This window comes from Papaver somniferum, chromosome 1 (assembly GCF_003573695.1).
Source record: "Papaver somniferum cultivar HN1 chromosome 1, ASM357369v1, whole genome shotgun sequence".
NCBI lineage: Eukaryota > Viridiplantae > Streptophyta > Magnoliopsida > Ranunculales > Papaveraceae > Papaver > Papaver somniferum.
This window is the reverse complement of record NC_039358.1, coordinates 239,273,153-239,345,241: the sequence shown is the minus strand read 5'-3', so window position 1 is coordinate 239,345,241 and position 72,089 is coordinate 239,273,153. Positions and strand designations below refer to the sequence as shown.

The following is a 72,089-nucleotide window of genomic DNA, read 5'->3' as shown; positions in this document are numbered from 1 at the left end:
ATCCGGGAGAGGCACCTTGGATTCTCAACTTAAGCATATGACTTAGGTTGGGCGACTAAGGTAATAAGGACTCTCCCAAGGAGTGCAGATCTGATCAAGGCGCCGAGGTACCGAGTGGCGTTTGAAGCGTCCTTGCCATTCTTGACAAGTCTTGGCTTATACTGCACTCGGCCTGAAGAAAACCCCACTTAGGGTGCAGTCTCGTAACCATAAGCCCTATAGGTAAAAGGGATAAGAGGCTGCGAAAACAACTGGTTGTTGTTAAGACTGGATGGGAGGAGCTAACCTTGTATGGTAGAAGTACGCCTCCTTGAAGGGGCAACCAGGGGGAGATAAGGGCGGCACCCTCCATTAGGGAGCTGATAAGTGTCTTAAGACGCAAATGTCATGAGGCTTTTATTCGCAAGGATAATTAAGGCTTGTCATATTTGTGCAACAATCCTGAAGAGGCAATAATACAAAAGAAAAAGATAAGATGAGATCAATGGGTTTTCGCATGAAAGTGCGAAGACGTCCTGCGATTTCGTCGCAAGACGGCAATGTCATGGGGCTTTATTTTCGCAAGAATATTTAGGCCTGTCATATTGTCGCAACATTCCTGAAGAGGCCATAATACAAAAGAAAAAGTTAAGACAAGATCAATGGGTTTTTGTATGAAAGTGCAAGGACGTCCTGCGATTTTGTCGCAATGACAAGAGATGGCATAATAAGACCTTTAATTAGGAAGGCAAAATAAGACCATATGATAAAACAAACTAATTATAAGCATTCATAACAGATTATTTTTGCAAGAAAGATAATGAGAGGCAAGTATGGGAATCGATATACAAGAAGCATTATCTTTCTTATCAACAAAATATTAAAAAAAAGTTGACTCCAAAGTCGATTGAAAAATGTAGCTCTCAAAAGTGATAAAAATAAGACAGCTCAAGAAAACAAAGCTAGAAAAGAAGCTCAAGCTTCAATATAATATCAGTAGCAGGAGATGACAGAATTCTTCGCCAACATTCTCGCAAGCTTCTCCTTCATTTCGGCTTTGATCTTCGCATGACTAGCTTTGTTTCGCAGCAATTACTGATAGCATCTTGATTATCGCCAGCAACTACTTCTTCAGGAGAAATTTCTTTCTCATTCTGATTAACACCAGCAGATACTTCTTTAGAAGGAACTCTTCTTCATCTTCCAGGAAATTATCCTCTGCACCGCTTTCATAATCATAATCACTATCAGCAGGACGAGGAACTTCATCATCATCTACTTCTAAAGGATCAATTGATGTAGGAGGAAGAGAGTTGGACAATAAATGTCATTTACAAGGACTTCAGCCCGGAGATGAACTTGGCGAAGAAGTGCTCTTTGATGATTCCTATCTTGAATATCCTTAAAATAAGCAAGATAATCAAGTCTTCTTTCTGCCGGTCGCGAGAACCAGTAAGGGTAGAGACGAGTAATGCATTCTCTTTGCGAATTTTAGCATATTTAGCCTCCAAATCAGAAATAGAAGAATGAAGATTCTTCTCAGACTCTGCGAAAAATAGAATACAAAATTTTATTAAGATAAGGAATTCAGAGAGATATGACAAAGGAAAGGCAGTCAAACTATTATGACTACCTTCCTTTTGCGAAATAAGGTGTTGAATCAAGGATAGACAACTATTCTCCCAATGATCCATTGCGTCATCAAATTTATCTCCAACTAAACCTTTAAGTCGAGACTGAAGATTTTTCTCTTTAGAAACAAGGAAGGCATTTTTCTTCGCAAGAGAAGAATAAGATTCTTCTAATTTGGAATATTGTTCTTTAAGCTGATTTGCCTTCACACTTAAAGCTATTCTACCTTGAATGAGTGATCTCTTTCAGCGATAGATGATTTGTTACTTCTTTAAGTTCATTTCTTAAAGAGCGAAGAGTTGTAGTGCTGGAAATCCTACAATACACCCCTTGTATGATTTATCTTGATCAACCTATTTTAGGTTTACACTCTTAATTTTATTGATAATTTCTGAATATTCTTACAAGGAAAATAAAGAAATCAAGAATGATTTATGCTCTCAACTTTCGCTCTCCTATTTACTTATCTCTCTCCCTTTACAACTCGAATGACTATTTATAAGGGAAATACACAGTGGATGACAGCTAATCTATCCTTTATTTTCGGATATGGTTTGCGACATTCTCGCAACCTTACAAATGTTGGCTTTGCAAGCTTTCTAATTTTTTTCAAGACTATCACACCTTTCTCATGATCCTTGCTGATATCGTTTCTGAAATTGTTCTGCGACGATTTTGTGCAATACCATTGTTAACGTCGCTGAAACATAACTGTTGCGAGATTCTGATCCTACATCTTGCCTCTTCTCATATCTTCTCTGCAAAGTAGAGAATGATGTGAGAAATTCTGCAACCGCTTATTTTCTCATATTTTGCATTTATCACACGTATTCTTTCTTCCATTTATTTCTCGACACATCTTTTGTAACCGTTACTTTTTAACCGCTTAAATCTTTCCGTATTAACCACGTTTATTTTCTCGAGGAAAAATTCCCTCTATATATATTTCTTTTCATCCTCTTCTTCTTTATTTTTATTCTCTCTGCAACTTCATCGTTCTTATGAAAACTCCATCGTTGCAACTTTTCTTCTTTCTTCTTCAATCTTTTTAAATTATTCTTCATCTTCAAATTAAATCTTCATAGTTTGTGATCTTCTTCAAGATAATTTCCATGCTATCATCTTTCATGGATTCATCAAGGTTAGTCTTCTTTTTTCTTCCTTATAAATTTTGCTAAAATTGATATATTTGAAATTGATCTTGTTTATTGTCTTATGCGATGTTGTTTATGTGATTCCCATACTCTTGTTATTTCAGCAAAAGCGGCTCCAACACCAAATTTTCAGTTGAGAATCCTAACAATCCCAAATCACAGCATAAAGTTGTCGTTCATAAAAGGAAGTCTGCGAATGAGAAGGTAGTCAGAAACACTATCTTTTTCTAATAACAATATTGTTGCTTTTGTTTCTTATCTAGATTGTAATTCGCAGGGTGATAAAGATCTTCATAGACCTCACAATAAATCTCGCCACCTCAAGGCTATTCCAACTACTGTTCCCTTCCATATACTCATTTCTTCCAAATCTCCTGCGACATCTTCGCAAGATAAACCTTTATCTCCAGTTCATGAAGACGCTGCCTCTGACTTCATTTCTTCCAAATATCCTGCAATATATTCGCAATATAAACCTTTATCTCCAACTCGCGAGAATGCTGCCTCTGATTTCATATCTCCAGTTGATCTTCCTATGACTGAAATACCCCTTGTGGTTCCTTCTGCGAATGAAGCCTCTTCTCTTCCCATTGAGAATTTTTCTCGACCTTCTGCTTCTACCATTTCTCTTCATAAGTCTCCTCCTTTGTCGAAAGAGAGCGTGGAAGGGATAAACATTGCTTTCAAGGTTTTATCTGAGATTCTAGATGATAGCAAGAAGTCTTCCACTGATCCCATCAAGTCTAATGTTTGCGAAATTCTGAGCAAGCATTTGGGTTGTGACAAAGCTGCTTCGCAGACAACTTTAGAAAAAGAATGTAATGCTCTTCGTCTTGAAAATCAGAAACTTCAGAACGTTTTGCTGGATCGTGATAATCTTCGCAAGAAGAATGATGAGTTAAGAGGTATATATGATTTCCTCATCTATGTCTTTCATTTTGTTTTTCTATGGTTTTATCCTCCCCCCGCTTAATTATCCTTTAAATCACTCTTTCGCATGTTAAGCATTAAATCAGAAACGAGTAATGTAGAGATATCAATTTGAATCTGTTGTTGAAGAAGCCCGTGTTGATAAAGAAGTCTTAATGGATCAATATAACCAATTAGATAATCTCTATTCATATTCTCTTGATCAAATAAATAACCTTACCAATGAAAATACCCAATTAGTTGAAAAACAAGATCTATTAAGTAACAAAGTATCTCGTCTTTCTTATTCTTTAACCAAAGCTAATTTAGGGATGGAAACTTTATCAGATGAGAATAAAACCTTGTCTCAAGAGAAGCGAGTTTATTTAAACAAGATGGCGATATCTTCGCAACAACTTAATATTCTCCAAAAAGTATGTGCTGACCAAGAAAAATCTCTTCGCTCTTTAAGAAATGAACTTAAATAAGTAACAAAATCATCTATCACTGAAAGATGTTCACTTTTTGAAGGTAGAATAGCTTTAAGTATGAAGGCAAATCAGCTTAAAGATCAATATACCAAATTCGAAGAATCTTATTCATCTCTTGCGAAGAAAAATGCCTTCCTTGTTTGTAAAGAGAAAAATCTTCAGTCTCGACTTAAAGGTTTAGTTGGAGATAAATTTGATGATGCAATGGATCATTGGGAGAATAGTTGTCTATACTTGGTTCAACATCTTATTTCGCAAAAGGAAGGTAGTCATAATAGTTTGACTGCCTTAATTATCTTTCCTTTGTCATTTCTCTCTCAATTCCTTATCTTAATAAAATTTTGTATTCTATTTTTCGCAGAGTCTGAGAAGAATCTTCATTCTTCTATTTCTGATTTGGAGGCTAAATATGCTAAAATTCTCAAGGAGAATGCATTACTTGTCTCTACTCTTACTGGTTCTCGCGACCGGGCAGAAAAAAGACTTGATTATCTTGCTTATTTCAAGGATATTCAAGATAGGAATCATCAAAGAGCACTTCTTCGCCAAGTTCATCTCCGGGCTAAAGTCCTTGTAAACGACATTTTATTGTCCAACTCTCTTCCTCCTACATCAATTGATCCTTTAGAAGTAGATGATGATGAAGTTCCTCGTCCTGCTGATAGTGATTACGATTATGAAAGCGGTGCAGAGGATAACTTCCCGGAAGATGAAGAAGAAGTTCCTTCTAAATAAGTATCTGCTGGTGTTAATCAGAATGATAAAGAAATTTCTCCCAAAGAAGTAGTTGCTGGCGATACTCAAGATGCTAATCAAGTAATTGCTGGTGATAATCAAAGCTGAAATGAAGGAGAAGCTTGCGAGAATGTTGACGAAGAACTTCCGTCATCTCCTGCTACTGATATTGATATTGAAGCTTGAGCTTATTTTCTAGCTTTGTTTTCTTGAGCTCTCTTATTTTTATTATTTTTGAGAGCTGCATTTTTCAAATGACTTTGGAGTCAACTATTTCTTTTAATATTTTGTTGATAAGAAAGATAATGCTTCTTGTATATTGATTCCCATACTTGCCTCTCATTATATTTATTGCGAAAAATAATCTGTTATAAATGCTTATAATTAGTTTGTTTTATTATATGGTCTTATTTTTCCTTCCTAATTAAAGGTCTTATTATGCCATCTCTTGTCATTGCGACAAAATCGCAGGACGTCCTTGCACTTTCATACAAAAACCCATTGATCTTGTCTTAACTTTTTTTTTGTATTATGGCCTCTTCAGGAATGTTGCGACAATATGACAGGCCTAAATATTCTTGCGAAAATAAAGCCACATGACATTGTCGTCTTGCGATGAAATCGCAGGACGTCTTCGCACTTTCATGCGAAAACTCATTGATCTCATCTAAAATTTTTCTTTTGTATTATTGCCTCTTCAGGAATGTTGCACAAATATGACAAGACTTAATTATCCTTGCGAATAATAAGCCTCATGACATTTGCGTCTTAAGACACTTATCAGATCCCTAATGGAGGGTGCCGCCCTTATCTTCCCCCTGGTTGCCCCTTCATGGAGGCGTACTTCTACCATACAAGGTTACCTCCTCCCATCCAGTATTAACAAAAACCAGTTGTTTTCACATCCTCTTATCCCTTTTACCTACAGGGCTTATGGTTACGAGACTGCACCCTAAGTGGGGTTTTCTTCAGTCCGAGTGCAGTATAAGCCAAGACTTGTCAAGAATGGCAAGGACGCTTCAAACGCTCTCGGCACTCTTGACTCAACCGTGTACCTCGGCGCCTTGATCAGATCTGCACTCCTTGGGAGAGTCCTTATTGCCTTAGTCGCCCAACCTAAATCATATGCTTAAGTTGAGAATCCAAGGTGCCTCTCCCGAATGGGTTTTATTGAACCCAAATCTCCATGACTCAGGTTCTGATGGCGGTATAGCCTTTCCCTGAGTCATGTAACAGGTACCCCCTAATATGACGTACTTTAGGTCTTACATTTGCCTCTTGCGAAATTTTATTCGCGAACTAGGGTGTACGGCATAAAGGTTCGCCATTTTCTTTTATGTCATTGTTCTCTGCGAAAATTTCACACATCATGATCTTGTTTTCTCATGAATAATCCTGCAATTATTCTTTCAGAAATCATAACTTCTCAAAGCTTCTTTCGGATAATATCTATTCAAGTACAATCTGTTCCATGGTCTATCTAATCTATGACCAACATCTTTTCTGTCTGGGTTCATTAATCTAGAAGCTCCTGTTCCAACTATCTCTTTTATGATGTAAGGTCCATCCCATTTTTTCGCTAATTTTCCACCATTTTCTCGCTGATATATTGGTGTTTCTCGCATAACTAAATCTCCTGGTTGAAATTCACGTATCTTGACACGTTTATTATATTGTCGAGCCAATCTTCGCTGATAATTCTCCATATGTTGTAAAGATTTTTCTCTTTTTTCTTCTAATTCATCAAGTTTATTTAGAATTAAACCTGCACTAAGATTCTTCTCCCAATATTCTCTTTTTGTTGTCGGAATAACAACTTCTGTTGGTAACACCGCTTCAACTCCATATGTTAAACAAAAAGGTGACATTTCAGTAGCTTCTCTTCTAGTTGTATTATAAGCCCATACTGCATTATGTACTTGTTCACACCATGATCTGTGATGTCCTTCTAATTTCTTCTTTAATACATCTGCAATTGTTTTATTTTTTGCTTCTACTTGCCCATTAGCTTGTGGATATAAAGGAGTGGACTTTCCACATTTTATCTTGAATGCATTGAGTAACATTTCTATGTTCTGCCCCTCAAACTGTTTCCCATTATCAGATACCAACTGTGCAGGAATTCCAAATCTTCAAATAATATTTTCGAATATGAATGTAAAGATATCTTTGTCGCGAATATGTTGTACTGCCTTCACTTCTGTCCATTTTGTGAAATAATCTGTTGCGACTATTAAGTATCTTCTTTGTCCAGTTCCTGGCAAAAATGGCCCCACAATATCTAAGCCCCATTTTCCAAAGGGCCACACACTGGTTGAAGATGATAATGGTGCTCCTGGTGCATGTATCTTCTTTCCATACCGCTGAAAATCTTCGCAACGTCATGATATTTGTTTTGCATCTTCATGCATGTATGGCCAGTAATAACCTTGCATTTTTGCTATATGTGCCAAAGATCTTCCTCCACTATGATTGCCAGCGTCTCTACTATGTAACATTTTTAGCACCTTTTCTCCTTCCTCTCGTGTCAAACATCTGAGTGATGGTCCACTAAAATATTTTCGGTATAACAACCCATCTCTTAATTCATAATTCGTTGCTCGGCTTTTTAACTTGTGTGTTTCCAATCTATTTCTTGGTGTTTCTCCTTTCGCCAAATATGCGTGAAGCTCCATTCTCCAGTCTGCGACATTATTTATTTGTTCTTCTTTTTCATTATCTATGACCATCACATCCACATCTTCCTCTTCTTTATTGAATGATGGTGACAGAAGTGTTTGTATTTTTATGTATCTCGCAGTTGGATCTGTCATCATACTTCAGATGAAAGCAAAAGCGTCTGCGAGTCTATTATCCTTTCTTGAAATGTGCCTCCATTTTATTTTTGGGATTTTCGCTGACAATTCCTCAACCAGCTTCTTGTATTTCTTCAGGGATGGTTCATTTGTAGTATACTCTCCTTTTATTTGGCGAATAACTAGCTGCGAATCACTAGTGATCCTGGCATTTTCTAGTTTCATTTCTATTGCGAATTTTAATGCATGTATCACAGCTTCATATTTTGTTTCATTATTAGTGGATTCAAATTCCAACCTGAATGAAAAAGCCATCTTTATTCCTTCTGGCGAAATTAAAACAATTCCAAATCCATTTCCTTCTCCATTTGATGATCCATCTACCAGTATTTCCCATCTATTTGGTTCTGTTAATAAATCTTTTGTATCTCCATGTTCGTCTTCTACATCCATCATTTCTTCTACTGCTTCATCTTCCTCTAAAGGAAATTCTGCCAAGAAATCCGCAACAACTTGTGATTTTGGTGAAGATAAAACTTCATATTTAATATTAAAATGGCCTACTTGTACATTCCATCTCTCTACCCTTTCTGATCTTTTAGAATTCTTCATCATTGATTCAATTGGCACTTTTGTTAATACCCTTATTTTGTGTGCTTGAAAATATATGCGGAGATTAAATGATGCATAAACTAATGCTAAGATCAACTTTTCAATTTTTGAGTAATTCTTCTCTGCGGTATTAAAAGTTTATCTAATGTAATAAATGGGTTTCTCCACTCCTGCGTCTACTCGCAATAATACAACACTTAATGCATGCGACGTTGTCGCAAGGTAATCAATAATTCTTCTCCTGGTTCTGCCTTTTCTAAGATAGTTGTATTCATAAGATGTTCTTTGATTCCTTGAAAAGCCTTTTCACATTCATCACTGCATTTAAATTTCGCACCCTTCTTGAGTATATCGAAAAAATATTTGCATTTGTCTGATGATCGCGAAATGAATCTCCCCAGGGAAGCTAGAAGTCCATTCAACTTTTGTACATCTTTTATTGTTGCTGGTGTTGGCATGTCACGAACTGCTTGCACTTTTTCCGGATCAACCTGTATTCCTTCCTTCGATACAATGTAGCCTAAAAAATTTCCCGATGCAACTACAATAGTACACTTCTCGGGATTCAATTTAATGTTATACTGCCGTATTTGTTCAAAAGTCTCCCTCAAGTCTTGTACATGGTCCTTAGATTCCTTACTTTTACCAACATGTCATCCACGTATACTTCTAATGTTTTGTGTATCCATTTTGCGAACACCTTCTCTACCATTCTTTGATATGTTGCTCCCGCATTTCGCAAACCAAACGGCATTTTCGTATAACAATATAAACCTATAGGAGAAAATAAAGCAGTATGTTCTTGATCTTCTTCAACGAGAGGAATTTGGTTATACCCTTTGTACCCATCTAAAGATGATACCCTATCATTTCCTGTTGCAGATTCCACCATTTGAGGAATATCGGGTAACGGAAAACTATCTTTAGGGAAAGCTTTGTTCAAATCAGTGAAATCTATGCAAATCCTAATTCCCTTTTTTTTCTTTGGGACAATGACCATATTCGCTATCCATTCTGGGTATTTAGCTTCTCTTATAATTCCTGCCTCCAACATTTTTTGTAATTCTTCTTCTATTTGGGAATGGTAAGTTGTTGCGATTTTTCTTATTCTTTGTTTAAATGTTCTCACATTTTTGTTAATCTCCAGTCTGTGGCAAGCAATTGTTGGATCTATTCCTGGTATCTCATCCATGTTTCCTACGAAAATATCTTTATATTCTCGCAGTAAATTGACAGTTCTTTCTTCTTCTTCTATATCCATTTTGGTTCCAGTTCTCAACACTAAAGGCTCCTCTTCAGTCCCAACATTTATTTCTTTTGTTGGTTCTGCGGCAGTGTAACTGGGTTTAGGTTCTCCCGTTGGTGTGGGTTCTTTAATTGCTTTTATGGATCCTTCTCCTTCTTCCGAAATTTCGCTGGGTATTCCTTTGCCTTCTTTCGCCCTTATCATATATACTCTAAATTCTTCTTTCTTCTTTGCTTCCTTTACCAACTTTCTGCGAAATTGCTTCCTTTTTGCTTGTTCTTCATAACGCCTTATTTCAATTTGATGACATAATTTCGCATTATCAACATCTCCTATGATTTCACCTATTCCACTTGAAGTGGGGAATCTAATACATTGATGCAACGTTGATACCACAGCTTTTATCGCATGTATCCATGATCTTCTTAATAACATATTATATGGCGATTCCATATCCACCACGCACAATGTCACATGTGTTTCGATTTCTCCAAGTGGAATTTGTACCACTATTTCTCATATAGGTTTTGTTGTGGATTTTCCAAAGCCGTGAACAAAATATGTTGAATTGGACATTTCTTCATCTTTAAATCCCATTCCCCAAAATGCATGATAAAATATTATATCAACTGAACTTCCTGTATCAATTAAAGTTCTGTTCAACATCCATTCTCCTGTGGATTTTATTGCTGTATCCTTCTCTTTTCGTGTAATAGGCACTGTGATGACCAATGGAGATGTATGGTTCAAATTTTCTTTTGGTATTTCTTCTGCCATGAACACAATTCTTTGCTTTTCCCAATCTTTCAAAGGTGAAGTTTTTTCTACCGCCATAATTTTCTTTCCTTCAAAATTTCGTTTATGTATTCTTCCTTTGATGTTTTCATGGAATTCAATAACCAAGATTTTTGTTATCATATTACACTCCAATTTTTTGCCATTTTCATTAATTCTATTCATCTTTCCTCTAACTGATTCACTGATTTGTTTAATCACTTTCTTGATTTGAATTTTCTCAATCATCAATCTTCAACTTTCGATCTTCAATCTCCCTGTTTCTAGCGCCATTATGTAGTTGCAGGAAATCCTACAATACACCCCTTGTATGATTTTATCGTTGATCAACCTATTTTTAGGTTTACACTCTTAATTTTATTGATTAATTTCTGAATATTCTTACAAGGAAAATAAAGAAATCAAGAATGATCTCTGCTCTCAACTTTCTCTCTCCTATTTACTTATCTCTCACTCAAAAAAGATCTCTCTCCCTTTACAACTCAAATGACTATTTATAAGGGAAATACATAGTGGATGACAACTAATCTATCCTTTATTTTCGGATATGGTTTGCGACATTCTCGCAACCTTACAAATGTTGACTTCGCAAGCTTTCTAATTTTCGCTAGACTATCACACCTTTCTCATGATCCTTGCTGATATCGTTTCTGAAATTGTTCTGCGACGCTTTTGTGCAATACCATTGTTAACTTCACTGAAACATAACTGTTGCGAGATTCTGATCCTACAAAGAGATTTCTCTTGGTCAGCACATACTTTTTGGAGAATATTAAGTTGTTGGGAAGATATTGCCATCTTGTTTAAATAAACTCGCTTCTCTTGAGACAAGTTTTATTCTCATCTGATAAAGTTTCCAACCCTAAATTAGCTTTGGTTAAAGGATAAGAAAGACGAGATACTTCATTACTTAATAGATCTTGTTTTTCAACTAATTGGGTATTTTCATTGGTAAGATTATTTATTTGATCAAGAGAATATGAATAGAGATTATCTAATTAGTTATATTGATCCATTAAGACTTCTTTATCAACACGGGCTTCTTCAACAGCAGATTCAAATTGATATCTCTCCATTACTCGTTTCTGATTTAATGCTTCACATGCGAAAGAGGGATTTAAAGGATAATTAAGCAGGGGAAGGATAAACCATCGAAAAGGCAAATTAAAGACATAGATGAGGGAATCATACCTCTTAATTCATCATTCTTCTTGCGAAGATTATCACGAACCAGCAAAACATTCTGAAGTTTCTGATTTTCAATACGAAGAGCATTACATTCTTTTTCTAAAGTTATCTGCGAAGCAGGTTTGTCAGAACCCAAATGCTTGCTCAGAATTTCCCAAACATTAGACTTGATGGGATCAGTAGAAGACTTCTTGCCATTATCTAGAATCTCAGATAAAACCTTGAAAGCAATATTTGTCCCTTCCACGGTCTCTTTCGACAAAGGAGGAGACTTAGGTAGAGAACTAGTAGAGATAGAAGGTTGAGAAACATTCTCAATGGGAAGAGAAGAGGCTTCATTCGCAGAAGGAACCACAAGGGGAATTTCATTCATAGGAATATCAATTGGAGAAATGAAATCAGAGGCAGCATTCTCGCGAGTTGGAGATAAAGGTTTATCTTGCGAATATATTGCAGGAGATTTGAAAGAAATGAAGTCAGAGGCAGCGTCTTCATGAACTGGAGATAAAGGTTTATCTTGCGAAGATGTCGCAGGAGATTTGGAAGAAATGAGTAGATGGAAGGGAACAGTAGTTGGAATAGCCTTGAGGTGGCGATATTTCTTGTGAGGTCTATGAAGATATTTATCACCCTGCGAATTACAATCTAGATAAGAAACAGAAGCAACAATATTGTTATTAGAAAAAGATAGTGTTTCTTACTACCTTCTCATTCGCAGACTTCCTTTTATGAACGACAACTTTATGCTGTGATTTGGGATTGTTAGGATTCTCAACTGAAAATTTGGTGTTGGAGCCGCTTTTGCTGAAATAACAAGAGTATGGGAATCACATAAACAACATCGCATAAGACAATAAACAAGATCAATTTCAAATATATCAATTTTAGCAAAATTTATAAGGAAGAAAAAAGAAGACTAACCTTGATGAATCCATGAAAGATGATAGCAGGGAAATTATCTTGAAGAAGATCACGAGCTATGAAGATCTAATTTGAAGATGAAGAAGAATTTAAAAAGATTGAAGAAGAAAGAAGAAAAGTTGCAACAATGGAGTTTGAAGAAGAACGATAAAGTTGCAGAGAGAATAAAAAGAAAGGAGAAGAGGATGAAAAGAAGTATATATAGAGGGAATTTTTCCTCGAGAAAATAAACATGGTTAATACGGAAAGATTTAAGAGGTTAAAAAGTAACGGTTACAAAAGACGTGTCGAGAAATAAATGGAAGAAAGAATACGTGTGAAAAAGGCAAAATATGAGAAAATAAGCGGTTGCGGAATTTCTCACATCATTCTCTACTTTGCAGAGAAGATATGAGAAGAGGCAAGATGTAGGATCAGAATCTCGCAACAGTTATGTTTCAGCGACGTTAACAATGGTATTGCACAAAAGCGTCGCAGAATAATTTCAGAAATGATATCATCAAGGATCATGAGAAAGGTGTGATAGTCTTGAAAAAATTAGAAAGCTTGCAAAGCCAACATTTGTAAGGTTGCGAGAATGTCGCAAACCATATCCGAAAATAAAGGATAGATTAGCTGTCATCCACTATGTATTTCCCTTATAAATAGTCATTCGAGTTGTAAAGGGAGAGAGATAAGTAAATAGGAGAGCGAAAGTTGAGAGCATAAATCATTCTTGATTTCTTTATTTTCCTTGTAAGAATATTCAAAAATTAATCAATAAAATTAAGAGTGTAAACCTAAAAATAGGTTGATCAACGATAAAATCATACAAGGGGTGTATTGTAGGATTTCCAGCAACTACACTCTTCGCTCTTTAAGAAATGAACTTAAAGAAGTAACATAATCATATATCAGTGAAACAGATTCACTCATTCAAGGTAGAATAGCTTTAAGTGTGAAGGAAAATCAGCTTAAAGATCAATATTCCGAATTAGAAGAATCTTATTCTTCTCTTGCGAAGAACAATGCCTTCTTTGTTTCTAAAGAGAAAAATCTTCAGTCTCGACTTAAAGGTTTAGTTGGAGATAAATTTGATGACGCAATGGATCATTGGGAGAATAGTTGTCTATCCTTGATTCAACATCTTATTTCGCAAAAGGAAGGTAGTCATAATAGTTTGACTGTCTTTCCTTTGTCATATCTCTCTGAATTTCTTATCTTAATAAAATTTTGTATTTTATTTTTCGCAGAGTCTGAGAAGAATCTTCATTCTTCTATTTCCGATTTGGAGGCTAAATATGCTAAAATTCGCAAAGAGAATGCAGTACTCGTCTATACCCTTACTGGTTCTCGCGACCGGGCAGAAAGTAGACTTGATTATCTTGCTTATTTTAAGGATATTCAAGATAGGAATCATTAAAGAGAACTTCTTCGCCAAGTTCATCTCCAGGCTGAAGTCCTTGTAAATGACATTTTATTGTCCAACTCTCTTCCTCCTACATCAATTGATCCTTTAGAAGTAGATGATGATGAAGTTCCTCGTCCTGCTGATGGTGATTACGATTATAAAAGCGGTGCAGAGGATAATTTCTTGGAAGATGAAGAAGAAGTTCCTTCTAAAGAAGTATCTGTTGGTGTTAATCAGAATGAGAAAGAAATTTCTCCTGAAGAAGTAGTTGCTGGTGATAATCAAGATGCTAATCAAGTAATTGCTGGCGATAACCAAAATGCTAGTCATGGCGAAGATCAAAGCCGAAATGAAGGAGAAGCTTGCGAGAATGTTGGCGAAGAACTTCTGTCATCTCCTGCTACTGATATTGATATTGAAGCTTGAGATTCTTTTCTAGTTTTGTTTTCTTGAGATGTCTTATTTTTATTACTTTTGAGAGCTACATTTTTCAATCGACTTTGGAGTCAACTTTTTCTTTTAATATTTTCTTGATAAGAAAGATAATGCTTCTTGTATATCGATTCACATACTTTCCTCTCATTATCTTTCTTGCAAAAAATAATTTGTTATGAATGCTTATAATTAGTTTGTTTTATTATATGGTCTTATTTTTCCTTCCTAATTAAAGGTCTTATTATGCCATCTCTTGTCATTGCGACAAAATCGCATGACGTCCTTGCACTTTCATACAAAAACCCATTGATCTTGTCTTAACTTTTTCTTTTGTATTATGGCCTCTTCAGGAATGTTGCGACAATATGACAGGCCTAAATATTCTTGCGAAAATAAAGCCCATGACATTGCTGCCGTGCGATGAAATCGCAGGACGTCTTCGCACTTTCATGCGAAAACCCATTGATCTCATCTTATCTTTTTCTTTTGTATTATTGCCTCTTCAGGATTGTTGCACAAATATGACAAGCCTTAATTATCCCTGCGAATAATAAGCCTCATGACATTTGCGTCTTAAGACACTTATCAGCTCCCTAATGGAGGGTGCCGCCCTTATCTTCCCCTGGTTGCCCTTTCAAGGATGCGTACTTCTACCATACAAGGTTACCTCCTCCCATCCAGTCTTAACAACAATCAGTTGTTTTCGCAGCCTCTTATCCCTTTTACCTATAGGGCTTATGGTTACGAGACTGCACCCTAAGTGGGGTTTTCATCAGGCCGAGTGCAGTATAAGCCAAGACTTGTCAAGAATGGCAAGGACGCTTCAAACGCCCTCGGCGCCTTGATCAGATCTGCACTCCTTGGGAGAGTCCTTATTACCTTAGTCGCCTAACCCAAGTCATATGCTCAAGTTAAGAATCCAAGGTGCCTCTCCCGGATGGGTTTTATTGACCCCAAATCTCCATGACTCAGGTTCAGGTGTCTATATAGCCTTTCCCTGAGTCATGTAACAGGTACCCCCTAATATGACGTACTTTAGGTCTTACATTTGCCTCTTGCGAAATTTTATTCGCGAACTAGGGTGTACGCCATAAAGGTTCGCCCCTTTCTTTTATCTCATATTTATCTTTTTTCCATAACATAAACCCTATCTGTCGAGAATATATGTTGTGTTTTCCGGTTACTCCTTAATCTATTATCATGTCGCGTGAAGAATCTCAACCATTATTGTGAAGTTCGATGGAACCAACTATAATTATTGGTCATTTCTTATGAGAAGTTTTCTCAATGGAAAAAGTATGTGGAAATACGTTGATGGTAAAGAAAAACGTCTGGTGGTTAACACTAGTGGTAAAGACAAGATGATGCAAATACAGATCCCTCTGAAACTTGGGAAATCAACAATCACAAAATCATCGATCACTTGGATAAACAACACTGTGATTACATCCATAAGTATGAAACTCACTAGTTTTGAAGAAGCCAAAGTATCATGGTATTTTCTGGCAAAGATATACACACACATCAACTTTGCACAGAGATACAAGCTTGAACAAGATATTCGAGCTTTGAAACAACAACCGGAGCAAACAATCTCTGACTTTCACTCTGAAACTGATGTCAATCGTGTGGAAACTAACGCTTATGGAGCCTAAATGGACTACTAATGGCTATAAGAGATGAGTTTGAAACTGTGAGAGCTTCCATTCTTTATAGAAATCCACTGCCGACTGTAGAAAGTGCCTTATCTAAACTTATTACTGAAGGGACACGCAAAAGAATCAAGACAGATATCCCAGCAGTTCTTGCAGTACCTTCTCGTCCAAGCTTTAATCCAAGTTTCAGCTTAGAGAGAAACTTCTCAGCTCCAACTTATCGTGATCTCTCTCAAGTGTAGTGTCATAACTGTAATAATTTTGGACATCTAGTAAAGAAATTTCCTTCACCTGCGAATACAAGTAACTCTCAAAGATTAACTATGCAAGGTTCAACACCATTACAATCACCAAGCACACCAAAATGCAACTACTGTAAGAAATTTGGACATATTGTAGGAAATTGCGCTTCTCCATCTTCAAGAAATATGATAAACAAGAGAAAATTTGGTACCGAAACTCCATCCTATTACTCTCCAACTCCTGTTACTGCTGCACCAACTCTAGACCAAGCACATGATGAAAATGCGGGGGTCTAACAGCCACACCCAACAATTCGTTTGGCAATCTGAGATGACTTACTCCAATACACTTTATAGAAAATCAACTAAACAGTCAGACTCAATCTAGAATAAAGTATATCAAAGAGTTTAATATCTCTAACTCTTAATTCAATCCGCAATCAGCAAATAGAAATCTGCGAGCCTGATTGAATATAAGAGGAGTTACTTGAACGGTACCAAAGACCAATGTTCAAGTGTCAATCAATGTAAATCAACAACCAAAGGTGGGATATTCTAATTGGTTGATCTTAACGCACAACCTGTGATATTTCAATTATATAACAAAATATAATGCGGAAAAGAAATAACACAGACACCAGAATTTTGTTAACGAGGAAACAGCAAATGCAGAAAAAACTCGGGACCTAGTCCAGATTGAACACCACATTGTATTAAGCCGCTACAGACACTAGCCTACTACCAATTAACTTCGGACTGGACTGTAGTTGAATCCTAATCAATGTCACACTGATTCAAGGTACAGTTGCGCTCCTTACGTCTCTGATCCCGGCAGGATACTACGCACTTGATTCCCTTAGCGGATATCACCCACAACTAAGAGCTGCTACGACCCAGAGTCGAAGACTTGATAGACAAATCTTTCTCACACAGAAAAGTCTATAGGATTGAATAAATCTGTCTCCCACAGAAATACCCAAGAGTTTTTGTTCCTTTTTTGATATATCAAGGTGAACAGGAACCAATTGATAAACCGGACTTATATTCCCGAAGAACAACCTAGTATTATCAATCACCTCACAATAAACTTAATCGACTAGCGAAACAAGTTATTGTGGAATCACAAACGATGAGACGAAGTTTGTTTGTGATTACTTTTTTATCTTGTATATCGAAGATATAAAGTCTCAAGCCAATTATTTCAATTGCACTCAACATGATAGAAACATCAAGATCAGATCACACAATTACAAAGATAATAGTTGGGTCTGGCTTCACAATCCCAATGAAGTCTTCAAGTCGTTAACCTACAGGGTCTCGAGAAGAAACCTATGGTTAAAGGAGAATCGACTCTAGTTATGCAACTAGTAACACACAGGAGGTGTGGGATTAGTTTTCCCAGTTGTTAGAGTTCTCCTTTATATAGTTTTCAAATCAGGGTTTGCAATCCAAGTTACCTTGGTAACAAAGCATTCAATAATCACCGTTAGATGAAAAACCTGATTCAACTAAGCTAATATCTTTCAACCGTTAGATCGAACTTAGCTTGTTACACACAAATGAAATGTACCCTCATTTAGGTTTATGTAACCGTACCTAAACGTGTACACCAGGTTGGTTCACAAATGGTTAACCGAGGTTATTCATATGATTACTCTCATATCAACCTTATTCATCTTAACCATAACTAGTTCAAATGACTCAAATAAAACTAGTTAAAGAGTTGTTCAATTGTTTAGAAAACACAAATGAAACCAAATCGGTTTGATTCACTTGAATCAATCATGGACATTATAGCCACGATTTGCAAAGATTGCATTCCTTATGATTTAAATGTTTAAGTCCATGAACTGACCGATTTAACAAAGTAACCAGCTTAAGTATGCATACGGGTATGCGTACTTAAGCAACCGGCTTTGAGTTTGTAAAGTTTTCAAACTCTGCAGAAATTTTCGGTTCGAAAATTTCGGTTTTAGATTGCATTCCTTAAGGTGACTAGTTAAGAGTTTTTCAAAACAACAGAAATTCTCGGTTCGAGAACTTCCTCCAATATGCGTACGGGTACGCATACTTAACCTGTCTCCTTCACCAATTTCGTATGCACACATATGCATACTCTTGGCTTTCGGTTTATGGATTTATACACTAATGTGCGAACACACTATATATGCTTATATCCAAAGATGCTTACATCATCAACTCTTTATTTCAATCATTGAAACATTCTTCTATAATGACAATAACCGTTTTCACATACTATTAACATCAAAGCAATTTTCAAGATATTGAAATAATCATTATCGAAACATTCCAAGATGTATCACACAAACCATGTAAGATGTTACTCGACAATTTTCTCATGATATAAGATGAACTTGGTCGAAGCGAAAGCTTACCAACACATATTTCGAGAAATATGTAAGCGAGATATGAAAAAGTGGGGGTACAATAACCACACCCAATATTTAACTTAGCAATCTGTATGGACAGACTCCAATATACTTTCTAGAGAATCATCTAGACAGTCAGACTCGATCTAGATAAAAAGTATATCAAAGAGTTTATATCTCAATCTCTCGATTTGATATATACTCAAGCAATAAAAATATGCAAGTCTTTATCAAATACTAGAGAGATAACTTGGATGGTACCAAATACCAATATCCAAGTGTCAATCAATTCAAATCAACAACCAAAAGGTCGGATATTCTAATTGATTGAACAACGCACAACCTGTGATATTCCAATTATATAACAAAATATAATGCGGAAAAGAAATAACAAAGACACCATAATTTTGTTAACGAGGAAACCGTAAATGCAGAAAAACCCTGGGACCTAGTCCAGATTGAAGATACATTGTAAGTAAGCCGCTACAGACACTAGCCTACTCCAAACTAACTTTGGTCTGGACGGTAGTTGAACCCCAATCAATCTCACACTGATCCAAGGTACAGTTATGCTCCTGCACCTCTGATCCCATCAGGATGCTACGTACTTGATTCCCTTAGCTGATCTAACCCACAACTAAGAGTTTCTACGACCCAAAGTCGAAGACTTTAATAAACAAATTTGTATCACACAGAAAAGTCTACGGTGATAGATAAATCCTTCTCCCACGAATATACCTATGAGTTTTGTTCCGTTTTTTGATAAATCAAGGTGAACAGGAACCAATTGATAAACTGGACTTTCATTCCCGAAGAACATCCTAGTATTATCAATCACCTCACAATAATCCTAATCGACGCAGCGAAAAAAGATATTGTGGAATCACAAACGATGAGACGAAGTGTTTGTGATTACTTTTCTATCTTTCCTATCGGAGATATAAATCTCGACCCAATTATTACAATTGTACTCGTAACGATAGATGATGCAAGATCAGATGACACAACTACAAGAAAAGTAGTATCGGTCTGGCATCACAATCCCAATGAAGTCTTTAAGTCGTTAACCTGGTTTTAGAAGAAGAAACCAAAGGTTAAAGGAGAATCGACTCTATCTATGCAACTAGTATCACACGTAAGGTGTGGGGATTAGGTTTCCCAGTTGCTATAGTTCTCCTTTATATAGTCTTTCAAATCAGGGTTTGCAATCAATGTTAGCTTGGTAACAAAGCATTCAATATTCACCGTTAGATGAAAACCTAATTATATTCAAGCTAATATTTCTCAACCGTTGGATCGAAAACTTAGCTTGTTACACACAAATGAAATGTCCAATTCTGGGTTTACGAACCGTTCCCAAACATTAACATTTGTTGGTTCAACATTAGTTAACCAAATGGTTAACCATATGATCACTTTCATATCCACCATATTCTTCTTCACCATTACTAGTTCAAATGACTCAAATGAACTAGTTAGAGAGTTGTTCAATTGCTTAGATCTTATGTAACTATACAAGACACAATCGAACCAAAAACGGTTTGATTCACTCGAATCGGCTCATGAACTTTATAGCCACGGTTTTCAAAAGGATTCCTTAGATTAAGTAAACATGATTTCAAGAACAACAGGTTTTAGATATAACCTTCTCAAGTTCGCGGATTGGCTTCGCGGAATTAAGCTCACAGAAGGAGTTCACAAACTCTAGCAGAAATTCTCGGGTCGAGAACTTCCGCCAGTTCGCGGACTTGGCTCACGCAACATTCCGTTTCTCTTGATAAACAAAGTTCACAAACTTTGGTTCAAGGAATAAGGACTTATACATATATGTGTTTCCACAACAATGCTTATATACTACAAATGGTTATATAATCTAAACTCTCATTTTAATCATTGGAACATTCTCAAAGGACGTTATATAGCCGTTATTCACATACTATTTTTCGTCAGAGCAATTTCCAAAGTGATTGAAACATAACATGACATTCGTCACTAGGTAAAGATGAATTTGGCTAAAGCGAAAGCCTACCAACACATATTTCGAGAAATAGATAGGCGATTTAAACTCGGCTTGAAATAGCAAATGTGTATAATGAAAGTCTATACATCAGCACAACTTTTGTCTCAAGAGTAGGAGATAGAATAGATAGACTTTTGAGTGACAGATAAGTTCAAGTCTCCACATACCTTTTAGTTGATGAAGATCCACCAGTTCCTTAAGTAGTCATTCGTCTTGTATGATGATTGCAATGGATTCTTGAGGTCAACTACACTTTCTATCCTAGTCCGAGACCTTTAGCTATGTAGGCTAGAAATCAAGACTTATAGTTTTGATCACTAACATTGACAAACATGCTTGAGATAGCAACGCATGCGAGTTCGACCGAGCAATGCTCTAACAATCTCACCCTTTGTCAATTTTTGTGACAAAACTATTAAAACATATGGAATACAAAAAATAAATAAATTAACCTTTGTAGCTCCTATTCCACATGCCTAATCTTCAACATTACTCGAAATCTTCGTCACGTCCAAGTACTCCAATGATCCCAAAGGTTGTAGGTTTAGTATCATCGTTGTTGAAAATCCGTAGCTATAACAACAATAAAACAATAGTTCTCAATCATTATTATACAGCGTCATAGTATCATTACACAACGTCAAAGTCCAATTGTATCACAACTTCAACAACAATATTATGGTGATATGTATCCCTCCCCCTTAGTTAATACTCCATCTCACATGGAAACTACTCCCCCTTACATAATGATCCTAAAACCATATGTATTTCTAGTGTGAACTACATATTAATTCTCCCCCTTTTTGTCAATAAAATTGGCAAAGTTACAAGAACGGAATCCTAATGAAATTTCCGAAAGAGACATTTCTTGACCAAAAGAAAACAAAGGTATATCATCTAATTTAGATGCAATCATAAAGCCGAAACTAAATGCATTCATCAAAGAGTTCGTAAAGATACAAGATAACCCCTATAATATTCCACAACCACACTCCCCACAAAGATTTGGCAATTAATTAAGCAAAAGTTCAAAAGAACTCTCCCCCATAAAATGTCATTCCCGAAAGAACAACAAGAGCGACCTTAATTTAGAAAGAAAAGAAGGATTTCTTTTGACATAACACACAAAGAACTCTGACAGAAAAATCAATCCTATGAAAACAAATACAGAATTGAAGTAAACACTTACTGGAGTTTCAAACTCAATTGCCCAAAAGATCGAGATAAGTACAGGGGAAAGAGTCATAGAAACAATTAATGAACCAAAAAAACACAATAGACTGCCGTAAGTGTTGAAAAGTAGCAGTGTCTAATGGTTCGGTGAGAATATCAGCCAATTGTTGTTCGGAAGGCACAAATTCCATACTTATGATACCATTTTCATAGAGATATCGAATAAAGTGGTACCTTATATCAATGTGCTTTGTTCTTGAGTTCTCAACGGGATTCTCAGTGATTCGTATCGCACTATACTTATCACGAAAGATCTTCATTATTCCAGTATCAATTCCATAATCAGCTAGCATTTGTTTCATCCAAATGAGTTGAGTGCAACATGAGCCAGCTGCAATATATTCTGCTTCACATGTAGACAGAGATTGTGAATTTTGTTTCTTGTTATGCCAAGCCACAAGATTCAATCCTACATAGTAGAAACCCCCTGATGTACTTTTTTCGTCTTCTACACATCCTGCCCAATCAGCATCTGAATAAGCAGAAAGGTCAGTGTTAATATCAAAAGTATAAGATAGACCATACCCGACAGTGTGATTGACATATCGTATGATCCTCTTTGCAGCTGCAAGATGAGATTCCTTTGGATTAGCCTGAGCACAACAACCAACACTAAAAGAAATATCAGGTCTAGTGGCTGTAAGATATAAAATGCTACCGATAATAGATCGATACAATTTTTGATCTACTTTCACTCCTTTCTCATCTCTGTGTAGTTTACCAATAATGGGCATAGGTGTTAGTTACGGATTTGACTTATCTGGATCGAATCTTGTAACAAGATCCCTTGCATATTTTTCTTGAGATAAGTAGATTCCATCCTTATGTTGCTGAATCTGTAATCCTAAAAGAACTTTAACTCACCAACATTGCTCATTTCAAACTCTTTAGCAAGTGAAACTTGAAAATCCTTTGCAGCTTCTCTGAAGTTGAACCATAGATGATATCATCTACATAGACTTGAGCAATAACAACATTTTTCCCACTCCATCTGGTAAACAAGGATTTATCACCTCCACCTCTTGAAAAACCTTTTCTAATAAGAGAAGTGGTAAGTTTTTCAAACCAGGCTCTAGGTGCTTGTTTTAACCCATATAATTCCTTTTTGAGCTTAAGAACGTGATCTGGGAAATCAAGGTTTTCAAATCCTTTAGGTTGATCAACATAGACTTCTTCCTTTAGAATTCCGTTTAGGAACGCGAATTTTATATCCATTTGGAAAAGTTTAACCTTGAGATAACAAGCATGAGCTAATAAAAGTCTAATGGACTCAAGTCGTGCCACAGGAGAAAAGGTTTCGTCAAAGTCGATACCTTCAATTTGTGAATATCCTTGAGCGACAAGTCTGGCTTTGTTTCTGATAATTGTGCAAAAATCATCAGACTTGTTTTTGAATATCCATTTTGTTCCAACAATATTAACATTGGAGGGACAAGGTACGAGCTCCCATACGTCTTGTCTTACAAAAAGGATATAACTCTTCATGCATTGCATTCACCCAAAAGGGATCGTTCAGAGCTTCATCAATATTTCTCGATTCTACTTGGGACAGATAACAACCAAAATTGCACATGTTTTGAAGTTTCCCTCTAGTCTTAGCTGTAGAATCTCTTCCTCCAATAATACTGTTGGGATCATGATTCCTTTGAATCCAGAGGTGTCGTGGGGGGACACGTTCTTGTTCATCAGGAGTAGCATGATCAGTGCTCTTCTCCTTGTCACTAGACATATCAGGATCGACAACAGTTGGGATTACTTCAACTGATTTTGGTATTTCTTTGACTTTCTCATTTGTCTCGGTTGGAGGCAGTTCATCAGAAGGATTATCAAGATGAAAATCACTAATATCATCGATGATGACATTAGCATATTCCATCATGACTTGAGTTCTGAGATTAAACACTCAAAAACCAAGGCTATCAGAAGCATAGCCAAGAAAGATACCTTCATCACTTTTGGTATCGAATTTCCCTCTCTGTTCTCGATATTTTAGAATGTAGCATTTACTTCCGAGCACTCTAAGATAGTGCAGGTTGGGTTTTCTTCCATACAACAACTCATATGGAGTGTTTAGGGTTTTATACCGTAAGTAAACACGATTGATCAAATAACATGCCGTAAAAACATCTTCTCCCCAAAACCTTAGAGGTAGGTATTTGTTATAGATCATTACCCTGGCCATTTCTTGAATGTTCCTATTCTTTCTTTCTGCAACTCCATTAGCTTGAGGAGTAATGGGTGGTGAATATTGTTGAATAATTCCCAGTTCATCACAAAATTCAAACACCTTAGTGTCATTGAATTCAGTTCCACGGTCGCTCCTAATTTTCTTTAGTTTGCGACCTTGTTCATTCTGGATTCTTTTAACAATAATCTTGAATTCATCAAGGGTTTCATTTTTATGAGACAGAAATGCAACCCAAGTGAATCTGGTGTAATCATCTACCATAACTAAAGCATACTTCTTACCAGCAACCGTGGGTTGTTGAATTGGTCCGAAGAGATCCATATGAATTAAATCAAGTGGAGCTTTAGTGAGAATATCTCGAGATGATTTATGGTGAACTTTAGTTTGTTTATCCTTTTGACAGGAACCACATACACCTTCAATCTTTTCATTTATTTTGGAAACGACTCTAACAAGTTCTTTGTTAATGACCTTAGTTAGAAGACGATAGTTGATGTGACCAAAACGCTCATGCCAAAGATGTCTCGATTCCACCTTAGTCAAATTGCAACAATTGCTAAACTGAGTATCGAGAAGATAACAGTTGTTTTTACCACGAGTTCCTTGAAAAATTACTTTCCCAGTTTTGTCTACAATGTCACATCCATTTATATTGAAGACAACTCGATGGCCTTTGTCAGAAATTTGACTAATAGAAAGAAGATTTGCAGTCATACCTTTTACGTATACTACATCATGGATTTCAGGTACGCCGGGCAGTTTGATCGTCCCTTTCTTACTAATGTAGCAACAACTCCCATCTCCAAAAGTTATTGGTCCTCCTTCATAGTCGTCAGAAGAAACAAACCATATGAGATCACCTGTCATATGTCTGCTACATCCACCGTCAAGAAACCACTGAAAGGGTGATGTTGATTTTAAAGCAAAAGCTCTCATACTGTTAGTACTTTCCTGTTTAGGTTTTCCTAATAGTTTTCTACGTCCTCTTAGAGAGGCACTAAGTTGTTTAGTTTTCGTGTGAAGATTACTTGCAACTTTCAGTCTCTTTTGAAATGACATACAAGAATGTTAAAAATGATTCGAACAATCACAAAAAAAACATGGGCCGTCACTCTTGGAATCGCCAGAAAATTTCTGAGTCATATCAGTTTTGACAACATGTGAACGTTGTTTATTACTTGACATATGATTGTTCTTCAGAGAGAAGCAACTGGAGTTATTCAAGTCCATTAAAGGGATTTTAACAGATTTCAAATCCTTAAGCATTGTAATTTCTTCTATGATATCAGAGTTGATCCGGATTTGTTCATCCAACTTTTTCTGGAGAATAACCAGTTTATTAGAACTTTTTTTACGATTGGTTTTTAATCCTGGTGAAGCGTTTCTAGAGACTTTTCTGTTCATAGAGTCAGATCGCTACAAACACAGACTTGTGAGGTCTTGAACGTGTTTGCCTGCTCTGATACCAATTGAAAAAGTGGAGGTACAACAACCACACCCAATATTTCGCTTAGAAATCTGTATGGACAAACTCCAATATACTTTCTAGAGAATCAACTAGACAGTCAGACTCAATCTAGATAAAAAGTATATCAAAGAGTTTATATCTCAATCTCTCGATTTGATATATACTCAAGCAAATAGAAATCTGCGAGTCTTTATCAAATACTAGAGAGATAACTTGGATGGTACCAAAGACTAATATCCAAGTGTCAATCAATTTAAATCAACAACCAAAAGGTCAGATATTCTAATTGAACAACGCATAACCTGTGATATTTCAATTATATAACAAAATATAATGCGGAAAAGATATACCAAAGACACCAGAATTTTGTTAACGAGGAAACCGCAAATGAAGAAAAACCCCGGGACCTAGTCCAGATTGAACATACATTGTATTAAGCCGCTACAGACACTAGCCTACTCCAAACTAACTTCGGTCTGGACTGTAGTTGAACCCCAATCAATCTCACACTGATCCAAGGTACAGCTATCCTCCTACGCCTCTGATCCCAGCAGGATGCTACGTACTTGATTCCCTTAGCTAATCTCACCCACAACTAAGAGTTGCTACGACCCAAAGTCGAAGACTTTAATAAACAAATCTGTATCACGCAGAAAAGTCTACGGTTATAGATAAATCCGTCTCCCACGAATATACCTATGAGTTTTTGTTCCGTCTTTTGATAAATCAAGGTGAACAAGAACCAATTGATAAACCGGACTTATATTCCCGAAGAACAGCCTAGTATTATCAATCACCTCACAATAATCCTAATCGACGCAGCGAAAAAAGATATTGTGGAATCACAAACGATGAGACGAAGTATTTGTGATTACTTTTCTATCTTTCCTATCGGAGATATAATCTCGACCCAATTATTACAATTGTACTCGTAACGATAGAAGATGCAAGATCATATCACACAACTACAAGAAAAGTAGTATCGGTTTGGCTTCACAATCCCAATGAAGTCTTTAACTCGTTAACCTGATTTTAGAAGAAGAAACCAAAGGTTAAAGGAGAATCGACTCTATCTATGAAACTAGTACCAGTTGCTAGAGTTCTCCTTTATATAGTCTTTCAAATCAGGGTTTGCAATCAATATTAGCTTGGTAACAAAGCATTCAATATTCATCGTACGATGAACACATGATTAGATTCAAGCTAATATTTCTTAACCGTTGGATCGAAAACTTATCCTGTTACACACAAATGAAATGTCCAATTTTGGGTTTACGAACCGTTCCCAAACATTAACATTTGTTGGTTCAACAATAGTTAACCAAATGGTTATCCATATGATCACTTTCATATCCACCATATTCTTCTTCACCATAACTAGTTCAAATGACTCAAATGAACTAGTTAGAGAGTTGTTCAATTGCTTATATCTTATGTAACTACACCAGACACAATCGAAGCAAAAACTGTTTGATTCACTCGAATCGGTTCATGAACTTTATAACCACGGTTTGCAAAAGCATTCCTTAGTTTAATTAAACATGAGTTCAAGAAAAACCGATTTAGATATAACCTGCTCAAGTTCGCGGACTGGGTTCGCAGGCTTAAGCTCACGGAAGGTCCAGTTCGCGGACTTGGCTCACGCCACATGTCGTTTCTCTTGATCTACAAAGTTCCCAAACTTCGGTTCAAGGAATAAGGACTTATACATATATGTGTTTCCACAACAATGCTTATATCCTACCGATGGTTATATAACCTAAACTCTCATTTCAATCATTGAAACATTCTCAGAAGACATTATACAACCGTTATTCACAGACCATTTTTCGTTAGAGCAATTTCCAAAGTGATTGAAACATAACATGACATTCCTCACTTGGTAAAGATGAATTTGGCTAAAGCGAAAGCTTACCAACACATATTTCAGATAGGCGATTTAAACTCGACTCGAAATAGCAAATGTGTATAATGAAAGTCTATACATCAGCACGACTTTTGTCTCAAGAGTAGGAGATATAATAAATAGATTTTTGAGTGACACATAAGTTCAAGTCTCCACATACCTTTTAGTCGATGAAGATCCACCCGTTCCTTGAGTAGTCCTTCGTCTTGTATGATGACTGCCATGGAGTCTTGAGCTCAACTACACTTTATATCCTAGTCCGAGAACTTTAGCTATGTAGGCTAGAAATCAAGACTTATAGTTTTAATCACTAACATTGAAAAACATGCTTGAGATAGCAACACAGGCGAGTTCGACCGAGCAATGCTCTCTAACAAGATATATTGAGCTCGAAATCTCAAATGTGTATAGAGAAAACTATATCGTAACACGACTTATGTCTCAATATAGGAGATAGTAGAAATAGACTTTCCAAGTGATAGATGAGTTCAAGTCTCCACATACCTTTTGTCGAAGAAGTTCCACAAGATCCCCTTAGTAGTTCTTCGTCTTCTAGAAATGAACGCCGAGAGATCTAAGCTCAACTAAACTATCTATTTCATAGTCCGAGACATCTATAAATAGGCTAGAAATCAAGTCTTATAGTTTTGATCACTAACATTGACAGACATGCTTGAGATAGCAACGCATGCGAGTTCGACCGAGCAATGCTCTAACACATGATTCATCAAACTATGCATCAGACAATTTTGCAGCTACAACCAATTTGGCAGACATTCAAGAGATGCTGAAACAAGCCCTTGCAATTGGTAACAATCCTACAACAACAACTGCTTTTTCAGTTCCTTCAGGTACTTTTTCAACTGAATGGTTTCTTGACTCAGGAACATCAAACCATATGACATATAACTCAAATTTGTTTGAGAAAATGAAACCTATTGTTACTCCTAAGATCCATATAACAGACTAATTAGCCTATACATAGTACTCGACGGACCTTTTAAACCTTTAGGTCTAAAAGACCTATCATTTACTATTTATAAATAGATCACCTGGATCATTACAAAAGTTACAAGTATGATTAACCTTTGTATATCGTCATACGCACAACATCTGAAACACAATTTTACATAGTCCTTTCGTAACGATATATGTAGCGTTTATCATCTCCCTAAGTATTTTTTTTCATCTCCCTAAGTATCACTTTGGAGACACATGGAAAAGATAAATGTTACATGAAGACTACTACAATCATCACTTATTCTCATTAAATTTGTTTCATCATTCTCAAAGAATCACCTTCGCAACGTTTATTCGAGTAATGAAAAGGTACAAAAATTACAATTTTCTAGGAAACTGAAAATCAAACGACATAAATACAAGGTTAGAATAATTGTTAGCCCCCTTGTTACCTTGTATACGTTAGATTTGGGTCTATATTCAGAATTTCTTAATTAGGCTTCAGAATACCTTTGTCCTGGTTCCGGTAGTACACATAATAATGTAAAGTGGAACTAGTAGTTGTCATAGGGGTGAGAGTGGGCGGGTATGGGCAGATATTCACCTCATCTGTATCCAATTCTATTTATTACGGATTTCAAATTTGGCATCCGAGTCCAATCCATCATCAAGCAGATTTGCGTTAATAAATACACATATGGACGGATTGGATGCAGATAATCCAATGATTTTGTTTTTGTTGATGGTGGTTTTTAGCTTAGGGTTAAAATCGTAAAATCTTGCATTTGACGTCACTTTGTAAGAAAATGGTGCCGTGAGTACTAACCTCTCCACCGGAATATTTATTGAGCCATTCGATATATTTACATGAAATTTATACATACTGCCGAATGTAGCCACCATCCCAAACACTCTGTAAATTTCGGCACCTCGCCAATACAAGACTCACCGAGTACTTTCCTGTGCTATGTTCCCCGACAAAACCCTTAATATCGGTATGGCATCACGGATTATGTTCACTCGCAGCGGAGTATCATGAACCTCCAAGTACCAAAGTTAAAGCCATCGCACGAAATGCTCAGACTGAAAGCACACTGCAATCTATAGATAAGGATTTTTGTGGCAGCATACAAAATCCAACCAATTATTGTGATAACTCACAAAAAGCTCATAAACCCGACTAATTTGCAAAATTAGAGTCTCGCGCCCCGCGCAGTACACTAGACCCCGTTGGTCGAAAAATTATATATGCTTAGTCAAACTAGGCGATTAAATCCGCCACAGCGCACTGGAAGTGTGGCCACGCCCTAGCTTCCCTTCCCCACTTCCCATCGACCAATCAGGTCGCTTTAAATCTGCCACACTCACACGGAAGTGTAGCCACGCCCATGCCTGGCCGGACCTCTTACATTAACCAACCAGGTTATTTTAAACTCGCCACAATGTTGAAAAGAAGGAAACCACGCCAGATGGCCGCAAAGCCAATTGGTTTCCCAAAAACGCACCAGCATGCCAAGCAGCATGCGAAACATGCCAAACGCACATACCAGGCACACATGTCAGATGCACATGCCAAATGCGCTAAATATGGCCACTCACCCCAAGCGACGTGCCATATAGGCTAATTAGGTTTTCGACAATCCAAACCCTAATTTAGGCAAGATTTCCACACCAACGTGCCAAAAATTTCAGTAGCTATGACTACCCGCGCAACCGTGCTAAAGGCATGCACGATCCATGCCATGTCATCCATTCCGCAATACCGCTAGTGCAAGTTAAAGGCACCACTGCCAATTAAAGGTAGCCATGATCGACGGCTACCTTTCCTCCTGAGATGCGATCTCAACCATCCAAGTTCGCCACCAAACTAAGAGGCTTGTGGAAAATTTTGAGTGACAATGCTTCCAAACCCTAAACTTTGGCCACGACATCAAATCCCAGTTTGGACATGACGCCTAATTTCGGCCACAGTGCCAAACCCTAACCTTGGCCACGGCGCCAAGACCTAACCTTGGCCATGCCGCCAAGCCTTAGCTTTAGTCATGGAGCTAAATCTTAACGCTGTCCATGCTAAACGCTACAGGTGTGTCCATGCCACTGACATGTTGTTATGCCACGGCCACTGGCATGCCACCATGCCACAACTACTAGCATGTCGCTATGCCACGACCACTGGCATGCCACCATGCCACAGCTACTAGCATGTCGCCATGCCACGGCCACTGGCATGTAACCATGCCACGGCCACTAGCATGTCGCGATGCCTCGGCTACGCCATTGTCATGCCATATATGCCATGGCTACGCCACTGGCATGCCACTAGCATGCCATTATGCCATGGCTCCACCAGGCGTTACTATGCCAATGGCGCACTACGCTATACAACAAGATGCGGCCATAATCAATGGCCACTCTTCCTCATGATATGTAATCTCAGCCATCAAAATTCGCCACCGAGTGATGAGTGCCAAATATTGTATATATTTATCCCCTTTTGTTGGCAATTTAACTCATCTTTTGTGCATTAATTCTACATTTTATCCCATATTCTGTATTTTCTTTGTTTTCGAGAATAAATATTTTTATTAATTAATTTTGCATTTTTAGGTAATAAATAAAGTTAGATGAATTGCGAAGCAGAAAAGAGCAGAAAAGTAGTGAGAAGTCGGGAGGAATTACACAAGGAAGCCGCGAAGAATGTTGTGCGCAAGACCAAAAGGCTAGAACTGGGCTTGAAGAGGAAGAATTGTCCTTAAAGAAGATATGGGCTTGGCATACCCAAGGCCCAAAACCCTCACCCAAATCCATTTCCTATATCCATACCCGTTTCCCTTTCTAGCCGTCAGATTGGATCATCTCAGTATCCTATGGTCGCAGCATCGCTAGTACATCAAAGTCTGAAGCTCCTGTCTAACACTACAGCACCTAACTCCATCTTGAGCCGTCAGTTTCGTTGTATCAGGCATCCGACGGTCGATACCAGCCTCTTCACTTGTAGCCGTTAGATCGATCTATCATTTCCGCATCCCTCGGCTCAACTTTGCAAATCATCAAGCTTTCTATCCCCGCCACACACCTAAGCACCTAATACCTATACCCATCAACCAAACACTCCCCTCCTTCTTCTCCATCGACTTCACCTCCCTCACCTCCGTCTGCAACAGCCTCACCTTCACTACCAACTCCGCCAACTCCACTGCTTCAACCACCACAACCGCCACCAAAAGCCATCATGGCTATCACCTACACAAAACGCATCATTCCCCTATTCTTCTAGCGGCCTATTACATCAATTTCTCATCTCTCATCTCACTGAAACCCTAGGTGAGAAATTGATGAAATAGGTCGACCTAGAAACACAATTGGAGGCAGAGAAGGACCGAGAGGGAAGAAAAGAGGCATGGGTCACCACCAATTCAGCGAATTTGGTGAGCAATTTCGGAATTGATAAATACCTAATTTCTAATTTTAGGGTTTGAAAATTTGGGTAATTGTATGCTATAAATAGAGAGTGTGTAGAGCAATTTGAGGGTGTTCTTGGGCTAGCCGAGATTCCCCCAAAATTGGGTTAGTTTAGGTTTAATTTTTAAATTTCAATTTCAACTGTTTAATTTTAGGGTTTCAATTTTAATTCCCTGTTATGTTTCAATTCTAATTTCACTGCAAATGTTAAATGTTGTTTACATATGTCCTGTTAATATGTGTTGTTCCTGTTAAATGTTGGTGTTCCATGTAATGTTAGTTTAGTGGAATGTTAGGCTAGAAATCTCAGTGCATTGTGTTGATTGAGTAGTGGGGAGAAACTAGTGCTCACTTGTGACAATGAGCAAGCTAGTTCTCTTCCCACTCTAGATGAATGCCTAAAGCCATTGCCTTGGCTTTGCTTTTCTTTCTTTTTTTTTAACTGTTTTGTTACTTCTTCTCCTCCCTGCCCTTGGCTAACAGCCTTGGTTTATTTGGTTTTTCTTCCAGTTACCTTTGCTTCACTATCACATTTACTTTCTGTCACTAATTCAGTTACACCAAAACAGCTCAGTTGTGTTTTAACACAACACAAAAATCTCTAGGAAAACAACAATAGCTCCCTCCAAGTCCCTGTGGACAAACCCCTGCTTATTCACTTTCTACTTTAGATCCTGTGCACTTGCAGGTGTAAATATAATCATAGTTTTAGGTTTAATTCCTTAGCTATCAAGTTTTTGGCGCCGCTGCCGGGGACTCGGTTAGCGGCGCTGTTGTTGTTTTTTTTTTGAACTTTGATTTTGTTGTGTTCTACCTTTGTTTGTTGTTCTCTGCATTTGTTTGCTGGTGCAGGTCTTGTTGCTGGCTATCCTTTGCTAGCTAGCTAGCTAACTGTTGCCTGTTGCGAGACCTTTCTGCTGAGCTTGCCAAGCTGCTGGGTTGTAAGAACTTGACCCTTGTTGCTGCTGCCCTGCCTGCAAGCCCTGAACTGAACCACCTGCTGCTGCTGATGCTCTTGTGCTGCTGTGGTGCTCCTGCTGGTGCCAGGCCAAGAATCCAGTGAGCTGTTGCACCTGTTGCTGAACCAAAGCTGCAGCCTGAAACCCAAAGCCTGCTGCTGGCCTGTTGTTGTTTGAACTGCAGTAGTGACCCTGCTGCCAAGCTTCTGTTGCTGGGCTGTGCAATAAAGAAACAAAAGCCCAACTGGGCTGTAAGCTGCAGAAGGAGAAGAAATTGAACCAAGCCCAACTGGGCTTGAGTGTTGAAGCCAAAGCTTAGGATGATCCAAAGCCCAACTGGGCTTTTGCAACCAAACCGAACAGCTGGGCTGTGCTTTATAGGTAAGCCTAAACCCATTAAGAGAACCCAACCTGTGGGCTTCCATTTTTAATTTGTGGGCTTGTAATAATTTTTGTTTTTCTTTATTTTTTATTTGGGCTTGTAATAATTTTTTCTTTTTCTTCTTTTTCTTTCTTTTATGGGTTTGTAATTATTATTGTTGTTTTTATTTTCTTTTATGGGTTGTGCTAATTTATGCTAGGCTAAGTTTAAAAAAAAAAAAAAAAAAAAAAAAAATAAAATAATAATTAAAATTTTCTTTTGCTCCCATTTTAAACCAAATTTTTTATTTTTACTCCCATTTTAAACCAAATTTTCTTTTTCCAATGTCTCCCACCAAAACCAAAATTTTCCCAAAAATCCAAACCCTTTAAAAACCAAATTTTGGGCTTTGTAACATAGTTACTTAGCTCTTGAGCCAATCATGTCTGGATTTTGGTCTGCTCCTGGAGATGGAAATAAAACTCTTAGGGAACTTGCTTATGGACAAACTTCACGTTATGAACCTTCCACGGACCATGATGTCAATAGTCATAGGAATTATTATGGACATTTTCAAAGTCCTGAGCCGCAATACATGAACCCTACTGACTATTCATACATGCATCATTCATCGCAACGTGAAAATGAACATTTTGCTAGTGCCTCACTCACCCAATCATCACTTATGGATCAATTAGAAGCTCGAATCGCAGCTTTAGAAATGCAATCACATGAGGAATCTGTCACATCTAATTTTCTTAGGCAACCTGAAATCTATGCATGTCCCGCATGTGGTAGTTTAGACCACCCTGTTGAGCATTGTCATATTTTGCATAATTTTAGGCCATCTAGAGAAAATCCAATGTATGAAATGCCCATGAATTGTGAGAATGGTAGTCATTGGGACCATAATCAATCCTTTGAGGGTTGCGATCAATATTTTGTAGACCCTAATGACCATGCACACATGTACCATTCACCACAATTTGAACATGAAGAATTTTGTACTCCCATGAATTTAGACTCCACCACAGAAGCTTTAAGACTCTGTAAGCAAGACTATGATAGATCTACAGCACGAATTCATGCACATTTAGATCAGATTTTGCTTCACCGACAAAAGGAGGAAATTCATGAGGAAATGTATGTTGTCCCTAATGAAGTGTCTAGTCCCATTCATGTAAATAATGTTGAATATGAACCTAATTTAGAGGAACATGAATCGACTAATGACACCACCGCTGTTAATGAGGACCAATATGCATGCTACCATGATGATGATTATGATATATTAGAGGAACATGAAAATATTGTGGAACCTGTTGGTTCAATAACATATGGCTTCTCGCCCTCGACCTTCATGAATGTTGTTCTTTCTAATACTCATTGTAATTCATATGATTTTGATATTGACATGGGATTCGTACAATTATTCTGTGAAGATGAGCATGACATAGGAATAGTTGGATCTTCTGTAGACACTAATATGCATGAAAATATATTTGATGTGTCTGATTCTCTACCTAGGTCACATTGTGATATTTCTCCTGATTTGCCGATGCATGAGAATAAATTTGTTGATGATGTTGATGATTCTGAGTGTGAACTTGCCAATGTGATTGATGATTGTGAGCATGATGTGACATGTGTAGACGATTTAGGAGATTTTGATTTGATTGATAATGATATACCTATTCTCCTACATGAGTCACAATCTGTTGGCCTTCCACCCAACCTAGATTTGGTTTGTACCCATATTGTCAAACCAATTTTTCTGAAAATTCCTAACCTAGGTTTGGAACTGTATGCTTCCCAAGTCCTCTTGGACTATTTTGCTTCTAAGTATAATACATTTGAGGAACCACAGTTGGAATTAGCATGTTTGCCCGTCCCTAGCACAGTTCATTTCGAGCTAGACCTTTTGCATGATGAACCCCCAAAACTGCGCGATTTTGTTTTCAAAACTATATCTTCTGTAAAATCCAGGTTTGGGGGTAGCTCATTTTGTTTCGCAGTTTCACTCGCGTTTCTTTCCTGCTATATATGTGTGAAGCTGTTGAAATGTCTACACTTTGTCTTTTGGGTTGATCCTCAACTCTTTAGATTGTTAGTGTATGGTGAATATTTTTGTACATAATCCAGTAGTTAAAATTTCTTAAAAACCCTTTTGTTCCTTTTGTATATATTTTGCTAATCCAATATGATCTCGGCTGAAATATGTTGGATTTTTGCCTTGAATAACGGAGTTTTAATTCTGCTTTCGCCGAAATCGGGTATTCTCTCTCCTTTTACTCTACTCAGCATGTCCCTTTCCATATGTTGCATTTTAACCTTTCCATATTTTGAAACATTGAGGACAATGTTTAGTTTAGGTTTGGGGGTATAGAGTAGATACCACGATAATATGCTATAATTGAAAACGAACTCCTTCTTCTTTTTGAAAAAATTGAAAAATTCCAAAAAAAAAATTGAAAAATCAAAATTCAAAAAATTAAAAAATGAAAAAATCATAAAAAATGGAGCTCATTTACCTTGAAATGTTGACTCTTGTGCAAATATGTATTTTTATTAGGAGTCTTAGTCTAGATATTTAGGCACCCTGATTCTAGCACAATTCACATAGTGATAAGAAATTTGCACGCGCACGATCTACCAATACATGTATGGCCTCGATCTTCAAGGTGTTGGATAGGAAGTTACGATTGCCAATCACTTTAGAATACTGAACGAAACTGGACTAGCTTGTTCTTTGGTTGGTTGGGATAGAAGATGGAGGTTACATTAAGAAAGACAACCATCGAATTTAACTGGGTGCATCAAAAAGGGCTACCTCTTGCAAAGTGTCATGTAATCTTTTGTTTCCTTTTGTACATGTATCAAAAATGTTGTTTAAAAAAAAAAAAAAAAAAAAAAAAAAAAAAAAAAAAAAAAAAAAAAAAAATATCAGAAAAATACCAAAAAAAATCATTTATATCAATTCCATCATCTCTTGTTCCAAAAATAAAAAGAGAATTGTCAATGTAAATAAGAGTCATGTAAAAGTCATCTTTTGTTGTTTTTGTAATAAGCAAGGAGGGTGTATGCCATTGATGTACAACGCGAGTAATTGTGAAATACCTCCAACTCATTCACAATTCTCGTAAAGTCCGGACAGCTAGCTAGATTTCGACCTCAGTTCTTAGCCTGAGAAACTATCTCTTGGTGATTAGTAGTCATAACTTCAGATCTTTCTTTACACATGTGTAGATACACTTTACACTCTTATCACATGTCTTTTTTTGTTATCAGTGCTAGGATTGTGCCTTCGATAGCTAGATTGACATCTCCATTTTGCTGTGAGCTTTAACTGTTTTGCACATGTCACGTTTGATGGAATCTGAGCTCATATTTTGTCCTTAGGTTTTGTAGGCACACCTCTGGTAAACCTTCACGAGACTTCAACTCGTCCACTAGGGACACTTAGTGGTTTAAAAGGCTTAGTGCATACGCTAAATGCATTCGAGAGACCAGCGACAGTGGTATAGTTAGGATTTCCTTAGTTTTGTTTTACTTGAGGACAAGTAAAATTCAGGTTTGGGGGTATTTGATGAGTGCCAAATATTGTATATATTTATCCCCTTTTGTTGGCAATTTAACTCATCTTTTGTGCATTAATTCTACATTTTATCCCATATTCTGTATTTTCTTTGTTTTCGAGAATAAATATTTTTATTAATTAATTTTGCATTTTTAGGTAATAAATAAAGTTAGATGAATTGCGAAGCAGAAAAGAGCAGAAAAGTAGTGAGAAGTCGGGAGGAATTACACAAGGAAGCCGCGAAGAATGTTGTGCGCAAGACCAAAAGGCTAGAACTGGGCTTGAAGAGGAAGAATTGTCCTTAAAGAAGATATGGGCTTGGCATACCCAAGGCCCAAAACCCTCACCCAAATCCATTTCCTATATCCATACCCGTTTCCCTTTCTAGCCGTCAGATTGGATCATCTCAGTATCCTATGGTCGCAGCATCGCTAGTACATCAAAGTCTGAAGCTCCTGTCTAACACTACAGCACCTAACTCCATCTTGAGCCGTCAGTTTCGTTGTATCAGGCATCCGACGGTCGATACCAGCCTCTTCACTTGTAGCCGTTAGATCGATCTATCATTTCCGCATCCCTCGGCTCAACTTTGCAAATCATCAAGCTTTCTATCCCCGCCACACACCTAAGCACCTAATACATATACCCATCAACCAAACACTCCCCTCCTTCTTCTCCATCGACTTCACCTCCCTCACCTCCGTCTGCAACAGCCTCACCTTCACTACCAACTCCGCCAACTCCACTGCTTCAACCACCACAACCGCCACCAAAAGCCATCATGGCTATCACCTACACAAAACGCATCATTCCCCTATTCTTCTAGCGGCCTATTACATCAATTTCTCATCTCTCATCTCACTGAAACCCTAGGTGAGAAATTGATGAAATAGGTCGACCTAGAAACACAATTGGAGGCAGAGAAGGACCGAGAGGGAAGAAAAGAGGCATGGGTCACCACCAATTCAGCGAATTTGGTGAGCAATTTCGGAATTGATAAATACCTAATTTCTAATTTTAGGGTTTGAAAATTTGGGTAATTGTATGCTATAAATAGAGAGTGTGTAGAGCAATTTGAGGGTGTTCTTGGGCTAGCCGAGATTCCCCCAAAATTGGGTTAGTTTAGGTTTAATTTTTAAATTTCAATTTCAACTGTTTAATTTTAGGGTTTCAATTTTAATTCCCTGTTATGTTTCAATTCTAATTTCACTGCAAATGTTAAATGTTGTTTACATATGTCCTGTTAATATGTGTTGTTCCTGTTAAATGTTGGTGTTCCATGTAATGTTAGTTTAGTGGAATGTTAGGCTAGAAATCTCAGTGCATTGTGTTGATTGAGTAGTGGGGAGAAACTAGTGCTCACTTGTGACAATGAGCAAGCTAGTTCTCTTCCCACTCTAGATGAATGCCTAAAGCCATTGCCTTGGCTTTGCTTTTCTTTCTTTTTTTTTAACTGTTTTGTTACTTCTTCTCCTCCCTGCCCTTGGCTAACAGCCTTGGTTTATTTGGTTTTGCTTCCAGTTACCTTTGCTTCACTATCACATTTACTTTCTGTCACTAATTCAGTTACACCAAAACAGCTCAGTTGTGTTTTAACACAACACAAAAATCTCTAGGAAAACAACAATAGCTCCCTCCAAGTCCCTGTGTACAAACCCCTGCTTATTCACTTTCTACTTTAGATCCTGTGCACTTGCAGGTGTAAATATAATCATAGTTTTAGGTTTAATTCCTTAGCTATCACCGAGCCGTTCAGCTCGTGACAAGTTTTAGGCGACTAGCCAAAACGAGCCTAGCATCACATATGCTATTTACCTATGGAAAGCCTCTCATTTTTAACTTGCCACGCGTAGCAAAGTGCTACATGTTTTTCACGAAAACACTCGAGATATAAAAACATGTCACAAACTGGGGGATACTCATCAGGATATTGTTCTAGCGGTTTACAGCGCGCGGCGTGCAATACGCCCGTTACAGAAAGTGTAATAAAGCGGGGCGGTTAGTAATGGAAAGAAGTAATGGTGTAAACGTATCCTTCATTATGAAAACATAAATTCCAGGTGTTACTCGTTACTCCCTTCTTCCACCACTCAATCGTTTCCATTTCCCACGAGACCAGGGTCTGTTTTGTTGCGACTTGTATAAATAAGGCTCACCTATTTTCTACCAAACAATAAGTTTTGGTCAGGAGAACACTACAACATCCAGAAATCATCTGATAGCTTTCCATTCAGTTAGCCAGTTCAACTTTCTGATACAAATCATGAAACACGCACAATTCCAGAATCAACTATTCTGGTCTCGACACTTTCTTCGCTTCCCTCCCTAAGACCAGCCCTTCTCCTTCACTTTGTGACTAAAGCAAGCCTGGAACGACCATTTCTTGGTTTAGGCCGGGATTGTACAGATTGATCTCTCGAATCAAAAGTTCCCCCATGCAGTACATTGTTTAGGGTTTAGACTCGTTTCTCACCTACACACACGAAATTACCGAAATCAGCAGAAACAATTTTCACCCACAAACAGTTTTATAATTAAAATTTATAACAGGAAAAGGTAAACTGAGTTTATCACTTCAGAACAGATAATTAGCCAAGATATGTTTCAACACCACAACACCAAGTTATTGTTTCGTCACAAGCACAAGATATTACCCTAAGAGGACCACCCTATGAAAGTTTTCCAAGGCAAACTATTGCACATTAACATAATTAAGACAATTAATTTCTGTTTGGTGTTCTTCCAGTCAAAACATACTATTATGCTAAGACGTCAACATATCTGAAAGTTACCTCAGATGTCTCCTCAAAAAACCCAATTTATAATCTAACGAGTCTGGATGTCCAATGAATTTTTAAGAATACACCACGGCCCAATATGTTGGATTTCAAAAATTAACCCATTAACAAATGGTCCATATACCTATCCACAAACAAACTGTTCATATACCCATTAACCCATTAATCTCCGAATTCCGGGCCAATTCCTCACCCTTGGAACTATCGCCAACCACTTTTTTCCTAATTTTTCATCCTAAAACCCACTGCTTCAAAAGTTCACGTTCTCACCTATATTTATAAACGGGAATTTATGGTGAGGCCCAGCTTTTTCTTCTACTTATTATCAGGTCCGATATATATTTCGATTTTTATGACACCCATAATATTTTTTGCTTTTATAACAAATAAATTTTGGATTTGTTTCTCTCCTCAGTAAAATGTTTGCATAACTCGTTCGAAGGCTTAGCGGGCTCGACCTTCAGTCAGGAATCTGTAATGCACTACGGATGTTGCAAATTAATATTGAAATACCATTTATGTCCCATTTCAATAACATTTCCAGACCACCCAATATGCCCTTGTAGTAGTATAAATGAGAAGAGATAAAATTCGAGAGACACTTTAGATTGGTTTTAGTGGTGTTTGGAAATATTTTTGTTGAATGCGAGTAATCCCTTCCTAATTGTATCTTTAGAGATAATTAAATTATCTAATTCTCTCTCTAACATAAGGAACCTGTAAAATTAATACCGAATATAACTTCGAATTAAACAGGAAAGTCTAAGTTAAAATCCATTTCCAACGTAATTCAATAAGGGTGGGTAGTAGCGGTGTGGAACACAAGCACGCCCCTTGTGCTACACCAAATCCGTCGAGTGTTCAAATTTAGATGCGTATACCAAAAAAAAAAAAAAGAAAAACGTTTATGAAACTTTTTTAACCAAAAACACATCACTTATACAAGATTGCCAGCTACTGAAAGCAGATCGATTGAAGCCCACCACTTAGCAAAACATTACTGTGTAATTTGAACGAATAATAAGCGTAGGATCATCATCGTGTATGAAACAGATTCACAATAGCAATGGTTGTTGATGAGGCTTCTACTCGGGCTTGCAGAATTCTACGGGACCAGTAGCAGCAATGATTATCTATCCAAAGAAAATCATCGATTGCATAAATTATTCTTTCTCGGTTATACGGTTCTTAGTAATTTATATGTCATAATCAACGAACTCTTTAAGAAAAATTAGTACTAGATGCCGGATGTTCCCCTGCCTTTCCAACCTGGAGCCGACTTCAAGTTGCCTTATAATTGCCATGTGGAGGCCTCTTCTTTCAAGGCTGCTAATGGGTAGGGCGCACTGACTGACCCTAGTACGGAGAATTTAGGATGCAGCCCAGCAACACCACCGATCCACCGGCCAGTTAATTAGGTTCATGTAGCACTTTTGGCACATTATATGGGAGTAATAAGATTACTCAGTTGTCAATTTCACATTAAAGCATAAACAGTTGAATATTTCATATCACTAGTCACCATTGATATACAACTATATTCTCTAGATGTGCCTACATATTTATAAGATACGAGAGACATTAAATCACCACCACTCAGAACAAAGACATCATAATTAATCTCACTTCATTTCAACATGGAGAATACTCTTTCTCATAGTTTCCTTCTACTTCTTCCTCTGATTCTACTTCCTCTATATTTTTTCATCACAATATTCAAATGCAGAAATGATCAAACCACACCCAGCTTCCCACCTGGTCCTCCTAAGCTTCCAATCATTGGTAATTTACATCAACTTATTGCAAAACATCCTCACGAAGCAATGTCGCAACTATCTAAAATATATGGTCCAGTCATGCTTATACAATATGGTCGTGTGCCAACAGTAGTAATCTCCTCTGCGGAAGCTGCCGAACAAGTCTTCAAAACATATGATACTGCGTTTTGCAATAGAGTTCAACTTGCTGGGCGAAAACAGCTTTCGTATAATTATGTAGATATGGCTTTAGCACCTTTTGGAGAGTATTGGAGAGAGATTCGAAAAATATGCATCCTTGAACTCTTTACTAAGAAAAGGGTGCAATCTTTTACTCTTGTCAGGGCAGAGGAGGTTGATGTTTTGATTGATTCCATATCATCATATTCTTCAAATGCAACTTCTGTTAATGTTTTTGAAAAGTTCACTAGTTTTGCACACAGAACAATTTGTCGAATTGCTTTTGGGAGCACATCTGGTGAAAGTTGGGATAGATTTGATAATGGAAGTCTCACAAAACTTCTCTGCGAAGTCGCTGCTTTAACTAGTTTATCAGCATCTGACTTCTTTCCAAAGGCAAGTTGGATTATTGATAGGATAACTGGAATCCATGGAAAAACAAAAAAATGCTTTCATGATTTGGACAATTTCTTACAGCAAATCCTAGATGAACATGACAACTCGGAGCGAGTGAAACTGGAGAATGAAGATATCATAGACGTTTTACTTAAACTAAAAAAGGCTCAATTGACTACAATTCGTCTCACTAACGACCATATTAAAGCAATAGTTTTGGTAATTTCTTTTTTCTTTTCCTCTCTAATTAATTAGAGTTGCAGTATTGTTTTTCTTCTTAGCCCAGGATTCTGACACTAACCCAATTAAACTGCTTTTAGATACCTTGCCGGTTTGGAGTATTTATGGGGTTCAAACATCTGACACTAACCCAATTAAACTGTTTATCAATTCCTGACCGAGTTAAAGTATTTATAATCGTGACTTGGATGTCAAACCACTTGGCCATCTTCTGGATGGTTATATTAACCTGCTTTAGTTACTGGGTTATTCTTAGTTTGATATATCACTGTTGTATAATAGTCCTACTTTCATTCGTATAAAGACCATCTTAGCATTGTAGAGTTTTTTTTTCTTTCTCGGTTTCTATATACTTACAATTTTCTGTCTAAAAACTATCTATCAGAATGTATATCTTGGTGGAGTAGACACACCAGCTGAGGTAATTACTTGGGTAATGGCAGAACTGGTGAAACATCCCAAAGTAATGAAGAAAGTTCAAGAAGAGATTCGAAGTTATGTGGGATCAAAAGGAGAGGTGGAAGAATCAGATCTTGATAATTTCCAGTACTTAAAAATGGTAGTTAAAGAAACTCTAAGATTGCATCCAGCATTTCCATTACTTGCAAGAGAAAGCATCAAACATTGTAAAATTGAAGGTTACGACATATACCCCAACACATGGGTCCTAATAAATACATGGGAGCTGGGGAGAAATCCTGAGTATTGGCCAAATCCTGAAGAATTCTTGCCAGAGAGGTTTAAGGATAGCTCCATTGATTTTGTTCAAAATCAAAATTTTGAGTACATGCCTTTTGGGGGAGGTCGGAGGATTTGCCCTGCATTGAATATGGGAATTGTGTTAACAGAGCTCGTTCTCGCCAATGTATTGTATGCTTTCAATTGGGAATTGCCAGAAGGATTGAAAAGTGAAGACCTAAACATGGAGGAGTCATCAGGGAGTAGATATGCCCTTGAGCTTGTACCCATCAAGCATGTGGTTGGGAAATCTGATTAAGGAAAAATAGAATTTTGTGTTAAATGTATTTGCATGATATTGCATTGGTGATTGTGTGCTAAATGTATAATGCATGGGTGATTGTGTGCCGTAGATATAATGGATACTGCGTGGTTTTTGACAAGAAGAGGTCTACGCATAACTCGAGTATAGACATTAGGCATATGGTTATTGCTTGGGAAGCTGCAACTTCAATGGATCGACAAGTTGACTTAGCAAATGCTGTTTTCAGTTGGGATGTAATTTTTCATTAATGTTTCTCTGTATGACATGGGCATGCAATTTTTTTGTAATGTGTTTTATGTTCTTTTCTTTGGAATAAAATCTCTCCTCTTCTCTTCTGTTCAAAAAAAAAGATACTGCGTGGTTTTGTTTTTTCACATTTCATTTGATCGAGTCTACCAACAGTAACTCTCTATCCATGTTACTGTGTACAGGGCTTAACCTGCTCTACCATAGCAATGCCAGTATTCCCGAAACATGATGTTGTCTTTATAGATTGAAGCCCAAGTATAAAGAGTTGTTTTTAATGTGTAATAAGAAACTTCTCACAAGTGGTATATTCTCCCCTTAACATCCTTTTGTTCCTTTTGTTCCAAAGAACAGACTGTATTGAAAGGTATCCAGAACTTGGTAAAGATCAACGGTTTTCTTGAAATACTGATATAGGGTTTTGTTTCTCACACAATTGTGTGTAGATTTGTTTCATTGATTCATATTTATAGTAGCTACGTAATACAAGATATTACAAAGATAAGGGTATGTAACCAAAAGAAGCAAAAGAATAAGAAGACTATAAACAAAATAGCTAACTATCTACAAGGGAAGGAGACTAAGACTTGTTATAACAACTTATATGCTGAGTAGTTTATCTGTTGACCGGATAAACTTAATACCCCCCTTCAAGTTGGAGAGGTAGAGCCTGAACAAACGCCCAACTGGCTAACTAGACGACCAAATTGTGGAGCTCCCAAAGGCTTAGTGAAAACATCGGCCAGTTGATCTGAGGATTGAAGATATTTGGGTAATATCAATCCACTCATTAAATTTTCACGAACAAATTAGCAATCAGTCTCAATGTATTTAGTACGCTCGTGAAAGACAGGATTTTAATCAATGTGAATTGATGCTTGACTATCACAATAAACAATAATAGAGAGAGGACATGAAATGTGCATGTCTTTGAAGAGGTAAAGTAACTATTGAAGCTCGGTTGTCATATTTTCCAAGGAACGATATTCAGCTTCAGCTGATGCGTGATCTACTGTAGGCTATTTATTTGATTTCCAACAAATATGTCTATTACCTATTATAAAAAAATAGGCGGTAATAGAACACCGAGTAAGCAGTGAAACCTGCCAAATCAGAGTCTGTGTAACCATGGAGAGTTGGAGAACCGTCTGAAGATAGAAATATGCCATATCCAATAGTTTCCTTGAGGTATCGTGGGATACGATGAGAAGCATCCATATGAGCTGTCCTGGGATGTTGCATAAACTAACTCAGATAATTGACTGAGTATGTGATGTCAGGACGAGTTACAGTGAGATATAACAAACGACCGATTAGACGATGGTTAATTCCGTACCATCTGTAAGAAGCAACTTGGGATGTGTATCCGTGGGAAAAGATGATACACGTTCCCTGTAAGGCCAGAGTCCTTAAAGATATTGAGGACATATTTTCTTTGACATTGAAATATACCTTTTGAAGATCGAGAAACTTCAATGCCCAAAAAATATTGTAAACGACCAATACCTTTGATCGAAAAATGAAATACAAGACGCAGCTTAAGAGAGTTAATAAAGTTGTCATATGTGTCAGTGATAATTATGTCATCGACGTAGACGAGAACAAAGATTTAGGTTGTACCTCTATGATATGTGAAAAGAGAACAGTCACATAAAAATTTGCAAAAACCTTCGGATAGAAAAACTGAAGAAAGTTTCGCAAACCACTGACGAGAGGCTTGCTTAAGACCGTAGAGAGATTTTTTGAGTTTAAAAACCTGAGACGCACCTTTACATGCTAAACCAGGAGGTATCTTCATATAAATTTCTTCATCAAGGTCCCCTTGAAGAAACACATTGTTGACATCTAGCTGATGAAGAGACCACCCTTTCATGGATGCAATAGATAGTAAGACATGGACAATAACCAATTTAGCCACTGGTGCAAAGGTGTCGTAGTAATAAATTCCTTCATATTGAGTGTAACCTTTGGCTAATAAGAGAGTCTGGTAACGCTTAATAGTGCCATCAACATTGAATTTAATTTTAAAAATCCCATTTGAAGCCAACGGTTATATTACCAGGTGGTAAATCGACTATGATCCAAGTATTGTTTGCTTCTAAAGCAATGATTTCCTTGGCCATGGCTGCTCCCCATTTAGGGCATTTGCTTGCCTGAGAGAATGATTTAGTTTCTTCAGCAAAAATGACTGAAGCTAGAAACGCCTAATGGGATAAAGTGAATTTGTCAAAAGACAAATACTTGTTGTCGAATAAATTGAAGTTGATTTGCATTCAGCAGCATAACATTGATAATCCTTTAAATAAAAAGGGGGATTTCGAATACGGAATGGACGAGAATCTGTTGTGGGTACTATAGTTTCTAGTAAAGAAACTACATGATTAAGTTGTTGCAGTTCAGATGGAGAAGCAGGATTGTTCTGAGTATCATGTGATTGTACTGGAGAGGCTACAACGGATGGTACCACTATATCATTAGTGGTAGATGAGGATTGTGAGTGAGATGTGTGACTCATGGAACTAAATGGAGTAACAGATGTTAATGCAGCGGAATGACCTGACTTCGTGTCACGATTTGAGTGTTCATCATGAGGTTGTGAACAAGAGATAAGAAGCCGAACAGGACTGGAGATTTCAAAGTGTGATTGTGAAAAAAAAGGTGGATAAAATATTGAGTCATAGTGATTGTTCTCAGACTGTTGAACAGATATTGAGTTCAACAGGGACAGACAAGGGATGAGAAGCAGATAAGTAATGAAAATAAAAAATATTTTCATGGAACAATGCATCGCGTGATATGTAGGTAGACTTTGATTCAAGATCATAAACTGTGTAACTATTTTGTTCATAAGGATATCCAGTAAGGATGTCAGGCATGACACGTTGATCAAACTTGTGAGAGATTTTTGTGTTTCTGTCGAAGAAAAGGAAACCAAAAACTCTGAGAGATGAATAATTTGAAGTATCATTCATAAGCATCTCATGTGGTACTTATGAGATAAAATTAGTGTGGGCATTTTGTTTATTAAATACGTAGCATCCAAAATGTATTCTCCCCAAAAATGTATGGGTAAATTTTACATTGAGCAAATAACGATGTTTCCTTTTGACAATACGATTCTGTTGTGGAGTATACACATAACTGGTTTGATGTAAAATCTCATTTGGATGAAACTAGGATTGAAGTTAATTAGATCTGAACTGGGAACAATTATCCCACTTAAAAGTTTGTAGTTGAGGAATGATTAATGTGTTAATACCAGAGGAGATGCTGGTGATTTTGTGCCCAAATTGTTTGATAACCAAAGCAAAAATATACTTGAAAAACTTCAGAGTTTCGGATTTGAACTTCATCAAAAACACCGAAGTACATTTAGAGTAGTCATCTACAATTGTAAGAAAGTATTTTGCGCCAGAAAGAGATGCAGTGGAGAAGGGATCCCCGATGTGAGAATGAACTAATAGAAAATGATGCTTAGATGAAGAAACACTTTTATTAAAGTGGGAATGTTATAAATACCCTTCATTTTTTTTGACCTTGCACAAATACCTCCGAGGGTTAAAAAATAATTTTTTTTAGAGTCAACTTGATAAAGTTGCATCCACTTCTGGAAGCAACTTATGCTAGTTACGTCCACTTCTGAAAGCAACTTGTGTTAGTTGCTTCCACTTTTCAGAAGGTAGGAGGAGTACTTTAAAAAATTGAATAAGGGTATATTTTTTAGGTGCAAATTTTGAGGGGTATTTAAATACTGTTTAAGTCGAGATTGTTTTGCCCTTGGACATACATCACATAAGTGTTTAAACGGAGAACGAATGTAAACAAATTTGCAAGCTAAAAATTGAAAACAATCCCAATTAAAATCCCTTGCCAAGATATTCAAATCTTTGCCAGGGACTTTAATGGTAATATTTACGTGGTGTTTATTGTACTAGTAGGTTAATCGTATATGCTAGCTGGTAATTGCGTGTGTTGAATACTCTTGAATGTAACTGGTGTAACACCGGATCATGAGGGGATCTTGCAACATGCAATATCTAAATGATCTCATCCGTTGCAAAAAAATTTGAACACAAAATGTTGACATAAGTAACGCATGACAGGGAACACTCCACAACTAACATATACGTATAACAACTAAGTGAACACGGACACCAATGCTGACTCACCCTTGGACTTTCTACTTAGGTTAGACATTGATCGTTAACCAACAAAGTTAACGTAACCAACCTCATGTGTATAGTTTGATGTGTTACCACACATGACATTCCTGCACATGTTGCGGCATGTCCAAGGAAAAATAGACTTGCCCAACCCTCGACTGAGATTACGAACTTACAGAAAATTTAACAATAGAACTAGTACAATTGCGCAGGTTAACCCGCGAGTGAATTTCTTATATAACTTCATGAACTTGAGAATAAATTGTAAGCATTTGGCGCTATTTTTATTTTTATTTTTTTCATATCTGATCTAAAGACTAAAATGCATTTAAATAAAAGCATAATCATTTATGATATGCTTAAAAGAAAATACCATTTATGATTCAAAAACAAAAGATCGAACTTTTATACATGATGATTAAGAAAAACTTAAGATTTGAACCCACGGGTTACAATAAAAGAGATTGAGATATTCCATTTTCACAAATAAATAAATTTACTCACTCGGCCAAGCCTATTATTATCTTGATAAAACTTAAATTATTTGAAGTCGGGTATCTCTCCTTTTAGATCCCTTCCTACTTCAAACACTTCTAGTGGCATATTCAAGAATGTCAAATCCATCTTTCTTATTTGGGGAATTCAATCCTTACAAATACAACCGCAATGAATGGCAATTTATAAAAGAGGCCATCTCACATTTGACGACCGGCACTATATAACACGTGCATCATGCACAACCAGGACCATTACAGACTTGCACTCTAATGACATAGCAACACACACCAACAGCCTCGTACATTAAAGACCGCGTAGATATTACAATTAAAGTTCCTTGGAAAGATATATCTTGGCAAGGGACGTTAATTGTAATATTTGCGCGAATAAATTGTGAAGCAAAGCAAGTTAATTGCACTTGAAATTGCTAATAACCAGTAATACCTGTCTAGATGACCTCCGTGCCTGTCATCCGAGAACCAGCTATGTTTTCCATCACCTGTAACTTTATCAAGTATAGATATCAGGATTGCGCTAAGAAAACTTCCGACGCCAAAGACACCTTGAGGTAAAGCCATTCCCAGAGTTTTCAACTTGTTAGGAACTTCGCTATAAAAGAACTCCTGCATCCCAACAATTGTAAAAACTTCTGCCATTCCCATTATGATGTACTGCGGCACTAACCAAAAAATGTTCAATTGAGCTGAATTATTATTTGGTTCTCTTCTACTAATTTTCATTCTTTGTGTCTCAATAACAGCAGCTATACACATAGCAACTACTGACAAAAACAAACCAAAACCCATCCTTTGCATTATGGTCATCCTTTTCTTACTTTGACTGATTATCCGAAAAACGGGTGTCACTATTTTGTCATATACAGGCACTAGAAAAATTATAGTAAGGCTTTTAACACCTTGTAGTGCTGCTGAAGGGATTATAAAATGGGAACCAAACTTTCTCTTCATATCAGTGCCTTGTTTGGTGAAGAAAGTTGCTGGTTGTTGAAGGATGATAGAAAACACTAGGAGCAGCATCCATGTTGGTATTAGCCTTACAAGAGATTTTTTTTCTTCTATCGGATCATCAACTAGTACATCTGCGCTAAGTTTGTTGGTCATATCGCTTTGCTGATCATCTGAATCGTGGCTACAACCCGGTGGTTTCTGCTGAGCCCTACAGACAGAATATTTATTAAATTTCCGATCACTGTAGTACAGTGGTAAAGCCATTAGATGATTACTCCATTCACACGACATGATAAAAAAAACAAGCATATATATTAAAATTCAATATTACGCTGTATCCTGCTAGTTAAAGAGAATCTTACCTGAGTTCGACAAAGGGTGAATTTGAGGGTAAGGTCTTGTTACGATTCATGAACTTCTGTGCAGTACCCTTGATGGACTTGGCTAAGTTTTTAATCAATGGTGTTATATTTTGTTTGGCAGACTTCGGTTTTTTGATGACTGTGTATAATCTTGTCCCACAAAAGAAAGGAGCGACGGAAATTGCCATAACAATGGTAGGAACAGCATAACCTATTCCCCAACCCAATATTTCTTGAAGATAAGACAACAGAGTAACACCCAGCAAAGTCCCACTGCATACACTAAAATAGTACCATCTAAAGAATTTACTTCTCTTCAAGTCATTAGAATCTATTTCATCATTTTCGTCTCCATCATCTGTAATATTGGTTGAACTTGGCAACTGATCTTGATTGTTATCATCTGTGGTAAGGTGAAGTTGATCGGCTCCAAATGCTTGCAAACATGGGTTGTATCCACCTTGTCCTAAAGCTAGCAAAAGCAGAGATAAAAACAGAAGATAAGTTGAAGAACCCGAACTAGAACTGGCCCCTTCATGTGCATTACTAATTTTAATTTTAGACTTTGTATCCCATGCGAATGCAGTTGATGTCAGCGCCACCAGTCCCTAATTACAAATATTGGATCAAGCAACGGACAAATTAATTTCAATCAATTGGGTTTAACTTCTATATATCAAGCATCAAATATCGAATAAGAGGATGAGATACTTACAGAAACATATAAAAGAGACGAGGCTGTAAGGGCGGAGTATCTATCTGTAAAATAATCTACAAGAAATGCTCCTATGATTGGTAAAGAATAAGACACTCCAAACCAAATGTTCACTATTTTCACCGCTGTTGAAGTGTTCATTTTCACCACCTCCGTCAGATACGTCACAAGATTCGATTGTATTCCTTTGAAAGCAAACTTCTCTATACCAGCCACCACTGGTAATGCATTCATCATACAACAGAGCAGAGAAGTATGTTAGAGACATGAAAATAGTATCAGAACTATAAAACTCCTATCTTTTGAATTTTAATAATACATATTTAAAAGAGCTTAAAAGATGATATGAAAGAGATAAATTATTACCAATCACCAGAATGCATGATTTGCCAAGCCCTTTAAATGACACCATGGTTTCAAGATTAAAGGTAAGAATTCTTTACAAACTAGAACTTTATATCCAAATTTTGTATTCAGGTTTCAGAACTTCATAACAAAATTTGTATTCGATAATCCAAAGTTTCGGATTCTAGCACCCTACTCATCAATATTTGAAAAAAAGGAGTAGGACCGGCTAATACCTAGTAACATATTTGACACTATGTTAACATATATGTGCATTTTAGTTAACATATATGTGCATTATAATGATGAATGTCATCATAATAATTACGAATTGCATATAAATTACACGCGCGTAAGTTTGCAACAATAGCTCGTATCAGCGCTGCCATCACACATGGTTTCGGTTTGTGTAACCAGCGGTGATGCTACACAATTAATAAGAAAATCAAGTAATTCGGTAATATTTGTATCATTAATTAGCATTAGCATCCATTAACACCATTACGTTGCTCTCTCACGAAAGAAAAAGAACAAACTCCCCGACGTGCGCACCATCAACTTAGAAAGATAATTCATATAAGAAATGATTCAAGTCAAAACCGCTAAATATTTTATGTGATCCCCGTACAAAACAAAGCATCAAAACGTATGTGTACATCATCCATCTCAATTAAGAACATTAAAATCTTATAATTAGTTTGAGATGTGGTCATTTGAGTACATAGAGAGCCATTTATTAGTTTAAAATTATTAAGTCAATATCAAGATTTAAATGAGTCAAAACTGGTGATGCTGATTAAAAAAAAAAATCATGCCAACATGACAATAAGTCAAGCTCAAGATATTTTTTAGATTATTTCTGAGTTGGAGGATGAGATTGAGAATAGTAGTTTGGTTTCTTGATCGGCAAAGAATTGCTTCGATTTTGGTTACTCATTTTAGGAACAAGTTTTAATGTCGTCTTAGTCTTAGTTTTGGTGTGGGTATATCTTTCATGATGTTCCTAAGGTTATTACAGACGAGGATAATAGTATCTAGAGATGTTCATTGTTACTACCTGTTGGATATTTTCAAATGTGTTAGAAAATAAAGAAGAGATGTTGTTATAGGTCTAATTTTGGGTACATTGACAGGTCAGGAATTAATTAGTAGCTGTGGCTAGATGGGGAACTTATGCCGAAGATTAAGTCAAACATATAGGGGGTAGTAAACCCAGTCAAAAAGAATTGGCCAGGTCAACTGTAGTCAACCTGGTAGTTACAATCAGCTAGGGTTAAAATATAAACCTAGCCTATTACAATAGGTTTTATTTTTGAAGTGTTACAACCGGTTTGGAAGGAAATAAAACTTAACTGATTCTAGTTCTTCAAGATTTTATGATAATTTTTCAAATACAAATCGGCATGGTCTTCTTAGATTTCTATACCACCCTTTTGGGATAGACGGACAAAAATGTGCAGACAAAGAATATCTTAAACAGATGAGGGTAATAAAGTAATTTAAAAAGAACAAAAGCTAAACCTGCCTTTTCTCAGCCACAAAGGGTAGTTATTCTACTATCATGGATACAGGGTCATCTTATAGACAAGGCAGTCTAGGCGGCCGCCTCCAAAATTTGTATTTTTTTCTTCTGATAGTAGTACATTTGTGACATGTATAAGTGTTCGTAAAGTATTTTGCCACTCTTACATCCAAAACAGACAAATGGTAAAAGATGTAGACTATGTAGTTGCTTAATGTTTCTCTCTTTCAGGACGACCCATAGGTTAACATACGCATTTGTTTTGGATTGAATATCAAAAACATTGATTTTTTTACATCTTCAGGAGTACGATGTGGTGCTAATAATGGTACCACTTGGTGCATTCTCATTGTCTCTTTAAATATATTGCTTCCACGTGTGCTGGCCTTTATTGTCTTTCTCTTCAACCCATCTCTCTTCCATTAACTCGACCGAGTTCTTTTCTGATTCCGGAAATTCCAGGCGATTTATGCTGGTGATGGTGATGATGATGATGACGACGATGGTATTTGGAATGGAAATGTAAACAAAAGATATACATATGTTTGGTGGTGGTGAATCTGGTGATGACAGTGGATACAAACAGTATATACACAATGGGAGGAAAGAAAATACAAAATAAACAAGCCAAAACAGAAATGAAGGCCCAAGTCAAGCTGATTGTCAATAGCACTACAGCGCACAAAAATCGATCATTAATATAATGCTCAAATAATAGATTTTACTTAAAAAATTGAGAAAATTCTAAATCTTCTGACAATCAAATTTATATAGAAAAATGTTAATGATGGGTAAAAATTATTATGGGTCCAAGCCATGTTATCCACGTGGAGAAGTCCATCAGATTACCGAGTATGATTATTGAAAAACAACCAGGCTATGTTACAGCAACAATTTTAACAGCTACCATCCTAGAAACTCTATATGATGCAAACATCGAACAACAGGATAGTAAGTCTTAAACACATCGGGTTAGTATTAAAGTCCAATTAATGTCATGTTCATATTTCAGTTTCCATCTGAGAAACCTAAAAGCATGTCTACAATTACAAGAACCTAGTTAATAGCCAACTGTGTCTTGTGTGATACTCATCTTAGATTATTGTAGGACACAATAGGACACTGCGTAACACAAAGCTACTTTGGCAGAATGCTGAACCAGCTACTATTGAACTTGTAACTTGGGCACTAAAGAGTCAAACTTTCAGCACATTAGTTTAGAAAGAGATAAAATCGACAGGCATTTACAAGAAGTTTATAATGGCATTTCCTAGTCTAATAAATGCATTTTTAGTGATTGTGTAGTGATTATTGTGTCTCTTCCAGAGTGTAATTTTCCCTCATTTAGTTAAGGATCTTATTACCTGTTAATTGGTTGTTAATTTAAGAACCTCATGTAGGGGGTCTTTCTTCTTTGTCATTTCCTTGCTTAAAGTTAATAATCATGTCAGGTATTTTGGGAAAGGGGATATTAATTCCAGGCACCATCTATAGGTTTACCATAATGATAAGCTCGATCTTATTAAATTGATAATACAATAAGTTCAATAGTAAGGAAAATATATCGGGGCTGGTTTAAGTTCTTACCAGAATGATTATGTAGAGTGGATGTGAGACCAGTATTCCTTTACGAGCTGTGCAAATAAAGATCCTTCTTCCTTCATCAACTTCATTGGTTCATCGTATTCTATTATCTTTCCTACAGAACCACAAAATCTCGTGATTTCTGCGAGGAACTCTCCAAGAACCAAGATTTCACTGTCACAAGTATATTAAAAGCTTACCATCACTAATGGCAAGAATCATTGTACTGTCCATCACAGTTGGTATTCGATGGGCTACTGTTATAACTGTACAACTCGCGAATTCTGACCGTATGGTTTTCTGAAGAATGAAGTCTGTAGCGTTGTCGATGGAAGCAGTAGCTTCATCAAGGACCAATATCTGACTTCTTCTTAACAGAGCTCGGCCTAAACAAAATAATTGCCGCTGTCCCATGCTCCAGTTTACACCATCCTGTTGAACTGCAAAAGCAGGAAGCATTATAAAAATTTCAATTTTAAAATTAAACAAGAAGAAGGACAGGGAGAAAGGAATGTTCACCTAAACTATCCAACCCGCCTTGTTTGTCTTGTACAGAATCTCGAAGTTGACATTTACCAAGAACCTTCATTCATGAATGCGAAGATCATATTACTTACATGGTTTATACATGGTAATTCTTCCTTAATAGACAACATAACACAACCTATAACCAGCAACTAGAATTACCTCCCAGATTTCCTGGTCCGTATGTTGAGAGAGGGGATCTAGATTGTATCTAACAGTCCCGATAAAGAGTGTAGGATCTTGAGGTATGATCCCCAAACGTGACCGTAGATCATAAAGCCCTATTGTGGAAATGTCAACACCATCAATGACTATTTTCCCCCCTACTGGCTCTACAAGTCGAAATAAAGCACCTATCAGAGTTGACTTCCCACTGCCGGTTCTACCAACAATACCAATCTTGTGCCCTCCTCCAAATATGCAACTAATCCCTTTTAAAACAATTGGAGTATTGGTCCTGTACCTGATCTGCTTGACATTAACTTTTTTAGTATACATCTTTATTAGACTTTACTTTGCAAATTATACACAAGTATCACATTCTTATACCTCCAAATCATGTATCTCCACTCTACCAACAGCAGGCCAACCAGGCACAGGTCGATTTCCATATATGACTTTTGGGGCTTCACCAGGAATGCGCATGTACTGGTTTAGCCTTTCTACAGAAATGATATCATTCTCTAGTGTGCAGTTGAGTTGAACCGTTGAAAAAAGTAAGTGGTTCAAGGAAAGACCATAAGCCAGTACCATTCCAACAAATCCTGCCACATGAAAGATTGATTTCATAGGACTTAGTTGCTTATGTAATTTTAAATGCCTCTTACTAGTAAAATTAATATGAATGTGTTGCGGAGATAAATGTAAGAACAGAGAGCATAGAAGAAACCATACACCTACCAGGACCAAATGTTTTTGTTGGAAGCAAAACCAGCAGGAGAGCTGTGGAGCAGAGGATAGTGATACAAAGTATTTCCAATCGCTGGTTCAACCACTCGCTTGCAGAATAAATATGAAAAGAAGTACTAACATTTTTGTCAATGAAAGAAAGATTATCAGCAAAGAATCGGTGTTCCATCTCATAAGCTCTAATTGTCATAGATCCTGTTATGGATTCCCCCAGATGGCTTGCCAGAATAGACTTGGTTGTCCCATTAATCCGCACGATCTCTTTTATAGAAGCAGAGAAGTACCTCTATTGGGTTACAGGACATCATCAAAAAGTTACTTGTCTATAAGAAACATCCAATTACAATAAAAGCAACTACTAAATTATGAGACTAAAAAATCAAAGTTACTTGTCTACAAAAGATGCAGAATCTTTGTATCTTCTATCCACAGATCAAATACAGAAGTGTTTGTTTTCTTTTGCAATTATTTTTTTAATTATGAGGATCTGGGATACAAAAATACTATGTTTCCGGCAAAGTAAGTCAAATCATTACAAGCAAGTAATACAAATGACCCTGGTCTGAGTTTGTTCATGTCTAGATGGTATCAGAATATCGATTAATGAACAATTATATCCATTAAGTATGTATGTCATTAGAGTGACAAGTTTTGGGTTCATGCTACGAAATGGTAGGTGCTGCTAAGCTTAAAGTGTGTGCCATGTATGGAAGACTGAAAGAGAATGTAAACAATGTTTAAAATTTATAAGTTATGAGTTATGACTTATGACCAATATTCGAGAAGAAAATTCTAGGAGTTTTACCTGTAAGAAAATCGCCAAATACACTGTCGGTATGCAGATTAGCAAAACTTGCCAAGTAATAACAGACAGCACTACAAGATACGAAAAGGTATTGATTAAACTTATCAAAGACATTACAATGCTGCCAGGGAGATCAACGTCTACGACATTCAAATCAGAAGAGACCTGTATAGGAACCTAGAAGAATTAGCCTCAAGTAGGTTGAAAGAAAAATAATGTTCCCCATAAATTACTATTATTTTTAATATCTGACTTAAGAGATTCTTACCCGGCTTAGTATCCTTCCCAATGGTGTGGACTCATAAAAAGCTAGTGGTGCATGAAATAGAGAGTTCAGTAACTGATCAAATATCGACATTGAAGACTTTAAACCCAAGGCAACTGCAGATAGAGCCCTCAAGACAACAAAGAACATGGAGCTACATCCAATCAAAGTATACACCAGGATCAGTCGCAATTTGCTGATTCGAAGGTTCTGAACGTTAGCAGCCAACCAATAGTTTTGTAGTATCAGACATCCAAAAAAGATGGTTTGGCATAGAACAGCCACGGAGAAGTAAAAGAAGGATCTCTTCTGATTCAAATATTTAAAATATGGCTTCAACCCAATATCTCCAGTTTCTCTCTCTTCTTGTCTAACCAGTTGATGCTCAACTGATTCTTTTACCTGATTTATACAATAACTTTTCCCAGTCTCTTCGCAAGAGGTTTCCCTATTATCCGGAGAAGTCACATTAACATGTCTTTCGGTACTAGCTGTATCTTTGTGTGCATTAACAAGGTCACAAAATACTCGACTTGAAGATAGCAACATATGATATGGAGCTGCTTGTTGGATTTCCCCATTTGACATCAGCTTGAAAAAAAAAACTTATTACTGTTCAACATGTATAATGATATAACGTTGTCGATTACAGGTGACAGATATCAACACCTTACTACTCAATAGATGAAACAAATAGGTCACGGATATCAACACCTTATTTCTCAACAGATGAAACAGTGATGTGGTTAATGGAGAACCAGTTTTAAGAAATTAAAAGAAGTTCAGTCACAAGACAACTCATAGAGAAGTTGCTCCTCTTAATCTAGGATATAAAGGTTACTCCCCAAAGAAGTCAGTCACCAATCTCTATCAAAAGTGAGCTGAGGGAACAATCTTACAACGAAGTTCAATTCTATCCAGATGTGACCGCCAAAAGAACTTTTGCTCTCTATATGTAAGTTAAAGAGGAACTTGCATCTTTTTCCTCAGTATCTAAAAGACTTTCAGAACATTCCCCTTTTAGGTTCCTATACAAGTGGAGAACCATTTTGGTAACATATTAGCAGGTCAATGTCTGAACATGCAATGCAGCTACAATCTATTGATTTGTTTCGCTGCAGGTAAACATAAAAATTTAAGAAGCAATTGCGGCTTAAGAGATGTATTGTAAACTAACCAAAATAGAATCAAATGCAGGAAGGAAATCCACTTGGTGAGTAACAAGCAGAACAGTCTTTCCTGATAAAGCTCCAATTACGTAGTCCTGAAAAGGCCAGAGTTAGTGCTCAGTGGCAGGAGATAAACAAGGACATAATAATTGCAAATACAAGAGAATTGTGAGATCACATTAAATATGCTTATGGCAGTATGGGCATCAACTGCACTAAATGGATCATCTAGGAAATATATATCAGCATCCTGATAGAGTGCACGAGCAAGTTGAATACGCTGTTTCTGGCCACCACTCAAGTTGATTCCTCTTTCTCCTATTTCAGTGAGATCCCCAAATGGTAGCATCTTAAGGTCTTGTACCAGTGAACACATCTCTATTGTTTCTTGATATATTTGCTCATCCATGCTGCATCCAAACAAAATATTATCCTGTATACTTCCAGACTGGATCCATGCCACCTGAGAAACGTAGGCTATCTTTCCATAAACTTGAACCTATAAAAGAAAATGTGTCACACTCTGAGCTTACAAAGAATAACCTGTAAGGTATCTGTCTACCAGATTAAAACTATGCTTCTGAATCCAGATACAAATATAATTATATTATCGGAAGCTTCCATATATACATGAGGCTTGCGAAGGAAAACAAACAAAAAATAGAAACGATTCCTCCATGTAGATAATTAGTAGAGAAATCTATATGCCAGGAACTAAATTTGTGACAAAGCCAAAACGATTGATATAGGGAGTAAGAACTCACCGTCCCCTCCACTTCTGGAAGTTCTCCAAGTAGCGCTGCTAAAAGGTTGATTTTCCTGCACCAACCTCTCCACATATAGCCACTTTCTCACCAACTTTAACTTCTAGGTTTATGCTCCTTAAGGTGGCGAGCGAAGGATTCTCTTCCCATGATAGATTACCCGAACCGATTATAATGGCGTGCTCGTGTTGCTCTGCAAAATCCATCTGACGGATATTTTCGCACTCTATCTCCCCTGCTTCTAGAAACTGGATAATCCGTCTAAATGCAACTTTTGCGTGAATGACCATTTCAATAATTTCGGGACACAGGCCAACAGGTTCATGTACAATGCCTAGAGTTGCTAAAAATGTGAAAACATTTCTAGCATTCAGAGGAATTCCAGTAAAGTAACAAGCCACAAGGGTCACAGAAGAAGCTAATATGGGCGAAATATAAGAAAGACATAAATTGCATCCTCTTAGCAGCTGTACATCTTTCAACAACTTGATCTCCTGTTTCCGTAATCTTTCTATGACAGATTTGAAATTCATCTCCCAAGCATAAAGCTTCAAAACCTTCATGTTCACCGTAGACTCTGATACGGCCTTCAGCCTTTCATCTTGTGCCAATACGAGCTTACTATGAAATTTATGCTGCAGCATCGCCAAGGGAGTATTGCATAGCACAGAGAGTACGATTACACCAACAGCTGCAAGGGACGCAAGCCCAACTGCATGAAAAAGAATTAGAAATCCGAGGCATACTTGAAAGCATGATGCCCATATATGATGCAGCCACATAAGAAATTCCCCTACTCTATAACAATCTACTGTGACATAGTTGATTATTTCACCAGCTGAACGCTTTGCTTTAGCAGCATTAGAAAGCCTAAGTTGCTTTCTATAAATAGCTGCTGAGAGCAAAGATCTGACTTGAAATCCTATCAATCTACATCGAAAGCGCCACTGCCTCATCGCCAGCGACTCAATAAATTTTGTCAAGAATAGTAATATAACTAGAACAAATCCCTCGTGCTTAAAGGCTTCTTTACCTTCTGCAAGATAAATAAAAGCACTAACAAACAACGGACCAGATGAAAGAGAGATAACTTTGAGAAAAGCAAAGAACCCCGATATTAGAATTTCTTTCCAATGACACAAAATAATTGACCATAAAATAGATGGTTTAGCTTGCTTTTGTTTCTTCAGTTGTTCCATGAATAATAAGTAACATGGTTTAGCTCTATCTATCTTTCTTAACATGGGCATATCATCATCCCCAAGGACCTTTTTTCTACCCTTCTTCAACAATGGATTCAACCACCAGAATGACAATTTACTCAAAAACCCAGCTTTAGCAAAAGGTGTCTCACTCTGTATACAGTTATCCATATTTCTGTGTGTAACTAAGTTCAGTGTATCGGAGTATGGCTTTCACCAATTAAGCTTTTTCTCTGAGGATTTCATTAGCGGTTGATCAAGTGTTCAATAAAATATATGATTTATTGTCTATGGCCATACAATGTCATTACGATTTTGTCATCATCATAATTTTCTCCAATAGTTTTAAAACAAGTGTTTCTAATTACGAAATTAATTACTGATTCTTCCCTTGACTTCACCAGAACATAAGACAGAATATACAGCAAGAATACAGTTTGAGAACGACAAAACAAATTTAGCAGACTAAGCAATCTTAAAATAATGATATTCCTTGTCTTAAGTTAAACGACAAACTGAACAAGTTGTTGTAGAGAGGGCCATAATCAGGCGTCTGGTGGTCAGATTAGGCTTAAGTTAAAGTGAGCCTAAAAATACATAGCTTGACATTCCAAACTTACGTGTGACTCGTCTACGGCTAGATCAGTCAGACTATGAGCTCAAATGGACTTAACCACTCATTTAACTGATTCAAGTGTTCTATAAAATATATGATTCATTGTCTGTGGCTAAACAATCCCATGTCACGATTTTGTCATCATCACAATTTTCTCTACTAAAATTCAAAAAAAGTGGCCCTTGATTACGAAAATAATTATAGATTCTTATATTTTTTATATGTAAATCAAACGACTTCACCAGAACATAAGACAAATTAGACAGCAAGAGAATAGTTTGAGAAAGAACAAACAAAATTTAACAGACTAAGCAATCTTAATATAAATATATTCCTTGTCCAAAGTTAATAGAAAAACTGAACAAGTTGTTATAGAGAGGGCCATAATCAAGCGTCCGGTGGTTATATTATGCTTAAGCTAAACTGAATTAAAATACATTTATATGTAAGCTTAACTTGACATTCCAAACTTAGGTGTGACTCAGCTAGATCAATCAGACTATGAGCTCAAATGGACTTTAACTAGTCATTTAATTGATTCAAGCATTTATATAAGAAATGTAACATAACAAGCTTCAAGCAAATTGCTGTAATATGATTTGACATTCAGAGAAGCAAATTGATTCATATCAGCTGAAAATTCATAAATCAAACCAATCTGGAAAGAACGAATCATGCTCAAAACTAACTCAGGCTGTCTTGAAATAACCAAAGAAAAATTTACAACTCGTTGTGGACACTAAATCTACTACCCAAAAAAGATCAATGAAATTCGAAAAGATAAAGTATGAAATTACAATGAACTATGACTCAGATTGGAATTTTAACTTACAGCTCCAGATTGAAGATTAATCGTTTGGTAAACGCTCCTGATTGCCTTCCAAAACCAAAAAAATTAACCTCACAATCAAAATTTGATAGCACAGTTAAAGGTTTTAGCCTAGGGTTTCAAAAAAAATAAAAATACCTTAGAATCATGGAGAGATTACGAGCAGAAGTAGATTTAGGAGGAATTAGAGTCTCCAGCAGAGGAAATTCGAGTTCGATTTTGCTCATTTTTGTTAAGATTTTCTTGGGATTTGGGAGAAAAGAATCGAAGTTGATAGAGGAGAGCAGAATTATTATTAGGGAGTGAAAAAAGAGAATTCGACGTGATGGAAGTAGGTCAGCGGTTCGAATCCCTTTCGGTAATATGTTTTTCTTCTTTGTTTCCGTCCATTCTGCGGTCGGAATTGGCTTTTGTATGCATACCCATTTAGGGCTGCACAAGAACCGAGTCGACCGGACCGGTTTATTTTTGAGCCTAAGTAAGCCGAGCCGATCATCCAACCATTGGTGACAATTTGAGAATTCATAATTTTAGGATCTTCGAATCCGTTCACAGTTTGAACCATAAAATTGACTGAATCGGACCGATTAATATTCGTCGTTGATTAAAATTGTGATTTAATCGTGTCCATCATTAATTGAAACCTTAAATATAAGAAGAACTCCCTTCTTCTTCTTCCCATCTTTTTCCTGCTCTCTTCTTCTGCTTTCTCTTTCCTGTTTCAGTCTCTCACACCACCACGACACCACCACTCATCATCATGTACCACCTCTAGCGTCATTAACACAAGCGGGATAGTGCAATGTAACCAACTATTCTCTCTGTTTCTCATCAAAACCACTTTTCTAGTTCACCTATAGATCTCAGATTGATTTCATGGAGTAAGTTGAAGCTTTAGGATTCAAATCAAAAATAAGTTCTGGGGATTTAGGATTCTTAATTAAAATTGAGATACGGGTCTTTAGGGTTCTTGATTAAAAATGAGATGTGGGGATTATTGTTTGAATTACTTAAACTTCAGGAACCCATTGTAATTGATTGTAAAATTAGGTGTAAATGTTTTTAATTTATCTTGCAGATACAAAAGCATTTGAAGAAGATGAAGATGGTGCACAGATTTAAAAGCCATATATTGAAAAGACGAGGGTACCCAAATACACCACAGTCGTTTAGTATCAACCTATAAGTCTGATACCAAGTGTGACCGTCTATGGACAATAGTCGAAACAATACGACAACTTGATATTCACTTGACAATAGCTATGGAAATAAAACCGTTTGAATATAAGATCAAAGTCAAATGATTAAGATTAACGCACAATAAAATTATTTACTTATTATAATAACAATAGTATGCGGAAGTAAAGTAAATAACACACAAAAGATTTTGTTAACGAGGAAACCGCAAATGCAGAAAAACCCCGGGACATAGTCTATTTTTAAATACTCTCAAAATTAAGCCGCTATATACAAAGAATATGAGCCAACTTCGTATAGTTGAGACCAAGTAAACTACCCTTAGTTAATTAGTACCCTCAGTATCCCTGCGTTCTCGACCTTTTGGTCACGCATGTGAATCTCAAGATATAAATCACTATCTCAAGTTTCTTTACTCGTTTTGACCATATTCCAAATAGCAAAGGAATGTAACTGTTTGGTAATCACTCTAATCAATCCTTGGCAAAAAGATGTGTTTTGAGTTGTTGACAAAGGATCTTCTGTTTAATCTAATAAACTCCTTTGTCTGGTTAGATCAATACAAAACTTAATTATCGAAATAATCAATTTCCGGATTTGCATTCAAACAATATAAAACTCAAAGAGTAACTATAAAGTGATGTCGATCTTATCAACTAGATAATAAAAAATCTACCAAATGTAAACAAGATCTAGTTAGATCCATCCGATCAAGATGTATGCACAAAATCCACAAGATACGAAAACTAACAAGAAATCTTCTTCGTCTTCAAATCTTCAATTTCCTTCTTAATAACCTCCACAACACAAACTTGAATCCTCTTCTGATCAATCATACACAAAACGGAGTCTGTTAACAATGGACTATGACAAGATGTCTTTAGATCTAACAATATATTTCTAAAGATCCCGTCGATACTTTGATCTAGTTTGATTGACCCTTATGTCAGAAGAGAAGGCTCTCAAGAATTATCAAACTAGGTGCAATCAAAGTTTCAACAACCGTTAGTCAGTCATATCAATAATCGAAAACTAAAATCATAATGTAAGTATCTAGTTTCCCACCAACGGTACTCGTAGACCTTCTTGATCCCACAAAAGTCTTTAAACGAGTTGTCATAAGAGATTTCGCCTAATTAGGGTACTTTCCTCTCCGGATAGGCGGCTCCACCAGAAACAACACGAATGAAGTTTGCCTGGATCTTAAAATAGTTCGCAAAAAATGCAAACTCAAATATTTATAGACCAAGGTTATTTGGATAACAAGAAAATTCCAAAACCGAAAATATTCTCAAGACATATGCATAAAAGTACCTAATTACGGTTTTCCTATTTCCAGTTAATGTCAAACAATATCTTCTGAAATCTCTCTTACAAAATTTATATACTTTAATTGCTGGTTATTAAAACATTTATATTTGATAAATCATAATTAAATGCTTTTCACAATTTCAGTTTGGCATCACCTTGAGCATCAAGGAATATCTTTGAACAATTACTGATAAGATTTATGCACATGTTCAAATAATGTCGACATCTAGAAGTTTTCTATCTTAGCAAACCCTAAATCTAACATCACACACAACATAAAGAGATATGTGAATATTGAAAACTCGGTTTTTCTCTTGGGACCGGTTATACCATGACTCACAATATAGGTTGTGACCGGTTATACCATGCTTCCCAGTGTACGTTGTGACCGGTTATACCTTGCTTCCCAAAGTAGGTTGTAATCGGTTACACCATGCTTTCCAGTGTAGGTTGTGACCGGTTACACCTTGTTTCCCAAATCTAGTTAGGATCGGTTACACCTTGTCATACAATATAGGCTATGACCGGTTGTACCTTGATTCTCAACATATGTTAAGATCGGTTCTACCTTGTCATCTTATATTGGTCATCCAAATATAATTCAATGAAGAACCGGACCAACACACTTATGATTTCCCTTTCGATTATATTGGTCATCCAAATATAATTCAATGACGAAAAACGTTCTCGTTTAATCTGATTGACACTGTCAATCAGATTAAACAGAAACATTTTTCGTTTTTAGCACTTGTTTCTCAATATTGAAGTATATACCAAATCCTGGTTCTTACAGTTAAACCAATTCAAACAACCATTTCAAAGAAGACAAACAGAACAAAATACATTACTAGAGAGTATCAAAATTTCCTCCACAGAGTCTCCAAGATCTTGTTTAGGAAGAGTAAATTTCAAACATATAACCACAAATACATAAAATTTGATAATCAAGTGGATTGTAGACCAAACTAAGAATACCCAAGATTTGATAAGATCTTTTTTTTTCTTTTTTTTTTTGTAGTGGTGTAATCTTTCCGTGATATTAGAGATAGCCATTGTTTTGATATGGATTAGAATACTCACAAATATTTCACTGGTAAAAATATAGAAACGACTACTAAAAGATTACAATTCCCATTCAAATTTTTTTTTACAATTATTACCTATAATCATTCCTGCTGCTGAGTATGATGATGATAATAAGCTTTTGTTGCACAACTGGAAGCTGAAAGGATCTTTGAACGAAAGAGAAGAATGTATTTTGCCTGATGTTGAAGCTCCCGTCTTTCATAAAACCCTAATAACTTTCGAAGCATAAATAGTATTTCTGTCTCGAAAACAATATATTCAATCGCGCAGTGATGCCCAATTACAGTGTAAACCCGGCCCAGTGCATATAATTTGGTCGGTTCCCATTTATCCACCGGTTTCTTAGGGGCATCTCTCTGGGCATCAAAATTTCCAACTCCAGGCTAAGTGTAATGTCGTGTGGAATGAAGCATGGAAAAATAATCGTTTGGTTTTATTTTATGTGGTCCGAAGTTAATTTGGTCCACCAAGAAGAGTGGAGTTATGTTTGGTCCTTATTTATTAGAAAATATGAAAGTATCTTAAATACCGTTTCTCTCTTATTTTCTTCTTCCTCACGTGCTTCTTGTTTTTTGTTTTCCTTCTTTTTATTTTCTTTGTCTTCTTAACATTAATAAATAAAAAAAAATTAAATGAAATATCACTCAAAATATAAGTCGAAAATTAATAAATTTTATATATTCGGAAAGGTATCGTCGAGATCTACGCAACAAGTACCCATTATGCTATGTTTCGAAATTTTAATTTTTTCTGTATAATAACAGTTCATATCCAAGAGTGAACACTACAAGGTAGTTCATTCTACTTTTAGCAGTTCATTTCGTAGAATGAACTCGTATATGCTAGGAATTTTTTTTGTAGGATGAACTCATAAAAGTACATCACTATTAAGAATGAAATCACAATAGTAATTCATTATTATAGTTCACATTGTAGAATGAACTCGTGATAGACGTTCTTATTGTCGAATGAACTCATAATGGTTGTTCATATTGTAAAATGAACTCGTAATGATAATTGGTAGTTCATATTATAAAATGTACTCGTAAATGATAGTCTATATTGTAGAATGAACTCGTGATAGGTGTTCATATGGTAGAATGAACTCTTAATGGTATTTCATATGGTAGAATGAACTCGTAATAGTAGTTCATTATACCAGTTCATTTTTGTAGAATGAACTCGTATGTTACTTAATCATGACAGTTCATTGTGTAGAATGAACTCTTATGGTAGTTCATTAAATTAGTTCATTTTGTATAATGAACTCGTATATAGTTATTTTTTAGGTTAACGATAAGGTAAAAATTAAAAGCTCTGAAACATAACAACAATGGTACTCGTTGGAAAGCTCTCGTCGAGGGCTTTCCGGATATGTAAAATTTATCATTTTTGGACATGTGGTTCAAAAGATATTTTAGTTTTAATTTTTTATTTATTTATTTTTATTAAAAGAGAGAGAAAAAAGATAAAAAAAATGTATTTCCGCCACTATTAAAAAGTTATGGCATCATTGATGATGTCATCCTGCGTAGATATTGTCCACCTTAAGATCAAATAATAATTAAGACCAAACAACAATATATATTTTTTAAAAGGACAAAATAGACAGTTGACTGAGTCAACTGAAATCAAATATATTATTTTTAGGACCTATTAGTATTTTCTACATGAAACATATGGGTTTTAAACCATATGATTATGATTAGTTACTCATAGAATTCAAGATGAACCCGTGGAAATTAAACCGCACAGACAAGAAACAAAAAAAAAAAAAAAGATGATTTTTGTTCAGTGAGACAGCGGTAGTGGTAAGGGTATCCCTACGAATTGCATTGCGGTGGTGGCTGGTGGTATTCGGGGTGCTTGTGCTTATTGGAGTTTGATCTTCAGTACTGGTCTTGTTTTGGGGCTTTATGTGGGCTGTTCCCAGATATAATTACAATCAATTTAAGCATGAGTATCTCACCAATGAAGTATTTTAGCCAGAATTGATTTTATACTGGATCAATGCACCAAATGAAAATTGGAGTGCTGCTACCTAAATCCTAATGGAGAGGAACAATAATATTTAACACACAATCACCCCATACAATATCATGCATATACAGATTTATTAACTTCTCTTAATCAGATTTCGTAACCACATGCTTGATGGGTACAAGCTCAAGTGTATATATACATCCAGATGACTCCATGTTTAGGTCTTCCCTCTTTAATCCTTTTGGAAATTCCCAATCGAAAGTGTACAATACATTGGCAAGGACGAGCTCTGTTAAGACGATTCCCATATTCAATCCTGGGCAAATCCTTCGACCTCCCCCAAAAGGTATGTATTCAAAATTTAAGTTTTCGACAAAATCAACCGGGCTGTCCCGAAACCTGTCTGGCAAGAATTCTTCTGGATTTTCCCAATACTCTAGATTTCTTCCCAACGCCCATATGTTTATCAGGATCCTTGTCTTGGGGTAGATGTCGTAACCATCAATTTTGTTGTGTTTTAGGCATTCTCTTGTAAGCAATATACATGACGGATGCAACCTTAGAGTTTCTTTAACTACCATTTTTAAGTAATGGAAATTATCAAGGTCTGATTCTTCTACCTTCCCTTTTGATCCCACGTAACTTCTAATCTCTTCTTGAACTTTCTTCATTGCTTTGGGATTTTTAGCCAGTTCTGCCATTGCCCAAGTCATTACACTACCTGCTGTCTCCACCCCACCCATATATACATTCTGGTAGTTGTGAAGCAGAAAGTCATAAGTATTCAAAAAACTGTTTCGTTAATTAATTAGAGAGGAGATCAAGGAAACAGAAATTACCAGAACAATTGCTTTAATATGGTCGTTAGTGAGACGAATTGTACTCGTTTGAGCCTTCTTTAGTTTGAGCAAAGCGTCTATGATATCTTCATCCCCGTGTTTCAGTCGCTCCGGGTTATCATGCTCGTCTATGATTTGTTGTAAAAAATTGTCCAACTCATGAAAGCATTTTTCTGTTTTACCATGGATTCCAGTGATCCAATCAATAAACCAACTTACCTTTGGAAAGAAATCGGATGCAGATAAACTAGTCAATACGGCGATTTCGGGAAAAAGTTTCGTAAGTCTTCCATTATCAAATCTATTCATACTTTCACCGGCTGTGCTACCGAAAGCAACTCTGCAAACTGTGTTATGTCCAAAGCTTGTTAGCTTTTCAAAAACGTTAACTGGAGCAGATTTTGAAGATGAAATGGAATTAATCAAAACATCGATTTCCTCTGCCCTGGCTAACTTAAAAGACTGCACCCTTTTCCTACTATAGAGCTCAAGTACGCATATTTTTCGAACCTCTCTCCAATAATCTCCATAAGGTGCAAAAGCCATATCTGTGTAATTATAAGAAAGCTGTTTTCGTCCAGCAAGTTGAACTCTACTACAAAACTCAACATCAAGTGTTTTCATTACTTGTTCAGCAGCTTTAGCAGAGGAGATTACGACGGTTGGTACACTGCCAAATTGTAGAAGCATTACTGGACCATATATTTTTGATAGTTTTGATAGTCCTTGATAAAGTGGTTTCCCAAGTTGATGTAAATTACCAATGATTGGAAGTTTAGGAGGACCAGGTGGAAAGTTGGGTTTGTTTTGATCATTTCTGCTTATGAATGTGATGAGAAAATATAGAGGAATGAGAATAAGGAGAAATAGAGTTAAATTGAAATGAAAAATCTCCATGCTAGCAGCTTAAATGAAAGGAGACTATTATCTCCTTTGTTGTGAATGGTGGTGATTTAAGAAGTGAGTATATATCACTCTTTTAGCATTAAGATTAGGTTCGTCTTATAGCTGAGCAATCCGAACCCATCACAATCAAAACTTCATTGATTAATGAGCAATCACGGAGTAATTAACGGCACCAAACAAGTCATCAAGTTGCTATTAACAACTTGTTTAAGAATTTATATACTTTTGTGTGATCCGTTTAATAAACAATACTCCGTATGACTATGACATGAGGCAGAGGGTTAGGTATAACAGCGAATAATAGGACGTCCGACCGAAGAGTTTATTTTATAAAATATGTTAGAAAACATGGGCCTAGTAATATATATGAAAGCTTCATAAACATGCAATATAGCTGTTTTTCTTTTCACAAAATTTTTTAAAAAGACCAAAATCAACAATTCCGGATTGAAAAAGACATTTAGATTTTGATACTGTTTAAATGGACAAAAATTTAAAAATAGCCAGGATGTAAACAGTTCATCCCGCCCATTTTCAAATACTTTTTCTTATTTTTAATTTACATCAGGATGCATCCAGTTTCATCCTTGCTATGTTTTTTAAGTTTAAGTCGGGATGAATCCAGTTTCATCCTTGCTATTTTTTTGGTGTCCATTTCACCCGTACAAATTTTTACTCGTCCATTTAAACCATGCTTTAAATATATTTGGACAAATGACCCATTTTCCGTTTTCTTTTTTTATTCAACATGTACAATCACCACGGACCGTTGGTGAATGATCAAAATATGGTAAATGATAAATAAGATTGAGAATAACGTGATTGATCATGATTAAACAAAATAAAATAAATTAATAAATAAATATATCGTGTTCAATTTCATAGGCGAGACTTTAAACCAGAGGATTAATAAAATAAAATAAATTAATAAACAGAATGGTTTGTAGAAGATTATTGTGAGCAAATATTAAATTGAACAAATATTAAATTCTCAGCAACTTGAGGTTCAATCTTATTTATATTAATTGAATGGATAAAATTATATATGTTCTAATTTTTTTGTGGATAATACAAGGAAAACAATTACCCAAGGACCCTTAAAGCTAAATTTTTGTAAAAAATGTAAATTAAGCACCGTTATATAACCATACCATCAAGCCTTTCTTTCAAATGCATCTATCTGCACCCCACTTAACTAGAGGTACACATTCCTCCCCTCAGTATTGGCTAGTGATTAACCATGGTTATTAGTATTTTATAGAGTAGTTCCACCGTATAGAAATTGGAGAAACTAATTTTTTGGAAACATAATTAATTATTGTATTGATATCTTTTCTCTCCCTCTTTTCACCTGAGTGTGTTTTGTATCTTCTTTCTCCATTTCTTTTTTTCATGTTGTACAACAAGGATTTACTTCCGTTTTGTTATCATCTTCACAAAATCCCGATTTCTTATGTCAACCTCTTAGATTAACACCTTTGTGTGATTATGGATTTGGTTTGAACTTATATTATAATTGCAAAATTGAGTTTGTTCAGTCTTCATTCTAGTTTAACAATGGGAAATGCCAGATACCGGAAAAACGAAACATTTTGTCTTGATGCAGTTGACAAATCATCAATACTGAACATTGATGGACTAATATCCCTTTATCAATCCAACTGATTTCGCTCTTCATTGTCTTTGTCATTAGTTGAAAAATTTCGATTCAAGTTGAAACAAAAGAACCATTCAAAGTGATTAACTAAATTATTGAACAGATTTGTAAGAAGAATTAATATCAAATTGGAAATCATGTATTTGGAGTGAACGTTGTTGAAGCATTTCACGAAGCTTTAATTACATGGACAAAATGTATTAAGGGCTTATTCAGCTTCTCACCTAAAGTTTTTGACAAACAAATCTGTAACCATAATGTCACCTAACCTTCATATCAATATCTCTAGTTTTAGTGGATTTTGATCAAAAATATTTAGACATTAATTTCATGATAGATTCTAATCCATTTTCAAATAGAGGATATATTAGGTATTATAGAAAATAGTAGGATTAGAGGTTATAAAAATTACAAAATCCTAGCCAACTCGGGCTAGCTCAGTTGGCTTGGGTCGAACTCTCGAGTTACTAGGTCAGAGATTCGAATCCTGCCGCGGATTGTGTCAAAAAAAATAATAAAAAAAAATCCAAAATCCTTGACGCTTGTAGCTCCAAAATCCAAGAAGTTTGCAACCCCTCTTATAAGAATTTTTTTTTTCTTGCCAGAAACATGTGGAAGTCCAGGTTGATATTTTTTTTTTTTTGAAGGAAGATGGGGCTCGAACAACCCATAGTTTATTAAATTACCTCATTGAAATTGAGGTTTGAAGGGATACGTAATGGTGGAGAATCACCATTCCAGGAATCATGATAACATCAATATCAAATACATCAATTGTAAACAGAAAGAAACAACTAGTACTAAGTTTATAGATTTTGGAATATAAACAAACAAAAAACCGAAACTGTACTAATTTACATTCTGTCGACGAAATTGACACCCTTCTAGTGGTTATTGATTCAAACCATTTTGATTCCCGTTCCTTTGATTCTTCATCATCAACATCATATATGTTAGATGTTTCCATTGTAGAGAAGTAATAAGCCCAAATTGACACTATCACGATCAATATCGGTACTAATTTCCGAAGTAGATCGTCGTCTTTCATAACATACTTGATAACGTTGCGGCAACTCCACCGATAAATGCCATAATGGATATCAGAAAACAAATCTGAATAGCATGAAGAAGCCATCCGGTCAATAAGAAAAACAAATACAAACATATAAAAAACCTAAAAATTGAAACAACAATTTGTTTTATTTAATTATCTAATAATACTAACTACTAATAATATTATATTATTGGATAATGATTATTACATGAAATTAGTTGGAAGCCTAACAAGTTAAGCTCCAACGACATACTACTACATTAATTGAACAAATTGTTGTGCTAGCCTACCAGCGAGCCTCATGGGTAACCTAGACAAAGGAGCCGAAGCGGATGGGGGCTGAGATTGTGTCACAAGGGGGGCAAACTAACTCTATCTTCCATGTTAATTTCTGCAATATTACGCCATTGGGGGCTCGAACCTGGGACCTCCTGGAACGTATGAAACTACTAATTGTATCCAAATCTATCCGGAAGATTTGAAAGATTTAGACCAAATCCAGTAGATTTGAAATACAATGGAAAAGATTTAATAAGATTTGGGAAGTTTGAGTTTTTTTTTCTCAGAGAGAAGGGAAAAACGGTTATTGGAGAGAAAGTTTCAGAATACTGGGAAACTTTGTTGTTCAGTCCAGGTTGATATTGACGTCTATATGTGTGGGACTTTTACTATCGTTATATATGGCTAAAAAAATGTGCAGTGCTCTTACGTAACCAACTGGCAGTTGCCCTTCCGTAAATTTTTATACATATATCTTTTATAATAAACAAATTTTTATACATCTAAAGACTTAAAGGCCTAGACAAATAAATCTCCCACGTTGAACGGTAAGGAAATCCTCACTTCTTATTGGTCGAAATAGCTCTTTTTTGAGTTTTGTGAAGGGAGCGTTTTGGTGAGGACACTTGGCAACATATAATTGGTTTAAAATTTTCTTAACTTAAAATTTTTATGGAAGTCCAAATTCGACTTGGAAGTCGAATACCTACCATATTAGGACTCCTTTTTCCAAATTAATACATCCAAGAAAAAGAAAAAATCACATATTTCACACATATTTTATGAGAAAATAAAATAAAAAATGTATGTGAAAATAAAAAGAGAAATTTAATAAAACCTGCACATATTACCTATATTTTCTCCACATGTTTAATGTAATCGACCGCCACAGCAAATCAAAAATACATCACCACGGTGAGGGGAACGAAGCCTCGCGCACACCAAATCAAAAATACATCTCTACGGGGAGGGGCGGCGCCCCGCGACTCACCAAATTAAAAAAAAAATTGCCTGGTGCGTAGCACGGGCACAAATCTAGTATAGCTAACTAGGATATGGTTTGCATTTGTATTTTGTGTGACCTGACTAATACACTCTACCCGAGCAATGTTTTTTCCTACGACAATAACAGAGACACTATTGCTACGTGTACAATGGTGGACGAGCCACGTCTAAGAAGACATCAAGAATAATCTTGTATTGTTAATAATGA

The 72,089-nt window shown here is 36.4% G+C and overlaps 3 protein-coding genes and 1 pseudogene across 3 annotated transcripts; 1 reads left to right on the top strand and 3 right to left on the bottom strand.

Annotated features, from left to right (window-relative positions):
- Positions 1-40,742: 40,742 nt before the first annotated feature.
- LOC113274025 (cytochrome P450 71B10-like) lies at positions 40,743-43,071 on the top strand. Its single transcript, XM_026523572.1, has 3 exons — positions 40,743-40,837; positions 41,228-42,053; positions 42,460-43,071. Exons 1-3 carry the CDS (start codon positions 40,743-40,745, stop codon positions 43,069-43,071), a joined length of 1,533 nt encoding a protein of 510 aa, XP_026379357.1.
- Positions 43,072-48,069: 4,998 nt separating this feature from the next.
- LOC113321171 (protein NRT1/ PTR FAMILY 5.8-like) lies at positions 48,070-50,895 on the bottom strand. Its single transcript, XM_026569056.1, has 4 exons — positions 50,396-50,895; positions 50,030-50,247; positions 49,315-49,922; positions 48,070-49,160 (listed from the first exon to the last, which is right to left on the bottom strand). The coding sequence occupies exons 1-4, from the start codon at positions 50,439-50,441 to the stop codon at positions 48,350-48,352; spliced, it is 1,683 nt and encodes a 560-aa protein (XP_026424841.1). The 5' UTR covers positions 50,442-50,895; the 3' UTR covers positions 48,070-48,349.
- A 1,057-nt stretch (positions 50,896-51,952) lies between these two features.
- LOC113321158 lies at positions 51,953-59,902 on the bottom strand (annotated as a pseudogene).
- Positions 59,903-66,207: 6,305 nt separating this feature from the next.
- Positions 66,208-67,962, bottom strand: LOC113339193 (cytochrome P450 71B36-like). The gene is made up of 2 exons (XM_026584513.1): positions 66,981-67,962; positions 66,208-66,893 (listed from the first exon to the last, which is right to left on the bottom strand). The coding sequence occupies exons 1-2, from the start codon at positions 67,875-67,877 to the stop codon at positions 66,285-66,287; spliced, it is 1,506 nt and encodes a 501-aa protein (XP_026440298.1). The 5' UTR covers positions 67,878-67,962; the 3' UTR covers positions 66,208-66,284.
- Positions 67,963-72,089: the final 4,127 nt, after the last annotated feature.

Excerpts from the sequence above, each read along its gene's own strand:
- LOC113274025 (XM_026523572.1), top strand. The coding sequence starts at position 40,743 with ATGCCGGATGTTCCCCTGCCTTTCCAACCTGGAGCCGACTTCAAGTTG. Across the intron at positions 40,838-41,227 it reads TCTTTCAAGGCTGCTAATGG|AAATGATCAAACCACACCCA; the intron begins GTAGGGCGCACT and ends ATTCAAATGCAG. Across the intron at positions 42,054-42,459 it reads ATATTAAAGCAATAGTTTTG|AATGTATATCTTGGTGGAGT; the intron begins GTAATTTCTTTT and ends ACTATCTATCAG.
- LOC113321171 (XM_026569056.1), bottom strand. The coding sequence starts at position 50,441 with ATGGTGTCATTTAAAGGGCTTGGCAAATCATGCATTCTGGTGATTG. Across the intron at positions 50,248-50,395 it reads ATCATGCATTCTGGTGATTG|TGGTGGCTGGTATAGAGAAG; the intron begins GTAATAATTTAT and ends ATGCATTACCAG. Across the intron at positions 49,923-50,029 it reads CGTCTCTTTTATATGTTTCT|GGACTGGTGGCGCTGACATC; the intron begins GTAAGTATCTCA and ends ATTTGTAATTAG.
- LOC113339193 (XM_026584513.1), bottom strand. The coding sequence starts at position 67,877 with ATGGAGATTTTTCATTTCAATTTAACTCTATTTCTCCTTATTCTCATT. Across the intron at positions 66,894-66,980 it reads ATATTAAAGCAATTGTTCTG|AATGTATATATGGGTGGGGT; the intron begins GTAATTTCTGTT and ends CACAACTACCAG.